This window comes from Mus musculus, chromosome 6 (assembly GCF_000001635.26).
Source record: "Mus musculus strain C57BL/6J chromosome 6, GRCm38.p6 C57BL/6J".
NCBI lineage: Eukaryota > Metazoa > Chordata > Mammalia > Rodentia > Muridae > Mus > Mus musculus.
Window position 1 is genome coordinate 129190229 of NC_000072.6, and position 72089 is coordinate 129262317.

At 40.0% G+C, this 72089-nt stretch overlaps 2 long non-coding RNA genes across 5 annotated transcripts; one reads left to right on the forward strand and one right to left on the reverse strand.

The window, feature by feature from the left end:
- The first annotated feature begins 3244 nt into the window (after window positions 1–3244).
- On the forward strand, window positions 3245–37535 carry Gm38906. Of its 2 annotated transcripts, none has more exons than XR_869480.2 (4): window positions 3245–3405; window positions 18819–18884; window positions 34916–34998; window positions 36579–37535. It is a non-coding gene; the product is annotated as a predicted gene, 38906 (long non-coding RNA). The 2 variants fall into 2 exon arrangements; XR_869482.2 differs by lacking the exon at window positions 3245–3405 and adding an exon at window positions 4779–4832.
- A 4859-nt stretch (window positions 37536–42394) lies between these two features.
- On the reverse strand, window positions 42395–48254 carry 2310001H17Rik (RIKEN cDNA 2310001H17 gene). 3 transcript variants are annotated; one of them, NR_040268.1, is made up of 4 exons: window positions 48208–48254; window positions 47511–47616; window positions 42836–42925; window positions 42395–42719 (listed from the first exon to the last, which is right to left on the reverse strand). It is a non-coding gene; the product is annotated as an RIKEN cDNA 2310001H17 gene (long non-coding RNA). The 3 variants fall into 3 exon arrangements; NR_040266.1 differs by having other exon boundaries at window positions 47511–47629; NR_040265.1 differs by lacking the exon at window positions 48208–48254 and having other exon boundaries at window positions 47511–47817.
- Window positions 48255–72089: the final 23835 nt, after the last annotated feature.

A 72089-nucleotide genomic window follows, 5' to 3' on the forward strand; every position in this document is an offset into this window, starting at 1 on the left:
GTGACACTATTGTACCAGTGGACACAATCATTATTGTAGTTTGCATGGTTCAAAGCTGGGTGTAATTGATGAGTTTTTCTCCTCTGACTGCATGCATAGTCTCTTTCAGATCCAAAACTATAAAGGCTTTCCAGTACGAGTGCATCCTTTAGGTTAATACCAGTTTTGTTTATCCATGTTCTATGTCTCAAAAATGTATTGTCTTCAGCAGTGGGGTCTTATTTTCAAGTTCTGGAGGCAGTCATGAGCAATGTAATATTTGGGGTTATATAGGACTGCATTGTCCAACGCTTTTCTTATAAGCTAAATAATACCCCATTGTGTAAATATACCACATTTTCATGTGGTGACCATCTAGTCTCTTTATTTCTTGACTATTTTGAATAAAACAACACTGAACATGAGTGAGCAAGTATCTCTAGAGTAGGATATGGAGTTCTTTGGATAAATGCCCAAGAGTGATACAGTTGGACCATGTAGTGGGTTGACTTTTAGACTTTTGAGGAACCTCCACATAAATTTTCATTGTAATTATATCAGATTTTGCTCCATCAATGACAAAGTATACCCCTTTCCCAAAATTCATGGCATCATTTGTTGTTGTTGTTGTTGTTGTTTTTTTAGTCATCTTGACTGGAATGAGCTAAACTACTGTTAATTTGCACTTCCCTGATTACTAAACATGGTGAACAATTTTTTAAAAATATTCCTTATTTTTTGCATTTCATCTTTTATGGACCTAGAACTGGGTTGTTTGTTCATTGATGCTTTTTTAAAAAAATAATTCTGGGTATATTCTAGATATACAGTCAGATATACAATTGCTAAAGATATTCTTCTCATGTTGTATTCTGTCTCTTGGCGTGGGTGATGGTACACTTTGTTGTAAAAAGCCTTTTTTGTGTGAGGTCTCATTCATTAATTGTTGGTCTTAATGCCTACACTATTGGGGCTTCTTTCAGGAAGTCCATTCTTGTGCCAATGAATGCAAGTATATTGCTCACTTTCTTTTCTATGTTTGTTTTTGTTTTTTGTTTTGTTTTGTTTTGCTGATGTTCTTGATCCATTTGGAGTTGAGTTTTGTGTAGGACTAAATAAGTTTCATTCTTCAAACATAGTTATCCAGTCTGAAGCAACATCTATTGCAGGTACTTTTTTTTTTCTCCAACATGTAGGGCTAGCTTCCCTTTCAAAACTCAAGTGGCTATAGGAATATGAGTGTCTATGTGGGTACTTAATTCTATTCTATTGATCAATGGGTCTGGTTTTATGCCAGTTCCATACTGGTTTCATTACCACAACTTTGGAATATAACAAAATCTGCAATGGCAAAATCTCTAGCAATTTTTTGTTGATCAGGATTGTTTTGGCTATCCTAGACATTTTGTATTTAATTATGAAATTTAATATTATTTTTCCAATTTCTATAAAGGACCACAGTGGAAATTGTGTGGGGATTGTACTGAATCTGTAGATTGTTTTTGGTAGGATGCCATTTCACAATATTAATTCTAACAATACATGAGCATGGGAGGTTTTCTAATCTTCTTGTATCTTCTTCAGATTCTTTTCTTCAGTGTCTTAATGTTTACATTTACATGTTTCTCCTTCTTAGTTAAAATTATCCCAAAATATTTTATTTTGAGGCCATTATTTAGGGTATTGTTTCAATGACTTCTTTCTCAGTGCATTTTTCATTTGTATATAAAAGGGCTACCAGTTTTCATGTGATAATTTTGTATCTTCATACTTCTGAATGCTTTGATCAAATGTAGGAGTGTCCTGGTGGAGTGTTTCTGTCTTTTATGGCCAGAAGCATATCATCAGCAAATAAGGGTACTTTGACTTTTATCTTTCCCATTTGTATCTCCTTTATCTCTTTCACTTGTCTTCTTTCTCCAGCTAAGACTTCAAGCACTGTGGAGTAGGTATGGAGAGAGTCTTGTCTTGTTCCTGCCTTGGTGGAAATGTGTTTCAGTCTTCTCCATTTGGACAATGTTGACTGTGGGATTCCTATTCATTGTCCTTATTATGTTGAGTTTTGTCCCCTGTATCCCACACGTTCTCTCCAGGACCTTTATTAGGAAGGGATGTTGGCTAGATTTTGTTTAAGGCCTTTTCTCAATTTAATGAAGGGATTATATGGTTTCTATCTTTTTATGTAATTACATTTATTGATTTATATATGAACCATCCTTGCAACGATGAAAAGAAGGCAACTTGATCATGGTGGATGACCTTTTTGATGTGTTCTTGAACTTGGTTTCCAAGTATTTTATTAAAAATTTTTATGTCTATGTTTAATTTTTTTAAAATATAGGCACATAATTCTGCGAACTTTCTTTTTATAACTTGTCTTGTGGTTTGTTTGTTTTTTGTTGTTTTTTTTTTCATTTCACTCAATTCTGGGAATATTTAAATTTTCTACTTGATTTCTTGCTTTACTTAATTTTGTTCAGTTGTGTGTTGTTTAGATTCCATGAGTTTGTGTTCTTTTGTTGTTGATATCCAGCTTTAATCTATAGTGATCAGATAATATTCAGGATGTTATTTCAATTTCCTATATTTGCTGAGACTTGCTGTGAGTCCTTTGATTATGAGCACTTGTTCAGTCCCTTTTGGTCTTCGTCATCTCCATTGAAGATCTGCAGTTATAATGATGAACTTGCCCTTGGACATGACTTGGTCTTTCTTTCTGACTGTTTTCAATATCATTTGTTGTTGTTGTTCTGAATGTTTAGTGCTTTGATGTGATGAGAGGAGTTTCTTCTCTAGACATGTTTGCTTGGTGGTGTTTCTGTATTCCTGACAGACCTTGAGAGGTATGTCTCACCTCAGATTAAGAAAGTTTCTGTTGTAGCTTTGTTGCAAAAATGTTTTGTTTTGTTTTTTTCACCTTTGATCTTTTGTACCTACTTTTTGTAGTTTGGCCTTCATAGAACATCCAAATTCCTGTATGTTCTGTTCTCAGTATTATTTGGACAGATATTTTCTTTCACTGATCTAATTCCTCTGCCTTGTCTTTAAGACCTCATATTTTCTCTTCCACATGATCTAATCTATTGGAGATTTTGTTTTCTGATTTTTTTAAAAATTTGAGTTCCTGAATTTTGCATTTTAAATCTTAATTCATTTTCATTTTTTCCCCCAGAGGTTCTATCAAATTCTATTTTCATTTCTTGACTTATTTTTGTAATGTCATTCAACTGTGGTTTTGGTGTTCTTCCTGAACTTATTTATATCCTGTGAGAATTCTTTGGTTATTTTCAATGTTGCTTTTTTTGATTTCGCTTTTCTAAGGGGACATTACTATGGACGTACTAATTTTCATGCAGACTTAGAATTTTGGCTAATTCATGTTTGTGCATTTGTAACAGGATCTAAGCATCTGCAGTCAGGTGGTAGGTAAGTTCATTGTTATGGAAATCTTATTTCTTGTTGAGCAGGTGTTTGAAACTGCCTGTTATATATTTAGTTTTAGGTGGTAGGCCAGCTGCATGGAGCTTAGGGCTCAGTCCTTGGGCAATTCAGTGCTAATGTTTGAATTGAGTATTAGAAGTAGTCTTTTTTTGATTGTTTGTTTGTTTGTTTGTTTGTTTCCAGATTTTTTAAAATTAGGTATTTTCTTCATTTACATTTCCAGTGCTATCCCAAAAGTCCCCCATACCCTCCCCACCCACTCCCACTTCTTGGCCCTGGCGTTCCCCTGTACTGAGGCATATAAAGTTTGCACGACCAATGGGCCTCTCTTTCCACTGATGGCCGACTAGGCCATCTTCTGATACATATGCAGCTAGAGATATGAGCTCTGGGAGGGGGGTTGGGGGGTGGGTGGGGGGTGGGGGTGTACTGGTTAGTTCATAATGTTGTTCCACCTATAGGGTTGCAGTTCCCTTTAGCTCCTTGGGTACTTTCTCTAGCTCCTCCATTGGGGGCCCTGTGATCCATCCAATAGGTGACTGTGAGCATCCACTTCTGTGTTTGCTAGGCCCCGGCATAGTCTCACAAGAGACAGCTATATCTGGGTCCTTTTAGCAAAATCTTTCTAGTGTATGCAATGGTGTCTGTGTTTGAAGGCTGATTATGGGATGGATCCCCGGATATCACAGTCTCTAGATGGTCCATCCTTTCGTCTCAGCACCAAACTTTGTCTCTGTAACTCCTTCCATGACACTCAAGTTAACTAAGGATTCTCAGCAGAGGAGCTGACTTTCTGTATAGTGAGAAGGTTTTCAGGAGTCTGAGGGAGTCTGAGGGAGATTCTCAGGACTTTTTCTCAGACAAAATTGATGATGAAGCTCCAGGATAACTATATCAAGATGAATGTTAGGGTACTAATGGTAAAAGGCAATTGTGGGATATGTGGTCCTCAAGAAAGTTGCAGGGATAAGTGGAGTAGTTGATGTGTGTTTAATGCCCCTACCTAATAAAAAGTGGTCCTTAGGTTGTAGAATTTGGGTGGAAGTTGCAGGGTAAGTCTAGTGTTTGCCTAGAAAAGGGGCCACATGTGTGCAATATGGGTGGATGGGGTTGCTTGGGATGAGCGGGGTTCAGGGGGTGGCTGGGGTTGGAGGGGGTTCATATTCACTGTCCAGAGATAAGGAGCTATTCAAGGGCACTTAGCCAGGATGAATGAGGTTAGTGTTGAGAGTGGGGCTTCTCTACCTGAAGAGGGAGTGCTGAAAAGGGCACAGGAAAGCAGATTCAGATATATATTTTTAGCTCCTCTAACAGAAATTAAGGTTGAGATGTCCAAGAGCCAATTGACATTGAAGCCACAGCAGCATCTAGAGTTCTGAACAGCTAAATTCTATGATAGATGATAAAGACAGGTGAGAGAACCATTTTTTAATTAGATATTTTCTTTATTAACATTTCAAATATTTTACCCTTTCCCTGTCCCTCCCTTCCCAGAAACACCTTACCTTGTCCTCCCTCCCCTTGCTCCTATGAGGGTGTTCCTCTATTTACCCAACCAACCATTCACCCACTCCTACCTCCCTGCCCTTGATTCCCCTACACTGGAGTATCTGTTGAGTCTTCATAGGACCAAGGACCTCTCTTCCCATTGTTGCCTGACAAGACCATCCTCCGCTATATATGCAGCTGGAGCCATATGTACTCCTTGGTTGATGGCTTAGCCCCTGGGATCTCTGGGGGGTGGGGGTGTCTGGTTGGTTGATATTGTTATTCTTCCTATGGGGTTGCAAACCCCTTCAACTCCAACTCCTTTAGTCCTTTCTCTAACTCCTCTATTGGGGACCCTGGGCTCAGTCCAGTGGCTGGCTGCGAGCATCTGCCTTTGTATTTGTAAGGCTCTGGCAGAGCCTCTCAGGAGACAGTCATATCAGGATCCTTTAAGCATGTACTTCTTGGCATCCACAATAGTAACTGTATACGGGATGAATCCCCAGGTGGGACAGTCTCTGGATGGCCTTTCCTTCAGTTTCTGCTCTACACTTTATCTCCATATTTACTCCTGTAAGTATTTTGTTACCCTTCTATGAAAGACTGAAGCACCCACACTTTGGCCTTCCTTCTTCTTGAGCTTCATGTGGTCTGTGAATTGTATCTTGGGTATTTGGAGCTTTTAGGCTAATATCCACTTATCAGTGAGTGCATACCATGTGTGTTCTTTTGTAATTGGGTTACCTCACTCAGGATGATATTTTTTAGTTCCATACATTCGCCTAAAAATTCCATGAATTCATCATTTTTAATAGCTGAGTAGTGCTCCATTGTGTAAATGTACCACCATTCCTCTGTTGAAGGACATCTGGGTTCTTTCCAGCTTCTGGCTATTATAAATAAGGGTGCTATGAACATAGTGGAGCATGTATTCTTACTACATGTTGGAGCATCTTCTGGGGATATTCCCAGGAGTGGTATAGCTGGTACAGGTAGTACTATGTCCAAATTGCTGAGGAACCACCAAACTGATTTGTGGTGTGGTTGTACCAGCTTGCAATCCCACCAGCAATGGAGAAATGCTCTTCTTTCTCCACATCCTCGCCAGCACTTGCTGTCATCTGAGTTTTTGATTTTAGCCATTCTGACTGGGGTGAGATGGAATCTCAGGGTTGTTTTGTATTTCCCTAAGGATGTTGAACATTTCTTTAGGTGCTTCTCAGCCATAGGTACTACTCAGTTAAAAATTCCTTGTTTAGCTCTGTACCACATTTTTTATAAGATTATTTGGGTCACTGGAGTCTAATTTCTCGAGTTCTTTGTATACATTAGATATTAGTCTTTTATCAGGTGTAGGATTGGTAAAGATTTTTTCCCAATCTATTGCTTGCCATTTTGTCCTATGGACAGTGTCCCTTGCCTTACAGAAGCTTTGCAATTTTATGAGGTCCCATTTGTCGATTCTTGATTTTAAAGCATAAGCCATTGGTGTTCTGTTCAGGAACGTTTTTCTCTGTGCCCATGTGTTCGAGGCTCTTTCCTACTTTGTCCTCTATAAGTTTCAGTATATCTGGTTTTATGTGGAGGTCCTTGATCCACTTGGACTTGAGCTTTGTACAGGGAGATAAGAATGAATCAATTTGTATTCTTCTACATAATGACTGCCAATTGAACCAGCACCATTTGTTGAAAACGATCTTTTTTCCACTGGATGATTTTAGCTCCTTTGTCAAATATCAAGTGACCATATGTGTGTGGGTTTGCTTCTGGGTCTTCAGTTCTTCCTGCCTATCTCTGTACCAATACCATACAGTTTTTATTACTATTGCTCTGTAATACAGCTTGAGGTCAGGGATGGTGATTCCTCCAGAAGTTTTTTTTTTTTTGGTTTTTTTTTTTGGTTTTTTGTTTTTTTTTGTTTTTTTTTTTTTTGTATTTTTGAGAATAGTTTTTGCTATCCTAGGTTTTTTGTTATTCCAAATGAATTTGCAAATTGCTCTTTCTAACTCTATGAAGAATTGATTTTGAATTCCGATGGGGATTGCATTGAATCTGTAGATTGCTTTTGGCAAGATGGCCATTTTTTACTATATTAATCCTGACAATCCATGAGCATGGGAGATCTTTTCATCTTCTGAGATGTTCTTTGATTTCTTTCTTCAGAGACTTGAAGTTCTTGTCACACAGATCTTTCACTTGCTTAATTAGAGTTACACCAATGTATGTAATATTATTTGTGACTATTGTGAAGGGTGTTGTTTCCCTAATTTCTTTCTCAGCCTGTTTATCCTTTGAGTAGAAGAAGGCTATTGATTTGTTTGATATAATTTTATATCCAGGCATTTGGTGAAGTTGTTTATCAGGTTTAGGAGTTCTCTGGTGGAATTTTTGGGGTCACTTAAGTATAGGATCATATCATTTGCAAACAGCAATATTTTGACTTCTTCCTTTCCAATTTGTATCTTTTTGACCTCCTTTTGTTGACTAATTGCTCTAGCTAGACCATCAAGTACTATATTGAATAGATAGGGAGAGAGTGGGCAGCCTTGTCTAGTCCACAAATTTAGTGGGATTGGTTCAAGTTTCTCTCCATTTAGTTTGATGTTGGCTACTGGTTTGCTGTCTATTGATTTTACTATGTTTAGGTGTGGGCCTTGAATTCCTGATCTTTCCAAGACTTTTAACATGAAGGGATGCTGATTTTTGTCAAATGCTTTATCAACATCTAATGAAATGATTATGGTTTTTTTCTTTGAGTTTGTTTGTGTAGCAGATTACATTGATGGATTTCTGTATATTGAATCATCCCTGCATCCCCGGGATGAAGGCTACTTGATTATAGTGAATGATTGTTTTGATGTGTTCTTGGATTCAGGTGGCAAGAATGTCATTGAGTAGTTTTGCATCAATGTTCATAAGGGAAATTGGTCTGAAGTTCTTTTCCTTTGTTTGGTCTTTGTGTGGTTTAGGTATAAGCATAATCATGGCTTCACAGAACAAATTGGGTAGTGTTCCTTCTGTTTCTATTTTGTGGAATAGTTTGAAGACTATTGGTATTAGGTCTTCTTTAAAGGACTGATAGAATTCTCTACTAAACCCTTCTGGTCCTGGGATTTTTTTTTAATTTTTTTTTTGGTTGGGAGACTATTAATGTCTGCTTCTATTTCTCCAGGGGTTATGGGATTGTTTAGAAATTTTATCGGATCCTGTTTTAATTTTGACACCTGGTATGTGTCTAGAAAATTGTCCATTTTATCCAGATTTTTCAATTTTGTTGGGTATAAGTTTTTGTAGTAGAATCTGATAAGTTTTTGAATTTCCATAGTTTCTGTTGTTATGTCTCCTTTTTCATTTCTGGCTTTATTAATCTGGATACAGTCTCTGTGCCCTTTGGTTATTCTAGCTAACAGTTTATCTATCTTGTTGATTTTCTTGAAGAACCAGCTCCCGGTTTGGTTGATTCTTTGTATAGTTCTTTTTGTTTCTATTTGGTTGATTTCAGCCCTGAGTTTGATTATTTCCTGCTGACTACTCCTCTTGGGTGAATTTGCTTCTTTTTGTGCTAGAGCTTTCAGGTGTGCTGTCAAACTGATAGTGTATCCTCTCCAGTTTCTTTTTGAAGGCACTTAGAGCTATGAGTTTTCCTCTTACCACTGCTTTCATTGTGTCCCATAAATTTTGATATGATATGTCTCCATTTTCATTAAATTCTAAAAAGTCTTTAATTTCTTTCTTTATTTCTTCCTTCACAAAGTTATCATTGAGTAAGGTGTTGTTCAGCTTCCATGTTTATGTGTACATTCAGGTGTATTTGTTGCTATTGAAGATCAACCTTAGTCCATGGTGACCTGATAGGATGCACATGATTATGTCAGTCTTCTTGTATCTGTTGAGGCCTGTTTTGTGACCAATTATATGGTCAGTACCATGGAGTGCTGAGACGAAAGTATATTCTTTGGTTTAGGATGAAATATTTTCTAGATATCTGTTAGATCCATTTGGTTCATAACTTCTGTTAGTTTTACTGTCTCTGTTTAGTCTGTTTTTCCATGATCTGTCCATTGCTCAGAGTGGTGTGTTGAAGTCTCTTACTATTATTGAGCAATGTGTGCTTTGAGTTTCAGTAAAGTTGCTTTTATGAATGTGGGTGCCCTTGCATTTGGAGTATACATGATCAGAATTGAGAATTCATCTTGGTAGATTTTTTTTTCTTAGACAAGTATGAAGTGTCCTTCCTTATCCTTTTTGATAAATTTTGGTTGAAAATTGATTTTATTTGATATTAGAATGGCTACTCCATCTTGTTTCTTGGGACCATTTGCTTGGACAATTGCTTTGCAACCTTTTACTCTGAGGTAGTGCTTGTTATTGTCACTGAGATGTGTTTCCTATATGCAGCAAAATGCTGGGTCCAGTTTACATATCCAGTCTGTTAGTCTATGTCTTTTTATTGGAGAATTGAGTCCATTGATTTTAAAAGATATTAAGGAGAAGTGATTGTTAGTGCCTTTGTTGTTGTTAGAGGTGGAATTATGTTTGTGTGGTTATCTTCTTTTGGGCTTGTTGAAAGATTACTTTCTTGCTTTTTCTAGGGGGTAGTTTCCATCCCTGTGTTGATGCTTTCCATCTGTTTTCCTTTGTAGGGCTGGATTGTGTAAATTTGGTTTTGTCATGGAATATCTTGGTTTCTCTGCCTATCGTATGTTGGGAGCTATTAAGACAACACAATTGCCCTGATCTCTGAATTGGGCCTCTCCCCCTGAGAAGAAAAGGGGGTCAAAAGTGGGCCACCGACACACCGCTCTGAGAACAACCACAGAATGTTTCAGCCCTAAGTCAGCACCGGATGTCCTGACCACAAGATGTACCCTGATACCACCAAGTTCCTGCTTCCCTGTGTAGTCGCCAAAAGAAAAATTTCTGCTGCCCCATCCCTCCTGCTGAGAAGTACTTCCTCTTTTTCTGATGCCCCATTCCTCCTGCTGAGAAGTACTTCCTCTTTTTCCAATGCTCCATCCCTCCTGCTGAGAAGTACTTCCCCCTTTGCTTGTGCATTTCTGCTGCCCCATTCCTCCTGCTGAGAAGTACTTCCTCTTTTTCTGATGCCCCATCCCTCCTGCTGAGAAGTACTTCCTCCTTTGCTTGTGCATTTCTGCTGCCCCATTCCTCCTGCTGAGAAGTACTTCCTCTTTTTCTGATGCCCCATCCCTCCTGCTGAGAAGTACTTCCTCTTTTTCTGATGCCCCATTCCTCCTGCTGAGAAGTACTTCCCCTTTTGCTTGTGCATTTAAGCCTTGAGCCTTGCTGAATACAGTGACACCTTGATGCTACTCAGACTGGTTCCGTGTCGTTCCTCGCACTTGGTGTCCGTCTCTCCCTCCCCCAATTTGGTTCTTAGGAGAAGGTCCCCTCGAGACCCTCGAATAACTGGACCTGCTGGATGGGTCAATCATAATTGAGAGTTTTGCTGGGTATAGTAGCCTGGGCTGGCATTGATTTTCTCTTAAGTCTGTATGACATCTGTCTAGGATTTCTAGAGTTCATAGTTTTTGATGAAAAGTCTGGTGTAATTCTGATAGGTTTCCCTATATATGTCACTTGACCTTTTTGCCTTACTGCTTTTAATATTCTTTCTTTGTTTCTTGCATTTGTATTTTGGTTACTATGTGACAGGAAGAATTTTTCTTCTGGTCCATTCTATTTGGAATTCTGTAGGCTTCTTGTATGTTCATGGGCATCTCTTTCTTTAGGTTTGGAAAGTTTTCTTCTATAATTTTGTTGAAGATATTTACTGGCCCTTTGATTGGGGAATCTTTGCTCTCTTGTATACCTATTATCCTTAGGTTTGGTCCTGTTCTTGTGTCCTGGATTTCCTGGATGTTTTGGGTTAGGAGCTTTTTTGCATTTTTTATTTTTCTTGACTGTTCTGCCAATGTTTTCTATGATATCTTCTGCTCCTTAGAGTCTCTCTTCTGTCTCTTGTATTCTGTTGGTGATGCTTATATCTATGACTCCTAATCTCTTTCCTAGGTTTTCTAAGTCCAGGCTTGTCTCCATTTGTGATTTTTTTTATTTCCATATTTAGATCTTGGAAGGTTTTATTCATTTCCTTCACCTGTTTGTTTGTGTTTTCCTTTCATTCATTAAGGGATTTTTGTGTTTTCTCTTTAAGGGCTTCTAGCTGTTTCCCTGTGTTCTCCTGTATTTCTCACAGGAGTTATTTATGTCCTTCTTAAAGTTCTCTATCATCATTATGAGAAGTGATTTTAGATCTGAATCTTGCTTTTCAGGTGTGATGGTGTATCCAGGACTTGCTATGGTGGGAGACTGGGTTCTGATGATGCCAAGTAACCTTGTTTTCTGTTGCTTATATTCTTATAATTGCCTCCCACCATCTGATTACCTCTAGTGCTACCTGTTTTTGTTACATCTGACTGCAGCCTATCCTTCCTGTGATCCTGGTTGTGTCAGAACTCCTTATAGTCCAGTTGTCTCTGTGATCCTGTGATTCCGGGATCCTGTGATCCTGAGATCATGGGTGTGTCAGATTTCCTAGGAATCAAGCTGCCTCTGGGCCCCTAAGATCCTGGTTTGATCAAGCTCCTGTGATCCTGCGATCCTTTGATATTGGGTATGCTAGAGTACCTGAGAGTGGAGCTTCCTCTGGGCATTGTGGGACTGGCTGTGGATTTTGCACCTAAAGTCTGCTCAGGGCATCTGCTCAGACCAGAAGGAACCCAAGCCACTGGTCAGTGGGGTTCCTGTGTCCCTGTATCCTGCTGGTCCTATGTATTCCTGGTGGTATTGGAACAAATGTTGTGTCCTCCTCACCTCTGATCATAAGAGAGGACCAGTTTTAAGGATAGGAGCTGAGGAGACAGACAGGAAGTTTGGTCTGCTCATCTGAAATCTGTGTTTAGTATTATCTTTCATTTCTGTTCCTTCAGATGTGTTCTATGAATTTATGTTGGATTATATTCTACATTATTTTCTCATTTTCTATTCAGAATGCAGCTCTTTATGTTCTTAGAGCTTGGCCTTATCCTTAGCAGGTGGTTGCAGGTGGGGTGTCAATTAATAGTCAATACATCACTTAACATATTGGAATATTTTTTTCTGATATGCAATTTTAAAACTACATATATTGTTGATAGTTTATGGCTAGTTTGCTTAAGACCATGTGTTGTTCTTCTGTGTCATTGAATCTAACTGAAAAGACTTCACAGTTTCGTGCTCTCATCATTCTAGAGACAGTCAGTTGGAACTCTGTTAATTTGAGGCTAGACTCATCTATATAATGAATTCCAGTTCAACTGGCCCTTCACAGAGGCCCTGTCTTAAAGAAGGGACAAAGTTTCTTGCTTTGTGTCAGTGGGGAATTTCAGCAGTGAAACTTCCCCCAAATACCCAGAGGCATTAAAATGAGGAGTATCTAGTCTTGAGGTGAGGTCTATGTGGAAGGGGAATGTCACACAAGAGTAAACCTGCCATGATGGAAACCATTCCTTTGTATACAGATGTAAAAAGAATTTCAGAAAATATTAAAAAAATAAAAATTAAAAAAATCAAAACCAAAAACAAAAGAGTATCTACCATGGGAAATGGAGCAAAGAGAATGTGGGGGCACTTTTGCAATGTTTCTTGTAACTGAAAAAAAAATCTACAGAAAATTCAAGTTAAAACTAGACAAGATAAAAGCTGTATTAGATGAAGAAAAAACACATTTCTATCTTTTTTTTTTTGAATTTTTTTTCCATTTTTATTAGGTATTTAGCTCATTTACATTTCCAATGCTATACCAAAAGTCCCCCATAGCCACCCACCCCCACTCCCCTACCCACCCACTTCCCTTTTATGGCCCTGGCGTTCCCCTGTACTGGGGCATATAAAGTTTGCGTGTCCAATGGGCCTCTCTTTCCAGTGATGGCCGACTAGGCCATCTTTTGATACATATGCAGCTAGAGTCAAGAGCTCCGGGATACTGGTTAGTTCATAATGTTGTTCCACCTATAGGGTTGCAGATCCCTTTAGCTTCTTGGGTACTTTCTCTAGCTCCTTCATTGGGGGCCATGTGATCCATCCAATAGCCGACTGTGAGCATCCACTTCTATGTTTGCTAGGCCCAGGCATACTCTGACAAGAGACAGCTATATCAGGGTCCTTTCAGCATAATCTTGCTAGTGTCACATTTCTATCTTATGGACTGTTAGGACCTGGTATAAAATTGAAAGGATCAATGTAAAAATAAATCTCTAGAGTGCCTTGTTCAACATTAATGATTTCAAAGCATTGATGGCAGGGTATGAAGCCTTCAGGGACTTTTAACATGGTGGCTGCCTACTGTACATATTGCACAACAAAATAGCAAAAATAGTTGGCTCTTCATGGAGAAAAACATATGTGCACATGTACCTATTAAGAACCATTGGAGGCTAAGGAGTTCACTCATTTTGTTTAGAGCACTTTTTGCTTTTAAAGAGGATCTGGTTCAGTTTCCAGAATTCACTTGGTGAATTATAAGTGACTGTAACTCAAATTTCAAGAAATCTGATACCCTCTTTCACCTACGTGGGCACCAAGAAAGCAGGTGGCACACAGGCATACATCCAGGCAATATACATGTACACATAAGTATTGTGGGATAGTTGCTCACACTATGATCTCAGAGATTGTGTTGTTTAGTGGATAAACCTATTTCTAGTTGTGGTGTGGCTTGGCCCTAGCATACACCTTTAATGCAAAAGTTTTCTGCTTAAATATTGTGAACAGGCTTACTTAAAGTCAACCATAGGTCCAGAGGTGAAGCAAGCAACCAGTTGACAGGGAGTGAACACAGAAAAAAAAAAACCAAAAAACCAAAAAACAAAAAACAACAACAACAAAAAACCAACAACAACATAGAGAGAAGAGGAAGTCAGGAGAATGGATAGAGAGACGCACAGGAAATAGAAAGGAGGGACATTCAGTTTGAAGGATTATAGAGGTGGGCTTAAGGGACTGTCTTTGCATCTTTCCTGCAGACTTTTTTTCATGCTGCAGCACTGGAGTGAAACATAGAAGATTCATTGATATGGGATAGTGAAACAGCTACTCACCAGACAGAACAGCCACCAGCCAGTGCTCATCCCTGCATAAAACTTCTGGATTTGCACTCTGAAGGGAAAGGCTGTAGCCACTCTCTAGAGTGATTAGCAATTCAGAAAGATTTTACATGATGAATGTGCTGGTTAGTTCTTTGTCAACTTGACATGAGATAGAGACATCTAGGAAGAGGGAATCTCTGTTGAAAAAAAACACCTCCATCAGAAAGCAAGCCTATAGGACAATTTCTTGATTAATGATTAATGTAAGAGAGTTCAGCCTACTTTGGGTGGTGCCAACCCTGGCAGGTGGTTGGGGGTTGTATGAGAAAGCAAGCTGAGCCGACCATGAGCAGCAGGCCACTAAGCAGTGTTTCTCTGCATTTCTGGATCAGTTCATATATCTAGGCTCCCTCCTTGCTTTTGCTCAGAGATAGACTGTGATGGGGAAAAGTCAATAATTACTTTTTCACCCAAGTTGCTTTTGATCAATGTTTTATCACAGCAGCAGAGAAACCAAGTAGGTCCATAATATTACTTAAACAGAATTAATGATTAATGAATTAATGACAACTTTATCATCAGTCCGTTAACATGTTCTTTTGGAATTTTTACCTGAGTCATGAATTTTATTTCTCAGAATAAACCTATCTAGGAAAGTACCTAATATGTTATCCAAATAGATCTTGAGACTGAGTAAACTTAACTAATATTTTATAATAATGCCCCCCAAAAAACCCCAGTAATACTATGGTCCGAAGGATTATGTTCTCCCTTCATGTATTGACATACCCAGATGGCCAAAGTCCTGGCATGAAGACTTGTGGCCTTTGAGACATGAGCAGGTCATGAGGAAGAGCACCTATAAGTGGAGTTAGTGCCCTTAGATAAGTATGCACACACAATAAAATACTTTCTTGTCAGTGTACCATGTGAAAACAAGACTAGAAGACATCGTTCACAAGACAAATGATGTCAGATTCGCCACCTAAATTATCTTGGGCATTCTGTTGTTTATGAACTTCGCATCTCATAACAAATTTTATGACAATATAAACGTACTAGAGCAATTGGCTTTACCATAATTACATCGTTCTGAAGACCAGAAGTTCAGAATGGATTGAATTAGGCCCAAATCAATACTTCACTCATTTTTCTTTTGGAGGGTTGAGAGCAAACTCTGTTTCCTAGCTTTGACAGTCTCTAAACACTGTCTGTTTACCATAGCGATGGTCTTGTGCTCCACCTTCAGAGCCAACAGTATAGCACCTTCTGCTTTCTGTCTGTCAGTGATGTTCTTGCCTTCTCTAATGAGGACCTCCAGGACTAGGTGATGCTATCTGTTTAGCCCAGAAAACTCTCTTCATCTCAAGATCCTTAATTTAACCACACTGGAAGGACCCTCTGTAATGTGAGGTAACATATATAGAAGCTTGGGAATTGGGACAAGTGTGTCTTCGGAGACATTATGCTGCACATTTTTTTTTCTTTTTTTTTTTTTCCATTTTTTATTAGGTATTTCGCTCATTTACATTTGCAATGCTATACCAAAAGTCCCCCATAGCCACCCACCCCCTCTCCCCTACCCACCCACTCCCCTTTTATGGCCCTGGCGTTCCCCTGTACTGGGGCATATAAAGTTTGCGTGTCCAATGGGCCTCTCTTTCCAGTGATGGCCGACTAGGCCATCTTTTGATGCATATGCAGCTAGAGTCAAGAGCTCCGGGGTACTGGTTAGTTCATAATGTTGTTCCACCTATAGGGTTGCAGATCCCTTTAGCTTCTTTGGTACTTTCTCTAGCTCCTTCATTGGGGGCCATGTGATCCATCCAATAGCCGACTGTGAGCATCCACTTCTATGTTTGCTAGGCCCAGGCATACTCTGACAAGAGACAGCTATATCAGGGTCCTTTCAGCATAATCTTGCTAGTGTATGCAATGGTGTCAGCATTTGGAAGCTGATTATGGGATGGATCCCCGGATATGGTAGTGTCTACATGGTCCATCCTTTTATCTCAGCTCCAAACTTTGTCTCTGTAACTCCTTCCAAGGGTGTTTTGTTCCCACTTCTAAGGAGGGGCATAGTGTTCACACTTCAGTCTTCATTTTTCTTGAGTTTCATGTGTTTAGGAAATTGTATCTTATATCTTGGGTATCTTAGGTTTTGGGCTAATATCCACTTATCAGTGAGTACATATTGTGTGAGTTCCTTTGTGAATGTGTTACCTCACTCAGGATGATGCCCTCCAGCTCCATCCATTTGGCTAGGAATTTCATAAATTCATTCTTTTTAATAGCTGAGTAGTACTCCATTGTGTAGATGTACCACATTTTCTGTATCCATTCCTCTGTTGAGGGGCATCTGGGTTCCTTCCAGCTTCTGGCTATTATAATTAAGGCTGCTATGAACATAGTGGAACATGTGTCCTTCTTACCAGTTGGGGCATCTTCTGGATATATGCCCAGGAGAGGTATTGCTGGATCCTCCGGTAGTACTATATCCAGTTTTCTGAGGAACCGCCAGACTGATTTCCAGAGTGGTTGTACAAGCCTGCAATCCCACCAACAATGGAGGAGTGTTCCTCTTTCTCCACATCCACGCCAGCATCTGCTGTCACCTGAATTTTTGATCTTAGCCATTCTGACTGGTGTGAGGTGGAATCTCAGGGTTGTTTTGATTTGCATTTCCCTGATGATTAAGGATGTTGAGCATTTTTTCAGGTGCTTCTCTGCCATTCGGTATTCCTCAGGTGAGAATTCTTTGTTCAGTTCTGAGCCCCATTTTTTAATGGGGTTATTTGATTTTCTGAAGTCCACCTTCTTGAGTTCTTTATATATGTTGGATATTAGTCCCCTATCTGATTTAGGATAGGTAAAGATCCTTTCCCAATCTGTTGGTGGTCTTTTTGTCTTATTGACGGTGTCTTTTGCCTTGCAGAAACTTTGGAGTTTCATTAGGTCCCATTTGTCAATTCTCGATCTTACAGAGCAAGCCATTGCTGTTCTGTTCAGGAATTTTTCCCCTGTACCCATATCTTCAAGGCTTTTCCCCACTTTCTCCTCTATAAGTTTCAGTGTCTCTGGTTTTATGTGAAGTTCCTTGATCCACTTAGATTTGACCTTAGTACAAGGAGATAAGTATGGATCAATTCGCATTCTTCTACATGATAACAACCAGTTGTGCCAGCACCAATTGTTGAAAATGCTGTCTTTCTTCCACTGGATGGTTTTAGCTCCCTTGTCGAAGATCAAGTGACCATAGGTGTGTGGGTTCATTTCTGGGTCTTCAATTCTATTCCATTGGTCTACTTGTCTGTCTCTATACCAGTACCATGCAGTTTTTATCACAATTGCCCTGTAGTAAAGCTTTAGGTCAGGCATGGTGATTCCACCAGAGGTTCTTTTATCCTTGAGAAGAGTTTTTGCTATCCTAGGTTTTTTGTTATTCCAGATGAATTTGCAAATTGCTCCTTCTAATTCGTTGAAGAATTGAGTTGGAATTTTGATGGGGATTGCATTGAATCTGTAGATTGCTTTTGGCAAGATAGCCATTTTTACAATGTTGATCCTGCCAATCCATGAGCATGGGAGATCTTTCCATCTTCTGAGATCTTCTTTAATTTCTTTCTTCAGAGACTTGAAGTTTTTATCATACAGATCTTTTACTTCCTTAGTTAGAGTCACGCCGAGATATTTTATATTATTTGTGACTATTGAGAAGGGTGTTGTTTCCCTAATTTCTTTCTCAGCCTGTTTATTCTTTGTGTAGAGAAAGGCCATTGACTTGTTTGAGTTAATTTTATATCCTATGCTGCACATTTTTGTGTGTCGACTTGAAACAACCATGGCTTCAGGGGCCGTATGGAAGACAGGCTTGTTTTGCTACAAAAAAATGTGGCATTTTGTCTCATAATATACTGTATTTTATGGTCTTCACTCATTTAGCATCTCTGTCACCCAGCAGATTATCAAAGGCAGAAGGTTCAAGACAGTGAGGCAGAGGAAAGTAATTTTCATGATTTTTTTTGTCTGCTTTTTCTTGTTCAACTATTATAATATATCAAGTTCTTATGACGGTCTTTGATATTATTTGATATATTTGATATTATTTGACATATCCAGTGATTAGTCACTGGAAATATCTCTGTGGGTAGCAATAACTAACCCAAATAGTCTTTTTTTTTCCTTTTGTATTCAATTAGTCACTAATTTTTGTCTTCTGAACAGATCCTTAATGTCAAAAGTTGGGAGAAAGAAGCAAATCTCCTTTCTAAATGGCGTTACCACAACTCTAGCCATGTGCCCCCTTCCTTCACATTGCGACTTCCTACAGAGCAATCGGGCCACAGGTCATAGAATCTCAAATGGCATTGGGTTGGGTGAATACCTTGTGAATACAGTTCTCACAAGGCCCAATTTCATCTTCAGTACTGAAAACTTCATTTATACTGTATCAGTTATTGGACATAGGGATGCATGTGGAACTAATCAGGACAACTTGACTCGGACATCACATTTACACAGTTACGTGGAGTTATTTTTAGTCTTCCTTCTTTTGATAATGTGTGTTTAATTAAGCTTCTGTAATGTCTCAGACATATTCGCTTCACTTCTATCTCTTTGAAACTTCCTTAAACTGGAAGGTATTTTCTCAACCTTATAAATTACTTTCCTATTTAGCTGACACCTACAGATATTTCAGCTGTAAATCATACTAGTACTTCCTAACCCAAGTTCTTGACTCTGAATTTTCTTCTATCAGTACTCACAGAGAAAATTATTGCCTTTTCTGACTTCTCAGAACAAGCCAAAAACAAGTGTGATTTTCAGTTTCAGGTGACCCTCATACAGGGTAACTGTGGCCCTCCTGGCACCGTGGCTGGTAACAATCTAGAGGTGAGTGGATGTTAAGTGATTATTCATATCTTTATAACCCCATGACTCATTTACAGGTAACTTTTAACATAAGAACTATATTAGTAAGGTAGAAACCGAAAGATTTTAAACTAGTTGAGCCCTTGGCAGTAAGTTTTGACCTTTGTTCGTCTTACTTTTTCTTGTTTTTACAGAAGTTTCCAGCAGATCATTTGACTATATCTTCTTCCACTTTCGGGGAACTTAGACATATTAACCTCTTGCCCAAAAGCTCATCTGGAAGGCGAAACTATTAGTCTCAGCTTCATTGGCTAAATTAGAACATTTACTGAAATGTGTCATTACTATGTCTGGAGTGCAGTGAGTGGCTAACAGTAAGCTGAAGTTTTATGTTGTCTCAAAAGAAGGTGTCTCAGTGGTGGGTTGTCCATTAACCTGGCTTTCTGTTTGGGGATTTTTAATTTTTATTTTATTTTTCTGTCACAGGGGTAAGAAGCTGTGAGCTGCCAGTCAATACAATGTTGATTGCCTATTTTGTTGTATTTTAGAACCATTAAGCATTGAGCTGGCCCAAGGGTCAGGACCCTGGATGCAGGGGAAAGGAGTGTCTAAGTTACTCCTGGCATCAGCTCCTATGAAGGTCCACCAGAGAAGTAGAATTTATTTATTTAATTAAAAATTTTTTTTTCGAGACAGGGTTTCTTTGGAGAAGTAGAATTTCTACATAAAAGCTAATGGAAATTATTGTGGGGTATCCAACAGAGAACACTGCCTGGATTAAAATTTAAGCCAATAGAAATCTTTATCAGCTGGCTGGAGAGCATACTTGGTATTCAGGATCCCAGTGTACCACCAAGCCTTTATGAAAAAAAAAAAATCCCGGGTTGACACACTTCAGTTAACAAGCACATTTAGTCAGAAGCAGAATTAAAGAAGTAAAAAAGAGCAAGGTTAGTCATTTAGGGGCATTTCCATCACTATGGACTTTGATGGATCAGGTCTTTGTTTTCATTTTGGCAGGTGGTACCATCTATGTGCTGAGTTTAATGGCCTGAATGGTACTTCAATCATGGAGTCAGTTGTGCCAAGGTCTGGGCACTTGTTACAGAAGCCTAAAAATTAAAAAAAAAAAAAAGTGTAAGAATTGATAGCAATGGGTTTCAAATCAGATTGGTCCCTGCAGAAAGGAGTATTGATATGATATTGGTGCCATGCTGATAAAGAGTAGCCATCAGGCTGAAGCACAAGGAGCCAAGACAGGAGACAATATACAAAATGGTAGGACAAAGATGAATGAATCTAAAAGGAGCAAGAGAAGTTGCAGGAAAGAAAGAGGGTGGCAAGAAAGACATTTTGTCTGGAAAGATAGTAATCACTATATTCTCAAAAGAAAATAGCAAGCCAGACAAGAGCTGTCTGAGTTAAAGAAACAGATGAGCCTTCAGGCAGCCATGGGGCTGGTTACCACATTACAAACAAGGATGTTGGGTTTTTTTTCTTTTCCTGTTTAGTAGATGTGATAAGACGCTGTGGTATAGCAACTGCATTACAGATAACTCAAATTTTCCATCCCTTTGAAAATAACCTTCTTTGTTTTTTATGCTAGCTCGGTAGTCGTGAAGTATGGCGTTTCAAAATATCATGAACTTAATCTCTTTTATCTTAATTATCTTCTTTAGTTAGCTCACAAAATAATGAGATAAATTATGGCATTTCATGCATGTAGATTTCTATGGATGTAGATCATTGTGCTTTGTTGGGATCCACCCTTCTATCAAGCTCCTTTACCTTCTATCATGCTCCCTTTACCTTCCACTGATGACACCTCAACATATATTATACATTCAAGTGTAGATTTTTTTTTTGTGTAACCCTAAACTGGGTTGTTGGGTTGTTATTGTTTTATATATATATATATATAGTTTTATATATATATAACTATATATATAGTTATATATAGTTATGTATATAAAACAATATATATTATATCAATATATAAATTATATATACACATATATACATACACATATATATATTTTCCCCCCTATGGGAGAATGAAGAGTTTTAAGTTTCTTAAGTTAGTTTTATTATTTGCCTTCCTTGGCCATAAGGTGTTTTTGAGGGAACACTTAAGTATATATTCCCCACTTTTTTTGGTGGTTACCATTGATAGGAATGAATTGCAATAATAGAGGGTTATCCTCAAGGATTCTGTGAAATGTACATCTCCCAGAAGACAGTGATACCATTGGAGAAGACTGGGGTGGAGTGAGTCATCTGATTAACATATGAAATAAGCTAGTTGGGAAAAAAAAGAGTAGAAACTAATTTGGGGCTACAGAATAAAGCATGGGAAAGAAAAGCCTGGGGAGTCTCAGGGGAAGGTGGTGCTATATATAAATGACCTATAAGTGTCATGGCTCTGGGGCAAGAGTTTTCAGCCTCAGGCTTCCCCCTCCTTAGTTCTCTAGATCACTTCCATTTTCCAGAGTGACTTTCTCTTCTTTAATAAATCGTCTCAGTTTCTATCACTCACTATCCATGTGCTCACAGTCCACTTCTGTTTAGGACAAAAAAAAAAAAAAAAAAACAAGAAAAGAAAAGAAAAGGAAAGGAAAGGAAAGGAAAGGAAAGGAAAGGAAAGGAAAGGAAAGGAAAGGAAAGACAAGACAAGACAAGACAAGACAAGACAAGACAAGACAAGACAAGACAAGACTGTCAGCAGATGTCCTATGGACTCTGGTCCACACCTACAACAATATTTCATATTGGTTGGTCAGACTTTTTAATAAGTCTTGACTGCTAACAGAATAATACCCCCAAGTTATATACAACAAACTGATAACTTACTTGCAGCATAGAAAATAACTAACTGTGGTGGTTTGAATAAAAATGGCCCCTGTAGGCTCATCTATTTGAATTCTTGGTCACTAGGGAGTGGCAATCCTTGAGAGGGATTAGGAGGTGTGGTCTTGTTGGAGTGGGTGTGGTCTTCTTAGAGAAGTGTGTTACTGGAGGTGGGCATTGGGGTTCAGAAGCCCAAGCTGGGCTCAGTGGCTTTTTCTGCTGCCTGCAGATCCAGATGTAGATTTCTCAATTCTCCAGCACCATTTTTGGTGCATGTCTCCATGTTCCTTGTCATGATGACATGGATTAAACCTCTAAAAATGTAAATCAGTCCTAATTAAATGATTTTTAGTTAGCATTGTTGTGGTCTATTGTGCCAGGAAGCATTTGTGAACCCCAAAAGACCACTAAGGAGCCATCTCCAATGTAATAATATTAGGGTCCCTTTATTACAAGCTCAGGCTTGGGCTCTTCTCCAGCCCAACCCTGACACAGCAGGACAGAAAGGGAAGGTGGAGCAGCCCTGAGCCCTCAGCAGGACAAGTTTTTAATAGGAAAATAGGAGCAAGCAAGAGGGTAAGAAAGGGGGTGTCTAGTCTGGCAAGCATCTAATTGAATGGCTATAAGCCAATAGGTGGGTGCTCTGAAGCAAGACCATAGAAAGTTACAAATGGTCTGAAAGTACATGTGAAACAGTCAGATTAATCTTTAACTGTTGCTAGGAAGTAGCCAGGGAGCAACTCTGGCCAAGGACAAGTCATGAGGTCAAATTCTACTGCAGGTCAAATTCTCAAGATTTTTTTTTTTCTTTATTTTTTATGATGGAGGCCAATTCCCAGATGGATGAGGTTTGGCATCTCATAGCTGTGGTGTCTCAGCAATAGAACACTGAGACTATGCACAAGTCTAATACATGTTTTTTCATCATACCATGCCTAAATACATACTTGCTCTTACTTTATTAACATCCTTTATCATAGCTTATCAAGTTGCCAGATTAAACAATAGCCAGGGTTGAATTCAGGAGCACAGGTGGAGGGAACAGTGTGAGGGTAGGCTGCTTGGGTCTGAGCCTTGGCTTTTTTATTGAAACTGTTTTATAATCTCAGTAAATGAAAATTGTGTGTTGATTCCCAGGGTTGCTGTAATGATTAAACTGCATATTAAGTACAGAGTGGATATTATTTGTAAGAAAGTTCAAATTAGTCTCTTGACAAAATGTAACAAGCTTAGTAGTAGAGTGCCTGTCTAGCATGCACAATGCACTGGATTCAATCCCTATCACCACTAAAACAAAGCCCAAGTGAGGCTTCTTATGATCCTTGAGTCAAAATGCTCTACTTTGTAGTATTCTGGGATACGAAAGGATGCTAATGTATAAGTCACATAAACTATATATCCTTAGCTATAACAAGAGGAAATAAAAGAGACAATTATAAATAGAGAAAATCAACACTGTATTTGGATTAAATAATTATGGAAATATAAAGTACTTAGATTATTCCCATTGAAGGAAAAAGACTTTAAAACTGCTATTGCTTTCCTTATGATAACTAGAAATCGAGCACCATTGTCTTAGATTACAGGAAAAGATGAAGCTAAGGGTAAATTCTGTTATGATCACTGGGTTAAACATTACTCAAACTGCCATTTGCTTGAATGGCCAACTAAAATAGAATGATTATTCTTTATCACATTTGAACTTTGCAACACAAATATAAAGAAGGAAGAAAGTCTATTTACATTTGGCTAATGTCCATCTGGCTGTCCTCTAGGCTAGGGACAAACATTTTATATTACTTCCTTATTAAATGCATGTGACCAGAACAAATCCTTAAAACTATTAGGGAGGTTATTATCATAACCTCCTGCAGTCTCTAGTGTATGTCATGATCTTCCAGTTATTTCAGCATGTTCCAGAATTTTTATTTATTTAATTATTTTATCAGATAGATCAAATATAGCTAGTTTTTCTGGCAGACAATGCCTTTCTTGTTGAACATACCCTAGAAGCACCAAGAGAGATCTTCATGGATGAAGATATGTTCTATAGTGTAGATAGGAAGCAAAGGAGGCAGGGTATTATGAAAACTTCCTCAACTATCAGACCAAACATACATAACAACCAAAACCTTTGTACATTCAGAAGTGATATTAATGCAAGCTTTCCAGTGTCTCTAACAAGCCGTAGTCAGCAACACTCAAGATAATCCGCACATAGGCAATTCCCATTTCTGTGCATATTCTTTTATTACCCCACATGGGTTTATCATTTCCTGACATTTTGAACTTAATATTTAGAGAGGGCTTCATTCAAAGATCATAGACTAGAGGCTGCCTCAAGTGTGAGCCAATAAAGATGAGAGTCAAAATAAGAAAAGTCAGAAGAGATATAGAGGAAAGGTTTTGGGTCTGGATTGGGGGAAAAAAACAAGTAACAGCTACAAAGGAGAGAGAGAGAGAGAGAGAGAGAGAGAGAGAGAGAGAGAGAGAAGCTGATTCTACCTGGCAAACACTACTCTACCCTCCCTTCATATCAGGCAGAAGGAACAAGGAAGAGGAACTAGGAGGTTAGGAGGAGCTCGACATTTCTGCTTGGCTCCTCAGGTGGATTGACTAGTCCTACCATCAAGGCATTGGAAGAAGGTGGCCCGAAAGGGCAAGCACCCAGTGTACTCAGAAGCAGTTCACTAAGATGTGAGGTTGAACCCAGGCAGAGCAGGAATTGATCCCCAAGGACTTTGAGCAAGTTCTAGATGGAAGGTTGGAGGAGGAAATACCAAGCAAGTGGAAGCTGCAGAAAAGCTTCCACAGTGATTCTTATACCTCTTAAAATAGACTTGCAACCTGAACAGGTTGGAAGAAGTATAGGGGCCCCTGCACACTCATGAAAGGGAATATTAATAAATAGGACATAGTAAACACTAAAGTGCATAAAAGGCCACCCAGGCCCTGGCATAATAAGGATGGAGGCTCAGTACCCCATCTCACATTGAGATAGATCTCCCAAATTAAAAAACCAGCAGAGAAAACTTATAGTTGAATTAAACAGTAAATCCATTGGATTTCATAGAAGTGTATAGAATGTTCCACAGAACAGAAAGAAAATAGTTTTCACAATGACCCATAGACCTTCCATTAAAACTGACCATGCCATTGGCCGTGAAGCAAACCTTAATAAATTGAAAAACAACAAAATAAGTCCTCAAGTATTTCTAGGCGACAGTGGGATGAAACTAGAGGTCAATAGCTAGACTGGCCTCAGAAACACACACACATACTTCTGAGATAGAACAACACAACACTGTTTTGAACAATGGGCTGTTGATGAAACCAGGGAGGAATTGGAAGAGTTCCCAATATTCAATGGAACTAGAACAAAGGGATAGGGAGATGACTTAGTGGGTAGAGTGCTTATCCTGTGAATATGAAGTTCTGAGCTCAAATCCCCCAAACTTAAGTAAAGCCAACCTCTGTAGCATACATGTGAAATCTCAGTACTCCTATGGAGAGAGGGAAGGCAGACAGGAAAATCTTCAAAGCCTACAGGCTAGCTAGCCTTGCGTACATGGTGGGGAAAAACAAAGAGACCTTTGCCAGTAGCTACAGCATCTTCTAAATCACTGCTCACCTTTAGTCTTTATGCTTTAGAAGGCATAGTCACTGTGGCAGCACAACACACATGCATATAATTGGAGAGATAAAGACAAAAGAGACCTTTGCCAGTGGCTACACGTCATCTAACACCCCTCACCTAGTCATTGTGGCAGCATAACACACATGCATATATTTGGAGAGACATGGTCTGTTTGGTGGACTAGTCCCAGGATGCTCCTTCCTGTGGTAGTCATAATTTGTCTTATATTAAGTGTCTTAATATATTTTCTCTAGTGTTAAATTCTTTGCTATTCAAATGATCCCAGTTATTAGCTATAGGCTGAAGCTCTTTTCCATCAGATGGAAGCCAAATCCAAGGGTAGTGGTATCCCTTAGTATCGGTGCTGTGAGTTACTGTTCTTTCTTCACAGCATAGTCTCTGCATTGCTTCAAAGACTGAGTTGACAGGAGGAGGTGGTCATAGAAGCTCGACAGTCGTCTCCTAGGCACAAGAGTGACAACTATCCAGAAAGACTTTTCTCATTCTGGACAAGCAGATCCTTTTGCTTGTTTATGAGAGGAATGAGCCAGAAAGGCCTGGCCAAGAAAATGTCACTCCCTTCAAAATATAGGCCAGCCAACTAATTCTTAGTAAATGGAAGCTAGGTAAACGACATATTCTACATACTTGTAGGACCTTACACACACACCAGGGCAAGGGCATTTCTCTCAGAGGGTATTATAGCATATGCCTTGTTTTATTTACCATCCAGAGCATTTGAGAGCTGTATTTCAGTTGCTGCTTTTCCTGTAACTGATACATAAGGAAATGCAAGACAGATGAAATCCAAGAAGCTGGGTGTGTTCTGTGCTTTGGCAGCACAATGTGATCTTCTGTTAGGCTGGTGACACAGAGTCAGATATCTTGTGGCCAAGAGCCATAGCAATGAGATATAGCTGAGTCAGACGTATGATCAGCAGCTGATCCTCTTCTGAGTGATCTGTTGACAAGCAACAATGTTGAGCCGATGAAGCAGATTAAATACAGGCCAAGAATCTACAGCATTATCAACTTATCCCCAAGTTCAAGCGACAGATAGTATCACTTTGGACTGAAGTTCTGCCTTTTGGTCATATCTGCCTTTTGGTCATATCTGCCTTTTGGTCATATCTGCAGGCATTTTTGACATCCTATTGGAGATAATACATATAATATTTAGGAGTGCTGAAGAATAAATTAGCACTATGTATGAAGTCAGTAACATTTCAAACTAATGCAAGCTAGAATGATGGTGGAGTAGAGGTGTCAAGAATCTGTCCTGTCTAACGATTCATGTCTCATAGTCTGTTTGAAGTAAGTCCAGTGTTTTTCATCTGATCAGCATGCTGACCTTAAAGCCATCATAAGTTTAAAATGTCATTTGGATACTTTATCTACTGAGCACCATAGCTAAGCCACACAGTGTAGTGTCTGTTGCTGGTCAGATGGCTGATGAGGAGGTGCAACTGCAGTGCCTAGTGTCCTGAGAACGTTCCTGCCTCATGTTACTAGCCTGCAGTAGTGGCATATGCCTTTAATCCCAGCACTTGGGAGGCAGAGGCAGGAGGATTTCTGAGTTCGAGGCCAGGTCTACAGAGTGAGTTCAAAATCCAGCATTTGAAGTGTAGTTTCAATTGAAGCCCATGACTTTGGTTCTACCAGAAAGTCCACAGTCATAAGTTAAGTCATGCTGAGCTGAAGAGTACCTGTGTGTTGGACATCTTGACTATAACTTGTACCTTGAGTCTTAACTGAATACTTGTGGCAGCAAGCACATATTTCTTTGAATACATTTTTCTACTTTGATAACTTTGTATTTGTGTATATTTTGGTTACACTTTAGTGTACTCTCCTACAGGCTATGATTCCATGAGCCTCTGGAATGTCTGTTTGCATTTCCGGTGTAACAGCAGGAGTCTAGAGAGCAATGAAGACCTCTTTCTTCGAATATCAGAACTGAGTATCTGATTTTTGCTACATTTGCTTTCTCAGAGACAGACAGAAAAGACTGAAGTGGATTGAGTTTAAAGGATTTATACTCCTTTTTTTTTCTACTCTGGGAAGGAAGGATTCCAAGGGGATTTTTTTTTCAGATAGACAGATAACTGCAGAGACAACAGAACAAAATTTTAAGGGCCATGTGAAAGCAATGTGTATTCTACAAAAATAGATTAGAAAGTTTCAGACAGTTATACGTCTTCCAAAGCAAGATTTAACACAGTCCCTGGAGAGCTAAAGAATTAAATTATCAGAGTAACCCAATATGATTTTTGTAACATCTGTTCCTCAGCAAAAATGTTGCAAGATGTTCAAAGAACGGTCCACTTGCAAAATATTTTCTAGACACAATCTCCATGAGACACAGATATTAAAATGATTACTTATGGATCAGCCATCTTTAGTGTGTACATTGCATTTAGGACTACTAGACAAAGAGAGGAAGGGAGCTGGGAAAATGACATATGAACAAAAAAGAAAGTGGCAGTAAGGAGTTAGGAATATGAAAAAGAACCAAACAGAAATGTACACAGAAGTATCGGGACGAGCTAATTTGGTCTTTAACAAGATTAAGAATATCTAATTTCTCCTGAGAGATCGCAGTTCATTTCTATTGAAGTGAGACATGAACTCTCTTTCTAAAGGTTCTACTGCTTCCAACAAAGGCACCAGCTGGCAACCAAGCTTTAACACATAGAACGTTCCAGAATGGAAAACTGCTCCATCAATCCCTTCCCAGTCTGGCCCATGTTGGTCACAGCCAGCAGAATCAGATTCCCCGACTTCCATTATCTGGCCCACAGCTCCCACTACCTTCCCAAGGATTCCTGCTGTCACCATGACCATCCAGCCAACACCACAGAAAACCACGTGCCTAAAGGACAACATGAGAACAATCAACAAGAGCCAGAGCAATATGACACCTCCAAAGTGTAGGACCTTGAAAGGCAGCCTTGTTCCTGGTTGAGATAAGGCTAGAAACCCCAATAACCCTACAATTGGCACTATCAATGATCTACAAACCCAGCTGAAGTATACCTGCAGCTGGTCACTCACAAAGCCCCATATCGGAACTCCACATTACTGAAGGACATGAGTAAACGGCTAGGAAAATATTTCCAAGCAAACAGACCTAAAAACAAGCTGGAAAAGCCACTCTAGTATCTAATAAAATAGACTTTAAACCAAAAGTAATCAAAAAAGACGGGAAAGGACACTTTTTACTCATCAAAGGAAAAAAAAATCCACCAAGAGGATGTGTCAATTCTGAAAATCTATGCCACAAATGCAAGGACACCCACATTTGTAAAAGAAATATTACTAAAGCTTAAACCACCCATCAAACTCCACATATTAATAATGGGGAGACTTTAAAACCCCATTCTCACCAATGGACAGATCATCGAAACAGAAACTAAAGAGAGAAATGATGAAACTAACAGAGGTGTGATCGAAATGGACCTAACTGATATCTATAGAATATTTCACAGAAACACAAAGTAATACACCTTCTTCTCAGCACCTCACTGAATGTTCTCTAAAACTGACCTCATGATCGGTCACAAAGCAAACCCCAACAGATACAAAAAGATGAAAATAACCCCTTGCACCTTATCATATCACCATGGATTAAAGCTGGACTTCTACAACAACAGAAACAACAGAAGTCCTACATAGTCATGAAACTGAATGATCTACTGAATGATCACTGGGTCAGGGTAGACATAAAGAAATTAAAGACTCTCTTGTCAGTGAAAATGAGGGCACAACATGTCCAAACTTATGGGACACAATGAAAGCAGTGCTAAGAGGAAAGTTTATAGCATAAAGTGCCTTCGTAAAGAAATTGGAGAGTTCTCATACTAACGATTTAAGAGTACACCTGAAATGTCTAGAAAAAAAGAAGTAAACACACCCAAGAAGAGTAAACGGCAGGAAATAAGCTTAGTGATGAAATCAATCAACTAGAAACAAAGAGAAAAATACAAAGGATCAACAAAACCAAGACTGGTTCTTTGAGAAAAATCAACAAGATAGACAAACCCTTAGCCAAACTAACTAAAAGGCAGAGAGACAGTACCCTAATTAACAAAATCAGAAATTAAAAAGGAGAGATAACAATGGACATTGAGGAAAGTCAAAGAATCATTAGGTCTCACTTCAAAAGACTTTACTTCCCAAATTTGGAAAAACTAAATGAAATGGGTGATTTTCTAGACAGATACCTACTACCAAATTTTAATCAAGATAAGTCAAACTATCTAAATAGCCCTGTATCCCCTAAGGAAATAGAAGCAATTATTAAAAGTCACCCAACCAAAAAAAGCCCAGGGCCAGAAGGTTTCAGTGCAGAATTCTACCAGACTTTCTGTAGCAGAATTTTCTCCTAATTGATTAAATGATAAAGACAAGAAGAAGCCAATCACTGGGTGAGAAGGAGGTGGGCCTTCTAGGTCTGAGAGGAAGAGGGAAGGCAAAAGGAGGAGACTTCCTTTTGAACTATGGGAGCAAAGTGAACAAGATGTAGGCTGCGGGCTGTTAGTTTGGGTGGTAAAATCCACCAGGATCTGCCACCAGAAGATTTATAACATAGAATAGTTGGTGAATTTAGGATGTTGGATTCCACACCTAGTGATTGTGTTATCTGTTGATTCTAAACTAAGATGGTCTGGTGTTTTCCGTTTTGCAGTGACTCAGCTGAGCTCCAGAGAAAGGTAATTGCAGCAGAGCATGGGTTTGTAAGAGTGAGCCCCCAGCTAGCTGTGGGAATTTGAGATTGCTTATCAGTTTGGCAGCAGCCAGCTGAGGGGAGGAGAGAGTTTTGGAGAGGCAGAGCCAGCATTAGTGGGAGAGGAAAAACATTCCTTGATTAAACAAGGAAAAACATTTGGTCTCTGTACCAGGTGGGGAACAGACTCAGATCGCCCACTGGTGCCTAGCTGGCAATGTTGTGGATTGCTTTTTAATACTACATGAACTACTTTCAAAGAAGAGCTATTACCAATACTTCTCAAACTATTCCACAAATAAAACCAGAAAGTACATTACCAATCTCATTCTCTGAGGCCATAGTCACCCTGATACCTAAACTACACAAACTCATCAAAGAAAGAAGATTTCAGACTAACCTCCCTTATGAACATTGATACAAAAATACTCAATAAAATATGTGCAAACTGAATCCAAGAACACATCAAAGACATCATCTATCATGTAGGATTCATCCCAGGGATGCAGGGGTGGTTTAATATAGGAAAATCCATCAACATAATCCACTATGTAAACAAACTGAAAGAAAATAAAATCACATGATCACCTTATTAGATGCTGAAAAATTCTTTGACAAAATCTAACACCCATTCATGTTAAAAGTATTGGAGAGATCAGGGAGAGAGGGCACATACCTAAACACAATAAAGGCAATCTTCTGCAAGCCAATAGCCAACATCAAATTAAATGGAGAGAAACTTAAAGTAACTACAGTAACATCAGAGACATGACTGTTTACTCTTTTCCTATCTCTTCAATATGGTGCTTGAAGTTCTAGCTAGAACAATAAGACAACTAAAGGAGATTAAGAGAATACAAATTGGAAAGGAAGAAGTCAAAGTATCACTACTTGCAGATGTATATACTCACAGACGGTATACATAAGTGACTCAAAATGTTCTACCAAGGAACTCATACAGCTGATAAACACCTTTAGCAAAGTGGCTGGATACAAAACTCAAAGATATCAGTGACCCCTCCTTTATACAAATGACAAACAGGCTGAGAAAGAAGTTAGGGATATAATACCCTTCACAATAGCCACAAATAATATAAAATATCATGGTGTAACTCTAACCAAGCAAGCAAAAGAACTGTATGACAAGAAACTTCAAGTCTCTGAAGAAAGAGATTGAGGAAGATATCTGAAGATGTTAAGATTTCTCATGCTCATGGAGCAGTAGGATTAACACAGTGAAAATGGTCATTTACCAAAAGTAATCTACATAGGTAATGCAATTCCCATCAGTATTCCAGCACAATTCTTTACAGGCCTTGGAAGAACAATTCTCAAATCCATATGGAAAAGTGAAAAACCTAAGATAGCTGAAACAATCCTGAACAATAAAAGAACTACTGGTGGTATCACCATCCCTAATTTCAACCTGTACTACAGAGCAATAGTAAAAAGAACTGAAAGGTATTGGTATAGAAACAGACATGTTGATCAATGGAATCGAATCAAAGACCCAGAAATAAACCCATACACCTACAGACACTTGATTTTTGACAAAGAAGCCAAACCCATACAATGGAAAAGGGAGATCATCAACAAACGGTGCTGGTATAACTGGATGTCTGCATATAGAAGAATGCAAACAGATCCATATTCACTCTGCATGAAAACACAAGTCTACATATATCAAAGACCACACCATAAAACCAGATACACTAAATCTAAAAGAACAGAAAGTGGGGAATAGTCTTGAACTCATTGACACAGGAGATAACTTCCTGAATAGAACCCCAATAGCTCAGACACTAAGATCAACAATTAATAAATGGGACCTCATTTAACTGAAAAGTTTCCATAAATTAAAGGACATTGTCACTAGGACAAAACAACAGCCTACAGACTTGACATAGAGTCAATATCCAAAATATGTAAAGAACTCAAGAAGTTATACAACAACAACCCAAATAATCATCTAAATATGAGGTACAAAGCTAAACAGAGATTTCTCAACAGAGGAATCTGTAATGGTCAAGAAACACTTAAAGGAATGTTTAACATTCTTAGTCATCTGGAAAATGCAAATCAAAACAATTCCGTTTTACATCCATCAGAGTAGCTAGGCTAAAAGCTCAAAGGACGCACATGCTGGTGAGGCTGTAGAGCAACACTCCTTCATTGCTGATGGGAGTGCAAACTTGTGCAACTACTCTGGAAATCAATACGCTGGTTTCTCAGAAAGTTGGCAATAATGCTACCTCAAGACCCAGCTACACCACTCCTGGCCATATACCCAAAAGATGCTCCACAATTCCACAAGGGCACTTGCTCAACTGTGTTCATAGCAGCTTTGTTTGTAATTAGCCAGAAACTGGAAAACAGCCAAGATGTCCCTCAACTGAAGCCAAAGTGGTTTATTTACACAATGGAATACTACCCAGTTATTAAAAACAAGGATATCATGAATTTTTCAGGCAAATGGATTGAACTTGAGAATATTATCCTGAGTGAGGTAACCCAGACCCAAAAGGACATGCATAGTATAATTCATTTATAAGTAGATATTAGCCTTAAAGTAAAGGGTAACCACACTACAATCCACAGGCCCCAAGAAGTCAAATAACAAGGAGGGCCCAAGGGAAGTCGATTCAATCTTTATCAGAAAGGGAAATACATAGGTATTGGAGGTAGATAGAGGGACAGAACTGGGTAGGAGAGGGAGTGGAGAGGGGAGTAAGATGGTGGGGATCAGGTATAGGAAGAACAGGGGAGAAAGAATAAAAATCAGAGATAGGGGAACAATCTCTTGGATGTGTCAGAGACATGGATGGGGGGGAGGTCCCAGGATGTCTATGGGGCAACTCTAGCTGAGATTCCTAGCAGTGGTAGATATGGATTCCGAAGTGGGCACTTCCTGTAGCCAGGGAGAATTTCCAGTGGAAGGAGAGGAACAGAAACCCACCCACAAAAGCCTTAGGCCCAAAATGTGTCCTGTCTACAAAATGTACAGGGACAGAGATAGAACAGAGACAGAGTGAATAGCCATCTAATGACTAGCCCAAATTGAGACCTATCGCATGGGCAAGAACCAATCCCTGATATTATTAATGATACTCTGTTATGCTTGCGGACAGGAGTTTAGCATAACTGTCCTCTGAGAAGCTCCATTCAGCAGCCAATGGAAAGACATGCAGAGACCCACAGCCAAATGTTTAAATAGAGCTCAGGGAGTCTTATGGAAGAGTTGAGGGAAGCATGGAGAGACTTAAAGAGGAGAGGGACACCACAGGATTACCAACAGAGTCAACTGACCTGGAACCTTGAGGGCTCCCCAAGACTGAACCATTAACCAAAGAGTGAGCATAAGCTAGACTTATTCTCTACCCCTACATATATTTAGCAGATGTGCAGCTTGCTCTTCATGTAGGTCTCTGAACAACTGGATCTAGGACTGAGCCTGAATCTGTTGCCTGCCTGTGGACCCCGTTGCTGGCCTGCCTTGTCAGACCTCAGTAGGAAAGAATGTGCCTAGACCTGCAGTGACTTGATATGCCAGGGGTGGAGATTATGGGGGAGGTAGGGATAGAGGGGTGGGGAAGTGGGGGGCTGATACCCAGAACGAGGTCTTCCTTCTCAGAGAAGGGGAAGGTGATATGGGATAGAATATGCAGGAGGGGGTACTGGGAGCAGAGGGGGGCTGATATTGATATATAAAGTGAATAAATAAATAAATAAACATTTTAAAAAGATCATAGTCCTAAATTATTTAGGATGAATAAATTTGGGCCCTACAGAATTTAATCTCAATTTGTATTTATACAATCTTTACATTGCTAAAAAATTTTTTTTGGTAGTACTGGAAGAGATAGACTATAGACTGACCCAGTGCCTACAGGGAATTTGCTTGTCTGGAGAGATGAGAAAGCTGAGATCATTGTGTTATGATGATAAAAGTATCAATGCTAGAAATAGAACTGTATGTTCTGGGAAAGGAACTGGGGTGGATGTTGGTTTGAAAACATTAGTGTCTGACCTTGAGCAGTGGGTAGCTTATTAGATGTCAGAGCCTACATGTATTTTTACACACAGTTATGTTAACAGAGCCTCCACACAAAGCAGATGTTTGTAAATATTTAGGACTGTATTTTATGTCTTTTTTTAAAAACACGAAGCAGTGAAGTTAAAATAGGTTGCTGCCTACCTCTTGCTTTAGGAATCAAATCTGGCAACTGACTAGTTGTTGAAACTGTTTGTTACCTAAAATTGATATCATTAAAGTCTTGCAAGTTTCACAACAAACACATCATATGGACTCATAATTTTAATGAATGAATGGAGAGATTTATAACCTGAGTGCTGACTCCAGTGTATGTCAGGCTGAGGAGGCCAGCTGATGAAGGAAGGAAACCATTCTGCAGTTCTAGAGCGAAAACAAATGCTGGAAGAGTGGTCAAGGGTATGAGTGTTATGTGGATCTCCATGTATGAGCATCTGTGTGTGCATGCGCTTTTATCTCTTTCCTATACAGCACTTATACTAGTGGGACACTAAGTCATCCTGTAATCCGAGCTTAACGTCTCAGAAATTCCCAGTACCAGTCTGTGTTCCAACATGATTATATGTTTTACACTCCACAGGGGGAGTATTTTATCAGTTCTCCATATAAATGCCAACGTTGACAGAGGAAAACTCCACTCTAATGTGTAGTGAGCCTTATGCTACACAGCTCTTTTGTGTGCAGTCTCTAATGACTGCCGACTGAACTGCCACTTTGAATCTCTTCTTTACAAAAGTTTACATCATTCCCTTTCGATTCTTCATCATTTTGTTTGTTTTGTTTTGAGACAGGATCCCATTATGTAGCTCTGGCTGGCCTGGAACTCACTATGCTTCAAAGCTCTGTCTCTGACACCTGAGTGCCGGCTTCACAGGTATGTGCCATCATGGGTGGCTCTTTCTCTGTTCAAAAAGTAGATCATCTTGGGCTGGAGTGGCTCAGTGGTTAAGAGCACTTGTTCTTCTTGCAGAAAACCTGAGTTCAGTTCCCAGTACTCACATGGTGTGGTTCACATCTGCCTGTAACTCCAGTTACAGGGAACCTGGTACCATCTTCTGGTCCCTGAACACACCTATATATACATTATCTTTTAAATTTTCAACTGTTCTCAACCTTTATATATCCAACACATAAATTTCTTAACAGATACACAGGTTTCAACTATTTTCTTCTACTTGGTGGCTGACCTTTACACATATTTTCTTCCACTTGATGGTTGACCTTTACACATATTTTCTTCCACTTAGTGGATGACATTTGCACTTTCTCAGTGGTGCCTTTACAAATTCATTTACATTTTCTTTTAGTATCATATCTAAGTCTTTTTTTCTTCTAAAAGCACTAAAGTTTAAAAATCATATGTGTAAGCACTGTAATTTGAGTTAAGTTTGTATGTAAACATCTAATGGAAGTCCAACTTTGCTTCTTTTTTATTAGGACATTGAGTTTATTTGTTTTTATTAGAATATTACAAGGTAATGGGTTTTACTATAACACTGTCATGCGTGAAGGTAATGACATTCACCCCCTCCCTTCACTGTGAGTCAAGATAGAAAGACACAGGACAGAAAGGAAAAGGCCATCCCTCAACCAGGACTCTAAATCTATCAGTGTCTTAGAGTCAATAATTTCCTTACAACTAATAAAAACATGCTGTGAATATTACATGCATATATATACAACATTCTTTTTCAATAGATATGTTTAAAATAAGCATGTTAAAGTGGTAGGATCCACACTTGAAGGAAAGCATATGTCACCTTGGGGTTTAAACTCTTTCATCTGTAAACTCTTTCTAAGTACCACACAAACAAGATTAGACATGTTTACAGTTAAAACATTGGCATAGGGCTTCCGGGTGATTTAAGAGTGTGTCCATCTGAGACAATGCACCCCAGAAAACATGTTATGTTCTTATTTACTAAAGAAATTTCCTGAAATCAAACCATTCAAAGATTTTAAATGAAGTAATGTAACTCAAAAAAATTGAGCAATATAAACTCAAAAATCTTGTAAAGAGGAACCTGAGAGATGACATACAGGTTAAGAGAATTAGCTGCTCTTGCAGAGGACCCGAGTTCAGTTCCCAGCACCCACCTGGTGGCTCACAACTATCTTTTACTCCAGTTCAAGAGGATTTGATGTTCTCTCCTGATCGTCACTAGAACTTCATGCAACTGGTGCACAGACATACATGTAGGGAGCACACTCATATGCTTAAAATAAAAATAAATAAGTCTAAATACATCAGTTAATCTTTAAGGAGCATATAAGTATTGTAGAGAAATTTACTGTATCTCTCTGGTCAGGCCATGCCTCACTGTTGGGAGGGTAACACTGCTGTAATTAAGCCCTATCTGCACCCCACTATCTATGCTTAAATTCATATTTTTAAAAAAAATTAATTCAAACTTTGCTTGGTATTGACTCATCCTGAATTTTTTTTTTCTCCAGTGAAAATCAAGACCAGCAAGCTGTGTGAAGAGGTGTCTCTTGCTGCCACTGAAGACTGATAAACTTCCCTTACACCCTACCATCAAATCCCGTATGCTTCCCTGACAGACCTCTTACTGAACTCATGTTTTTAGTCTTTTCTTTCTTTCAGATTCTACAGATGAGAGACTTGTCTTTCTGAGCATGACCTCATTGATCTCCTTGTTGTAGTTATTTATTCTCATTAGATTATGTATGTACTGTATTTTATAAAGACCAAGTTAATGGTAGGGTCCTGATTTTCTCATCTTGGTTCTTCAGCTTTCGAAGAAATGTCCATTAGCCAAATGATTCTGCTTCTTCCATTGCATACTTCATGCCAGAAGAGGAACATACACTTATTTCAACAACCAAGGAGCCTGCAACACTAGGTACTTGCATTAGGCAGGTCCTCTGGAGAAACAGAACTGATAGAATATATATTGTAAAGGGGATCATGATCTAACTTCAACTCTCAGCTTGGCATGGCCTAGAATCACCTGTGAAGGAAGTCTGAATAAGGGATTTATTACATTGGCTGACTCAGTATCCGTTGGGTCATCCAACATGAATGAGAGTATGAATGTTGGAGAGGTAGAAAGCTAGGCAATGCCCAATCTAGGAAACTCAGCTGCCTTCAGTATAGTGCTGAAGGCCTGGTACCACCTAGAGAGTCAGTGGCACAGTATCAGGTTGTCAGATGGAAGAATCTGGAGTTCATCACCACCAGCACACCCACACAACCACCACCACCTCCACCACCACCTCCACCACCACCACCACCAGAAAAGCAATAGACGCACTTGTTCATAAAGAAGAACCTTTCAGGTGTAGCTAACTCCTTCTTTATTTTTGCTTTTCCATGCAGCCACTTGGTGGAATTTATGTACATGTTGAAGATGTATTCCTTTGGCCCTGTTACTATTGTCCCACGGTGTGCTGTTGAAACACTAACACAAACACAAGTCAGCCATCAAGACAAACCATCACAATACTTTACACCCTTATGAGATGGCAAGGGATAAGTAACCAGATTAATAGGTAGGGAGAGGACTTGAATAGATGTTTACTCAAAAGACATACAAAAATGGATGACAGATGTATGAAAACATATTCAACACTAATCACACTAATCACAAACTGTTACTTTTCAAGGTCTCTACAAAATACAACCAGTAACTTGTAGCTTAAGGGAGGTGATAGACAACAAGCTTGATCTTGAGTGGTATCATAATTGACTACACAGGCATTTTCATCATCTGTTAAGCAATACAGATTTGGTTTTGGCAATGAATTTAGATCACAGGATTTGCTGTGAAAGAGTATTTTCTGTAAGATTATCTCATGTGAAATATGGTCAAGATAATCTAAATTTTTCAAGAAATTTTCTTTTCAGTAATTGGTGTGGTATGGAGCCAACATTTTCTTTTTTCTGTTGTTTATTCTCTCACTCTTTCTTCCTTTCTCCCCCCCCCCCCCCGCCTTATATAAGCCCTAGGGATTGAATCTAGGACCTTGTGAATACTAGGCAAGTATATGCTTACTAGACCAGCATAGTCCTGTATCCCCAGACCTTGTTTTACCTTTTATATTCACTAAATTGCACAGGATGGCTTTGTGCTTTCTCTGTAGTTAGGCAGTCCTTCAACAGCCATTCTCCTGACTCAGCTTCTCAGGTATGGATAGCAGCCAGTGAACCAGGCTTCGCTTGCAATCAATCTTTTTTTGTTTGTTTTGTTTTTTTCTGTTTTTGTTTTTTGTTTGTTTGTTTGTTTGTTTTCGAGACAGGTTTTCTCTGTGTAGCCTTGACTGTCCTGGAACTCACTTTGTAGACCAGACTGGCCTCAAACTCAGAGATCCGCCTGCCTCTGCCTCTGCCTCTGCCTCTGCCTCTGCCTCTGCCTCTGCCTCTGCCTCTGCCTCTGCCTCTGCCTCTGCCTCTGCCTCTGCCTTCCAAGTGCTGGGATTAAAGGTGTGTGCCACCATGCTGCAGGGCAGAAGTCAACATTTCTCATGCTGAGTTCAACCACCACCTCATTAATTCCATTGATAAATGGCCATCTACACTTCAGAAGAATCCAAATGAAGGCATGGTATTTATCACTGTCTTCTGCTTGACTTGATCTTCTGTAGCAGGTTTGCATAGCACCTGATACTTAGTTCTAGGTGCCATTGTTTAAGCCCCCCTCCCCCATGTTGGTTCCCAGCTAGGAACATACACCTGAATTTCTAGTTGCTACTCTATACAGACTTGCATAATTGATGGTAGGAGGCAGGCATGTGATTCTGATTTTGCAGAGAAACAGCACACCATTCTTGAATCAAAGAGGGGGTAAACAAGGACTTCAAAGGAAAACATGCAAGGCCAGTGTGAGGCAGGGCTCGAATCTGGGGTTTACAGAGGCAAAAATGACAGTTTAAATTCCAGAGATGCAATTGCTTTAAATAACTTTGAATCTCTAAAGGGGTTTTCTCAGGGTAACAACTGTAGGTTACACCAGCGTCTGGAAATCACATTCATTTCCATTTAAGGGTATGCTGACATCCTTTAGAATATACACTTCTCATTGAGGGTAGCTCAGCTGTTCTTGTTTGCTGGCCCCATGATCTGAAGCTGGAGAAAGAGAGAGAGAGAGAGGAGAAAGAGAGAGAGAGAGAGAGAGAGAGAGAGAGAGAGAGAGAGAGAGAGAGAGAGAGAGGGAGAGGGAGAGAGGGAGGGAGAGAGAGAGTTGAAGATCTCATCTGTTCAAAATTGCCAGACCTGAAGAAGGAGATCTTCTCATTTATTCATCTATTTGCTGGGCTCATGTTGGATGAGAAGGACAGGGGCTGTCTGTCGGACTTTTTCCTCTTTAAGATTTGAACTAGCTTTCAGCTTCCAGTTGATGGTCAACTGGGATCCTTAGAGGAAAAGCTATAATTATCTACAGTCCACATGTATAGAGTGGTCCTAGGTGATCTGACATTAGCTGGCTAGTATGGCAGGCCTCAGTGAGAAAGCATTCAGTTTCCACTGAAATTTGGCTGGACAGCTATTGTGCGATAAGCAGACTGTTAGGCAGAGGAAAAACAGTATCAGAAAGATAACACAACCTTTGTCTTTGTGCCCCTTGCTTTCAGAGTTCATTTTTGAAAATAATAAAAGGAGGAAATAACATAGAATTATGCTTTTATTTAGAGCCCTCAATTCTCTACCCTGAGTTCCTTTGTCAGTTGAATAAAGAGCACAAAACAACATTTCACTTCTGTGATCCTAGCAGCTGCACAATTTCCCAGAACTGTTTAGGAAACACAGCCAAGGCCTTAAACAAGTCCAGACCAATGGTCTGGCTGAGGGCCATAGCTAAATGCCTGAAGCCATTATGTAAACTTCAGGCTTCTCTTGCCATAGTGAGCCTAAACAAAGATGGACAACCTTTCTCTTGCTTTCCCCAGGAAAGTTCAGAACGCTTTAGTCTTGCTTGTAGATGACCCTAAACTTCAGGGACTTTATTTTCACAACAACCAACCTCATCTCAGGGTATTTTAGAAATGACCCATGGGAATTTTCTGGCTGTGGTTATTGGCACGATTCTGACCTTGGCTGACAAGGAAATGAAACATCATGTTCAAGATTGGTTTCAATTTCTTGGAACTAGTGTAATTCTCAGAGCTTTGTGAGTGCTAGATCAACACTCTATCTCAGAGTATATCCCTGGCTCTATACTGGTGGTATTGGCATTTAATCTAGGCTCCTTTACTATAGTCAGCAGCTTCAGAGAAGCAACCCCCAGATACTCCAATCTACTCTCATAGACACAGATGTTTCTATTGGACCTATTCTTTCTGATCTATCCACAGACAGTTCCACAGACCCTGAACAGCAAGGAAACAGCCAACTCTCCTAAGACTGGACCAACATCCCCCTACCCATTTTCCTAGGCTTCCCAGAGATACATTGCACCAAAGTCAGCAGGGAGTAGCTAAAGAACATGACGACCCTACTCCTGCTCCATGATCACCTCTTTCTAAGTTTTCCTTTTTAAATTGAACCAAAACGGGAGAGAGGGTAGGAAGAATTGTTAGCATTTAGTCTAGGCTCTGCCCCTCAGGTACTTGGCAACAGCCAGGTGTGCCTGACTTACTATAAAAGAGGCTGCTTGACCCCTCCTCACTTTCTCTCCCAATTCCTCTCCCCGTTCTCTCTCCCTGCATACTCATGGCTGGCCTCTTCTCTCTCTCTCTCTCTCTCTCTCTCTCTCTCTCTCTCTCTCTGCCTTTTTTTCAACTCCCCTCCCCATGCCCTAAATAAACTCTATTCTATACTATACTGTCGTCCTGTGGCTGGTACCGCAGAGGGGGAAGGTCCCTCAGAGGCACCCCCTTCCCCAACACCTTACCTCACCTCCATTGAACATATCCCTGCCTTTTCCTATCTTTTTATAAAACACAACTGGTGTCATACCCAGAGTGTTGTGAGTGCTAGATCAGCACTCTATCTCAGAGCTCTATTCCTGACCCTCTTTATAGGAGGCATTTTAAGAAAGGTTCTCACTGGGTTGTCGAACAGACCTTGAACTCACTCTGTAGCTAAGGCAAGCCACACCTAAATAATTTTCTTATAGTATATTTGGAAGCAAATCCATTTGAATTCCTGACAATAGGCCTTTGTGATAAAAGGGCATCAAGAGTTATTATTACCCTTTTAATAGATCCATTGAATTAAATGCCTGAGAAATTTTCTGGCACAGAGGAAGAGGAAGAGGAGGAGGAGGAGGAGGAGGAGGAGGAGGAGGAGGAGGAGGAGGTGGTGGTGTAATTGAGGTCAAGTTTATGGAAGGAACAATAAACCAATGAGGAAGAAGCACAGAGAATTCTGTTTCAGAGTAATATGGGGTAAAGTTACTTGGTAAAGGACATTGTGACAACTTTCTGATGATATAACAAAGCACCCAAGATGGCCAACTTATGAAGAGAAGAGGCTCATTTTTGGTGGTAGTAGTTGCATAAGTTTCAGACTATGGCTGGTTGGCCCAATTGCTTCTGGGCCCGTGTTAAGGTTACACACAAGAATGGGGTTGGGGAGGTTTTAGGGGAGATCAGAACTGCCCACCCCTGTAAAGAAATGAAAGGAAAAGGGCAACAGAGTCACATAATCTTCCAAAACTATAGTCCTGGTGTCAATGGGCATCCTTGAAGAGAAGTTATGTCTTCAAAGATTGGCAGATAAGAAGTGGGAATGTTGCTCCTCATTTCCTTTAGCTCTGAATTCCTAGACCATGTTTGTGTTGAACTACCACATCCTGTGATTAAGGGGGAAAGACTTTTGGAATACCAAAAGACTTAGCAGTCAACTAGCCTCCCCAGGCTAACAATGTCATCAGATAGTGTGCGAAGCCTCGAGGAGAGATTGCTGTTCCCTGCCTCTCTCATGTTCCTACCAGTGTATTTTAAACTCACATTGATTTGTGGCATCCTTAAACATCATAGAACTGTTTCCACGTTGGAATATGGAATGTGGAGTAACCTAAATCTATGTTCCTGGGCCATAGTCACTCAAAATGGTTTCCCAGTAAACTACCTCTTCTTCCCTTTAGGGTGAGAGCTGTCGTTTGCACAGTCACCAGTGACTTAGTTTACTTCCAGTAAGTCCCAGATCTTTAAGTTCCTGCTCTTTCCCAACCAACAGTGTCACAGGCTGCCTAGCAAGACACATAGGCCTCAGGGAGACATTTAGTATTCAAACCTTAGCCAATGTTATTTGGAAACTATTTGATCCACTTAAAAAACAAAACAACAAAAGACAAACAACACAGAGATTAGCTTTCTACAGAATTTATTATTCTAACAAAGTTACAGGTGATTAAAGGCAAGTCAACTTCTCAGTTTGGTGGCTGACATTCATTCCTTCGATCCATTTAAAATTATTCTCAGGTAGATGAGAAAAAGCAGAAGAAGAGAAGAATGAGAGACACCCTCCAAGCTTTGTATGCAAGGGACTACCCATTTTATTTCCAGAAGCAGGAAGATTCAATCATGGAAGTTCTCTACAAAATAGGGAAATCCTGTTTCGGGAAACGTGGAATTCAGCTGCCACAGGAGGAAGTGTCTCTGATCACAGGACTATAAGCAGAACTGCAAAGCCTGCAGCATAGGACAGATTTGCAAGACAGCTCATCAGGAAGCTGTGCTAACACGCATTTTGTTAGTCAAATATGGGCAGAGGCGTATCTAGGCGGTTTTTACTGGAAAGTACCGACCTTAAGCAGAAATCAGGAACTAACAGCCGCAAGTATTGGCAGCAGTGTCTGGAACGTTAAGCCAGGGCTGTTTAACCATGTCAGGTGGTCCTACATCAATGACAATTAAGGTCGTGTTGGTTATGTCTAGTTGTTTTCATATTTCTTTATAAGGTATTATTTTTTTCCATTTTTTATTAGGTATTTAGCTCATTTACATTTCCAATGCTATACCAAAAGTCCCCCATACCCACCCACCCCCACTCCCCTACCCACCCACTCCCCCTTTTTGGCCCTGGCGTTCCCCTTTTTATAAGGTATTATTATTTGCTACTTTTTGTTTTGTTATAGAAGAGGATAACATAACTGCCAAATAAAATTGCCCTTGTAATGAAATCAGCACCATGGCCATCTTCAGCCCTGTATTAGAGTCATGAATTTGGACCACAGGTTGTTACAGCAGCAGCATATTTTTCTAAGTATATACCTAAAATTTATTCTTTGAACATGTCATATATAAGACACAATGTAGTGTATTCCCTCCAACTCTCCTATTTCTGTCTCTTATGCCTTGCCAGTTGCCCATTTTCCTCAGAACTGCACCTCTGAAGACCCTCCTCCTGGCGCCACTGCTGTTGTTAGTTCCTCAGCTAGAGGTGGGACCTCGGGTATCCCTCTCCCATCCAATCCCCAGGTTTTTCCTCAATTACGTTTGATTTCCCCTCCCCCAGACACCTTAGCAGCTTTCTCTATATTTTGATCTCTGAAGGACAAAGTTGATCTCCAGTCACCCTCTGCTGACCACATGCAAGTGTTCTGAGCAGACCCCCAATGAGGCGCACCTTCAACAAACCTGTGAAGAGTGTCAGAAGTAATTGTACCTCTGGTCTCTGGCTTCGTTCCCATCCTCGACACACCCGAGTTCCCACCTTGGAACCCATTATTCTCTGGGTCCCCCTTTTCACCAAAATTACAAACATTAGCATTTCCCCATCTGTCTCCACCCAACCTTGGCCCACAATCTCTTACACAACAGTGTAAGCAACGTTTGAAGAAGTACCATCTGTAAGGGGCAGAACACTTCTTTAAAACAAACAAATAAACAAACCGTAGCTGTTTTAGTTTTAGACTTAGAGAAGTGATTGAGGTAGTGCTGTCCCATCCCTTCCCACTGGCAAAACACGCTTGAGTTTTCTTGAAACTGATTCCTTTTGTCATAGCTTTCTTGTGTGTGTGTGTGTGTGTGCGTGTGCGTGTGCGTGTGCGTGCGCGTGCGTGCGCGTGCGTGTGCGTGTGTGTGTGTGTGTGCGCGTGTGTGCGTGTGTGTGTGTGTGTGTGTGCGTGTGCGTGTGTGCGTGTGTGCGTGCGTGTGTGCGTGTGTGCGTGCGTGCGTGCGTGCGTGTGTGTGTGTGTGTGTGTGTGTGTGTGTGCGCGTGTGTGCATGTGTGCACGTGTGCATGTGTGTTTGGTGAGTAGCTTGGTGGGTTTGACAGATTATGGTTATGGTTCTGTGGATGTTGTACGTGTTTTTCCTAGGGTGTTTTGCCACCCAGAATATCTCAATCTCACTTCCTTCTGTTGGGGGCCGGGGAAACAAAAGTTTCTGATCTAACAGCAGAAATAGCCAGCGTGGTTACCCACCTAGTTGCTGTTGAAAGGCAGGAAATGTTGCAGAACTCAGCCTTATTTTTCACTTTCTGCAGGTGGATGGGAGTGTTCAAGCCTCCAGGGTCTCTATAGTCCTTTATGTCCAACTGACCCCAGCACCCATTGTTAGCATTTTGTCTAAACTCTGCCCCCACAGTTACCTGGCAACAGCCAGGTGTGCCTGACTCACTATAAAAGGGGCTGCTTGCCCCTCCTCTCTCCCTCTTGCTCTTGCCTTCTTGCTCTGCTCTGTCCTCTCGTCCTGTCCCTCCCCCCACATTCCCCTTCCCTCTCTCTCCAAGTGCTCATGGCCAGCCCCTACTCCCTACTCTCCACCCCCACCCCCCCTACCCCCACCTTTCTCTGTCTCTACTACCATCTCAACTCCCCTCCCCATGCCCTGAATAAACTATTCCGTACTATACCATCCTGTAGCTGGTCCCTCAGGGGGAAGGGATGCCTTATCAAGGGCCTGCAGAGGCACCCCCTTCCCTAAACCTGACTACTTATTCACCAAACATATTTCTTTTCTCCTTATCTTTTTAGAAGTACAACACCCATTCTTTCCTTCAGGTCCCTACATACTGGTGCCACAGCCTGTGGGACAGGACTTGGAGGAGGAAGAAGAGATGTTTCTCAGCTCATTTGTGTACCCCCCCAGCCAGTTACCTAGAGCTACCCATTACCAATACAGAGAGCCTTGCTTATCCCTTCCACTGCCCAACAAGAGTAGAGAAAGAAGGCATTGACACAAGGAAAATGACTTCATGGAAAAAAAACAAAAATCCTCAATATGAAAAAAAAAAAAAATAGAGGACTTCTTCCACATAGCATGTTGGGATGGAAGCCCTCTGAGGGTGGGTGTCAGTGGGTAGGAAAAGGGTGGGGAGCAGGTTAGCAGCCATATTGTACGTTTCCTTCCTTGTCTCTGTCCAGAAGATGGAAATGGGCTCAGACACCCTGCAGATTCAGGAGGGGCTTACAAAGGCCACCAGATTTTCTGGGACCCATCAATATAGAGAACGACTTGGCAGTCAACATGATAATCCCCTAGAACAGTTCAAAGATTGGGAAGGACACTTCTTCAGAACATTGCCAAGGACAACTCTCCAAACCAATGACACTGAGAAACTGTCAGCCTGTCTCCATCCTCTGACTCTTTTCCTTTGTGGGGGACCAGCCAAACTTCATTTGTCACTCAGAAGTAAGGGTCAGAGACAGGCAATTCAATCAATGTGCCAGGAAAAGGAATCAACAAAGGGATCCGGTGACCTCAAGCTCATCTTGGGATCCTAACATGGCTTTAGGCATAAGCAGGGGAAGAATTAAGGAAGCAGATGGTTCTCTTGAGCAAGAGGACTCTCCAAACCACCTGGAAGAACAGGAACTGAGCAAATGATCAACTATAGCACTGTCAGACTGAGAGCGCTTAGTCAGGAAGCCCTCTGGGCCCTGCACTAATACTTCCTCTGCTGAAACCCTAGCTGATGTCCATTCTCTAGAAGATGGGATTCATTTCTGTGTTCCTCACACAGGCATTTTGTATTTTGACTAAACTCCATATTTCCATCACGAGTCTTGTTTGGAGCATGTTAGAACCTCAGGGCTCAGTTACAGCATGTGCTCCAGGCCTCCTGTTACAAGATGCGTCATGAATTCCAATGCTAGAGTCCCAGACTACACTACATGTGCTGGCCCGTGGCTAAAGCTAATAGTGTTTTCCATGAGTGCTGACTAAACAAGTGGGGAATTCCAGAAACTGGGCACAGTCAGAACAGACTCTTAAGAGATTTCCCCGCAGAGAAGAACAACGCAAAAGTCATCACACCCACCTCTTAAAACACCTTCGTATGCAACAATATGAACTAACCAGTACCCCGGAGCTTTTGTCTCTAGCTGCATATGTATCAAAAGATGGCCTAGTCGGCCATCAGTGGAAAGAGAGGCCCATTGGTCGTGCAAACTTTATATGCCTCAGTACAGGGGAACACCAGGGCCAAAAAGTGGGAGTGGGTGGGAGGGTATGGGGGACTTTTGGGATAGAATTGGAAATGTAAATGAGGAAAATACCTAAAAAAACATTAAAAAAAAAAACACCTTTGCGTGGTTGGTTTTGGCTCTCAATTTAACACAATCTGAAATCACTTGCAAAGGGAGTTTCCATGAAGGATTATCTAGATTAGGATGGTATGTGGGTGCATCTGAGGAAAACTAACATGGGGAAAAAAAATCCTCCCACTGAGATGAAACCATTCTTTGAGCAGGGGATTTTGGACTGTCAGAGAGTGAAGAAATTGCACTAAGCTTCATTGTTCTTTCTTTCCACAGTGGCTGGATTGTGACCAACTGCTTCAAAGGTCTGCTGCCTTCACTTTCCTCCAGTGATGCACTGTGATGATTTGAATGAGAAAAGCCCCTCATAGGCTCCTGTATATGAACACTTGGTCCCCAGTTGGTGGTGATGTTTAGGGGAGGTTGGGAAACCTTTAGGAGGTATGACCTTGCTACACTTAGTACACAGCTGGCGGTGGGTTGGGCTTGAAGAGTTTTTAGCCAATGAAGGAGAAGACCAAACAAATCAGGCAAGGAGACACACTAATGCACAGGTATTCCCAAAACAGTATGGGACATGAAAATCCATAAGATTATCAAATCATTGGGCCTGTAAAAGTGATACTATATGTTCTTCAAGGAAAATATGGGTGCCCTCCTCAATATCAAATTGAAAACTGTGCCAGTGTAAGAAAAGGGGGAGGGGGAGGCAAGATGCACAGTAAAAACCCCACTGCTTCTTATACTAAGAATTATCTGCTCTATAGACAATTACAGACCTAAGCAAAAGTCCTGAAACGAAGGTATCTGAGATGACTCACTGGGCTTTGCCGGGGCTACTGACCTGGGTACATTCCTGGGCCTCACATTTGACTGACACCGAAAAGTTGATCTCTAACCTTTATATGTACACACACACACACACACACACACACACACACACACACACAGTGAAATTACCAACATGTGTATGTTGAGAACTGGAGGGGCTACTCACCCTGAGAACGGAGAATCAGATGCACGGTGCTGGGAGCAAGAGAGCTGCCTTACTAGTCCGTGCAGTGACTAGCCTGAAAGCCACTGCCTTTTCAATTGTGCCACACCTGCAGATATTATCTACATGCAGCTTAACGCTCAGAAGGAGGGTCTCAACTCTCCCAGTTCTCTCCACTTCCTCCCTGCTAACTCCCCTGCCCCAGCAAAGAACACCTAGAGGGCCGCTCAGCAGTTTAAGAATGCTTGCTGCCCTTTTACCTGAAAATTTTAAGTAGTTCAGACAGCTCACTACCATCTGTTAACCCGAGTGCCGCAGCATTCAGTGCCCTCTGCTGAGCACTGGCGCACCTGCAGGCTTGCACACAGGAAGCTCCTCCCATCCTCTCCCCCTCCCTTCCCTCACACAGGAATGCAAATAAAAATATAACTTTAAAAGAACTCGAAGTGTCAACATCACGGTGTCATAAATAACACCGTGCAGAGCCCTATTTAAAATAAACAACCCTGCGGATTGTAGTGCTGCTCCCGGCTCCCTCAAAGCAAATTCTTTCATATGAAACAACAAAGTCTCATCCAACCGCATCGCTAATAACTAAAACGAAACACAAAACAAGTAAGGAGGGCATTGGTTGGAACCCGTGGGCGTCCCTGCTCCTCAAATAACTCTGAAACTCTTCCCTCAGGTATTCCCACTGTACCGAATCTGGAGATCTAAACTAGTCCTCCCTAGTCAGGTGGCGCCGGCTCCATCTCTGAGTTCTACAGGGCAGGAGCCCCAGCCTGGCAGGGCGGGGAGAGGTGGGGTGGGGCGGCACACGGGTGCCTGTCACAAGTCATATCCCGTGAAATGTGTATGTTAAGCCTCCAATTAAAACAGAAAGAGAAGAAATAATCTATCAAAAATCTAACAGACATCCCATCCCTCAGGAAAACAGTTCCATCTCCAATGGACATAAATTCTAATTAATAAACTTTTTTATTAAAAATAAAATTAATAAATAAAATTAATAAATGTTTCCGAACATCAAGACAAGGTGTGACATCCTTTCCTACCTCCTGTTTGTATCTTCTGCTTGTTGCTTGGCTTGTATCGTCCATAGTCATGACTCAAGCCAAAGATAAACTAAGTTTATAATTATAAGGTGCATTAACACACATCTCTTATTTGTTACCTCCCAGATACTCTTTCTTTTGCAAACATTTATAAGCTACTTTATATTGAAAAGTGGGTCAGGAAAACTAGTGATGTAAAGTGATGAATTTCATTTAACAGTTAATTACAATGAATTGATATAGAAAAGCTACCTCATAACTTATATGATTGTAAATCAATGCCTAAATAATTTCTTTCATGCATATACAACATTTAGTTTATATGATATTTTTCACAGATAGACATTCTATGTCCCCAAAGCTTTAAAGAGCTTTGTGAGAAAATGCTACTATACTGTGACAATTCACAGTTGATATGTAGAGAAAAAAACAAAACAAAACAAACAAACAAAAAAACAAGCCAAAAGAAAGAAAGAAACAAGCAAGCAAACAAACAAGCAAACAAACAAACAAGCAAACAAAAAACCAGACTACTTATCATTTCAGGCTTTAATTCTAGCGAAGTGATGAGATAAATCATTATGCAAGTCACATCAGCTAAAGCACACATAGACTCAGTCAAAACATCAGAGGTGTAAAAAATTCCGTGGCTAAACAAGTCAAACCAACTTTTCAAATCATGTATCAAGCAGCAATCCCTCTATCTAGTTTCTATCACACTGGGGCCGTGAGAACCATCAAGAGACTATTGAAAGAGATTCTCACCTGGACACCGCTTCTCAAAAATTCCATTTCCAGAATCACTGCAGCTACGGGATTCTGTAAGAAAATAGCCACGCTAAGAGCAATAGAAATAGAAATAGAACTATTTGCAGAGAGACACTCACAAAGTCTATTTGTACCCACCTCTCTGCCCATCTTGCATTAGTGTCTGTGTCTGCATGACTTAGAGGTCATTGTGAACTTGCTATCTCTGACTGCTGATGCTCATGCATATAGTTCAAGTATGATGCGTGGTGGTGAGGGTTCAGGTGAGAGATAAAAGACTCAAGATTTAGAGAGGGTTGGAAATACCGTTTCAAATTAGTGTACATGGCAGACGAAGTCACTAGCAAACTGGAAAATATCAGAGATGGGCAAATGTGTGATTCAAAACCAGAAAATCAACAGAGTTGTTAAAGAAGGAGACTGTATTTCTGTATTCTTATAGACTTAAGTGCAAAATCACGGCCCACAGAACCCAAATAGTGGACTCCACTCTTGTTTGATGAACTACTGCATCCCTGCGGGTGTGGTTAGAGTATGATGTAAAGTTACTTTCACAAGTATGTTGTTTTTTTTTTTTCAGATAAAGATCAGTTGATTACTTTCTTCGCATTTGTTATGAAATACTAGTCTTCCATTATGTTGATATACTAGGAACACCTTCATCTTGCTAGCATTGAATGCCAGGAGATCTGCTTGCCTAAGCTATCAGCTGACATTGGGTTTCAAGGTGAGAGACAAAATATGTTTTACTCTAGAATCTGAAACAAAGACATCCATTCTCACATGTTTTCACACTAGACTGGGAGTCCCAGCTCATTGTGAAGAAGAGAAAGACTTCATGGCTTCATATAAGAACAAAAAAAAAAGGGTTATACAGACTGGAAGAGAATGAACTAAAGAATTGCTTTTTTAATTATGAGATTGTTGGAAGGAAGAGAATGTTAACTTATTTATTCTTTTATTAAGTAGTTTCTTGTAGCAGATGACTTGATTGTCCAGGTAGACTACCTTAAAACCAATATAAAGATTTCCCAAAACTAGAAAGGGAAAACTCCAATGTGCAGGGATCAAGGCTAACATTAAGAAGCGAATTGTTTTTTGCATATTAACAGTGGATAATTAGAATTTAATATTTATAAGTGTAATTTACAATAATGCCAAACATTAAAAATGTTTAGACATAAATATATATGATGTATATGTGGTAAACTACAAACTCCTGAAGAGATGTGAAATGATACTAATTTTGTCTATGGTCTAGAATCTTAAATAAACCTCTTAAATCATTTAAAAGACTCTGAAACACTGATTTTAAATATGTAGAAATAGAATAATCACCATAATTTTTATAAAGAAGAAAAAATTTGGGAGGATTCATAAAGAAATCTTTAACATCCTAATCAAGAGTATTCAATATAGTAGGACAGTACAGAACATGCTGACACGTGAATCGTAGGCATACTGTCACCCCAGCACTAGTGAGGTACAGACATGAGGATAAGCTCTTGTTCAAGGTAAACATCTACATATATAGTTCAAGGCTAACTTGGGTTACATAAGTTCCTGTTTCAAAGAAAAAAAATAAAACCAAAAAACCAAAAAAGGAGAAACATATAAATAAACAGAATAGAAAATGCTTTCCCCAATAGAACCTCATCAATATCATTGCTTCTTTTGTTAAGTAAAACACAACAGCAAAATGTGTGTGTATATATACACACAGAGACATGTGTAAATGATAAATAGTGCTAAAAATTTACATTTCAATGTATAGCATTTTTAAGGAGCCCTTAAAATTTCTTTACTTTAAACAAAAAATAACTTTTAACAGAAAACTAACTATAAAAATACAGAATTATAAAACTCTCAGAAGCAAATAGCAGTGATGATTTATATAAACTTGATCTGGTAAACAGGTTTCATATATAATGCCTAAAACTCAATCCATGAAAGAGAAAAAGGGAAAGTTGGGTTTATCTGAATCACAAAACCACGGCTGTACAAAACAGTTTAAAAAGACTGAAAACACATTTTGCAACCAGTTAGTACATATTGGCAAAACAAAAATAATAAAACGTGTGTTCCAATGTTGAAACAACTCCAGGCACTACATGATAGGGAAAGACAGAGTCCAAAGAAGATCTGAGCCAACACTCCAAATAGTTCCACCAAAGGAGATGTGTAGTAGGACAATTAGCACGTAGACATGCCCAGCATCGCCTGTCACTGAGGAAATGCAAATAAAATCAGCACTTTGATGTCAGCAGATGCCTATTAGAATGCTAATATTAAAGGAGTTCTCGAAATCAAGTCATGATGGATTGGGGATGGTCACTCATGGCTGGAGTAGAGAGATGAAGAGCCACTCTGAAAGTTAGTTTAACGCTTTTGCATAAAGCTAGATAGTCTGGGGTATGATCCTCGACCTAAGCCTTATGAAATTCGCCAAGTTAATGTTTATAGAAGATTAAAAAAACAGTTTTCCTCAAACACAGAAGGTAGAGTAACTTTATGGTCAATATTCCCGATAAATGCTATCTGGCTGTGATCTAGTTGTTAAAGCAACTAGATATTTATGCAACTAGATATTTATGCTGACGATCTGCGCCCTCTAGGGGATATGTGAGATTGACAACTCACCTTTCTGGTGTTTGTCCAAAATTCTACAACCTAAGTATAATTTTGAGAAAACTATCTGGCTATTCCAACTTGGGAACAGTCTGTAAAATATCATATGAGCACCTTTAAAATAATAAAAAATGAGGAAGGGGTAAGAAACTGTCGGAGTCGAGAGTGTCCCAAAGAGAGATGATGGGAGGAGTAAAGGCGCTGTGCTATGCTGTAGACATCGGAGTCTTAAAATTCAGGGAACAGGCACAATCTGATCGAGGTGTTAATTAGGAATAAGCATCAACACTGCGTCATGAATTGTGTCCAATTAATCATAAAATTGGCGTGTCTGCATTTCCTGCAATTGGCGAGCTGTCTGTCTTCACAAGGAAAGAAAATAAATAATAATACAGAAACTTTAGTGTTGGGTACATGAGAATTTTCAGCATTTTTTTCTGTACATCTAAAATCTGTGCTAAAAGAAAATTTGTGGTTTAAAGCACAATTTCCCCTTGACTGCTCCGACCATATCCTTTGTGGTTTTACAGTGATAGACTGTGTTTTGGTGCTACAATTTTATATGCACTTTTTTTGTTGTTGTTTCTGTTGTTAAACTTATATCCTTCTGTTGTTGTCTCTGTATCCTTCTCATTAAAAAAAAAATGGATGATTCTATTTATAGGATGGGTAGACAGATGCAACACACAGGAAGAAAAACTATAAAGAAGCCTAGAAAATGTTCCTATCACTGCCAACACAAGTGCACGTACAAAGGTAGGAATCTGGAGTCGTGCCCTTGATGACTGGCTGTTATGGCTAGAATGTTAGCAGGGACTCTTGTTTGTTTGTTTGTTTTGTTTTGCAGGACAGGGTTTCTCTGTGTAGCTCTGGCTGTCCTGGAACTCACAGATATATGTCTGCCTGCCTCTGCTTCTCAAATGCTGGGATTAACCATCCAGCATTAGTGGGGAATTTATTTTAATTCTACCTTCATTGTTAATATTTAGAACTTAAACTAGCTTGGTCTAAAGAATGTTGTTACCTACTAGGCAATGCTCAATGACATCTATCTACCTACCTACTTGAATAAGTAGTTATCCATAACAGTCATAGCAGCCTAACTCTTGACACATAAAATCTATTTATAAATAGTTTTAGACTGAGTTTAGACTGAGTCAGTTTTTTGGCTGAATTGAAGATTAAGAAAGCCTTATATTTATTAAAGTAAAATACACAATTATAATGATTAGCACCCAGATTTGTTTTATCAGTCAATAAAGCTATGCTTTGCTTTGAGATGATTAAAATGAGTTTTGCTCATGTACCTTCTCAGACCATTGGTTTCTTATTTTTACTTTTCACTCAGTTATTTTGGCATTACTTGTGTGTTTCTTCCTGCAACTCAATTCTTTTGAATATTGTCTGAGTAAGTTAGTTAAAATGCACATGAAAGCTAAAAAACCCAATTTACTCTGTGAATTGTGATGTTAGGATAGAATTGCCAGCATAAGAAGACTATTTGATGATGGCAAATAAACAACGTCGATCTCTCCATCTCATAGACTCAGTAAATCCATTTTTTTTTTCAAGACAATTAAGTTTATGTTAGCCTCAGATACTCTTGACTGGGGACTTAGTTGTTGATGGTTTTCTTGAGGCAAAGTTTTACTCTGCTATCCCAGGCTGGCCATGAACACACGACAAAGCTCCTGCCTGAACCTCCTGAATGCTGGATTTATAGATGGGAGGCACCACGCCCACCTCACGACTTAACAGATTATAAGTTCCTTTTCTGTCTTAAGGTGGTGTGCACTCTCAGGATTTTCTGCAGTTATGACACATTTACAAGTATATTTAAAATGTTTAACTGTTACAGGAGAACATTGGATCATTACAGATTACCCAGAGTGTCCAAGGTGGCACTGGATAGCTCTGAGGCCTGCCAGCATTGGAGTGGTTTTCTTAGTGGCCACAGCAATAGGACTAGCCACCCACAGCGAGTACTGTGAAAGCTACTTGCTCGGATGCAGAGACCAAAGTATTTCTCAGGGAGCTTCCTTGGCTCTTCCACAGTTACAGAGTTGCTTTGTATGTTACCCCACATGGGTTCCCATCACAATTTTACTTCTGTTGACAGGAAATGGCCCCATTGTGATCACTCATGGTACCCTATGTATATGTTGTTTTCAAAGTTTACCCTGCCTTAATTCTAACTAATCAGTAAACATGTGAATTTGGTCATAACTCTTCTAGAAGATCAAGTTATAGATTTTAATGAGAGAACTCAGGTTTTAGTATATTACAAAGTTTGATGGTTTGAAATTTGAGACAAAACTTATCAGCTGGTTGAAAAGTTAGGTCCAAATTAAATGTAAGATCTATTGCTGAATTCGAAAGCACACAAATAAAAACATACAAATGTTGCTTCCATTTGCAGATATCCCTTGTTAGGAATTGTGATAAATGACTGGTTTACAGTATGTTTAAGTCTCAAGTGAACCCTAAGAGTTTGTGAAGCACTTTCCTTCTGGCACATGTGAGGACAATGAGCAGTTTAACAAACAATTGTATGTTAGCATAAGCTCACATACAATTCTGATACATTAGATGATTTTAATAGATATAAAGAAAACGTAACTGACTGTCTTAATCTTTAATACAGGTAAAGAACGGTTTTATTTATCATAATTCAGTTTAGATAATGTTATTTTGTGTCTTTATCAGAGTCTTGGTAAGGAGAAACCTCATCTCTAAATTCATATGTCCTTTGTAAAGTTAAATGGTGGAGATATTATTGAGCAGACCCCTTCTTGATGAGAGGTCTGTGAATCCAATAGCAATTTTATTAAAACAAAGGGGTGCAGGCTTGTTACGTATAGAAATATAACTAGACTATGATTTTTTACTTTTCAGTAAGTCATCTGAGCATATATTCCTCAATCATAAGCATAACGAGGGGATACTTGGTTGTAACGTATCCAGATGTTGTGGCTATATGGACATTTCTCCCAACAAACAACAGGATAGAATGAACTCCACAGGTAAGTGGCTCACATCACTACATTTTCAGAAGGGAAATCTTCTCCTCCATCCTTTCAGCTTTTGCTATTAGGATCAAGCAAATTAATTGGGCAAAAGACAAATTCATGAAAGTTCTAAGAGTGCACATGGGAGCTATCAAAGAAGAGACTAGCCCACTAACTGTCCCTGGCTTCCTGGGACTAGGGGAGGAAGAAAACACCTTATTTTATTTAATTTAAAAACAAATTTGTGTGCATGTATATATACATATGTGGACGCATGTGCCGAGATATGCTTGAGGAAGTCCGAACTTGTGGGAATTTTTTTTTAAAAGGCTGAGGCAGGAGGATCACCAAATATTCTATGCCATCCTGAGCTACACAGGGAGATCTTGTCTCACTCATATACAAAAACAAAACAAATACATTTCTGTATTTAAGAACAGACTCCAGTCTCAATAGCTAGCTTTTATGAAAAGTTTATGTAAATATTTTATAGATTCTATTTTCATATTAATCTTCTTTGATACATGTATCAAGCATTTGAAAGTATTTGTGAATATTTAAAATATTCAATAGATAATAAAAGTATCTAAAATGTATGTATCTGCAGTTTAAGGCATAAATGCTTATTTCAGTTAAAACATTTAGACTAATTTCTTTTATCTATGAGTGCTCTATCTGCAGGTATACCTGAATGCCAGTAGAGGACATCAGATCTCATTACAGATGGTTGTGAGCCACCATGTGGTTGCTGGGATCTCTGGAAGAGCAGCCAGTGCTCTTAACAGCTGAGTTCCATCCCTGAGACCCACATGGTGAAAGTGAGAACTGACTCCTCTGTATGTGGTCTGTGGAGCATGTGTGCATGCAAATACACACACAGACACACTCACATGCTCACATGTGTGCATGCATGCACTAAATAAGTAAATAAAAATGTCTTTATGTGAATCTAGCAGATCTTGCTTGCTCAAATGGTAGAAGAGACACTTTATCCTATGGCCACTGTTTTGGAACAGCTTGGTTAAGGACAGACAGAGACCGTGAATCAGAGATCAGCTTCTGGGAGAATTTACCCTTTTGTGCCTTAGAAGCCCTTGTTGATCTCTTTTTCAGTGTATCCAAATGCATTGCTGTTGCTTTAACTTTCTCCATGCCCACTACTGATCACCTGCGTGACCCTGGGTCAGTTAGCTAAACTTCAGTTTCTCTGTATTTATTTACACAATGAGGAATATGAAGTTAATAAGTTTAAATCTGTCTTAATTTTTGGTAAAAAAATGCTTTGTATATTTGCAGGCTTTCAGAACTTGGGAAAAAGACTTCCTATATAGCAGTCATTCCGTAAATAATAACTGTGAGTGTGTTAGCACTTGCCTCTTCTAAGGACTGCTCATTAGTGGAAAAGGAGGGAGGCAATCTCATTACTTTCTTGCTTTTTCGAATATTTACTCTTATTTTATGTGTATGAATTTTTTGCCTGCATGCCCGTGCACCATGGGTGTGCAGTGCCTACATAGGCTGTAAAGTGTGTTGGCTCCTCTGCCCTGGAACTGGAGTTACAGCTGCCACATGGGTGCTGGTACAAAATATGGGTCCTCTGCAGGAGCAGCAAGTGCTCTTAACTACTGAGCTGTTGTCTCTGCAGCCCCCTCCCTTTTTCTTTTAGAGTTTAAAACTTAATGCAATAATTGCTTTTGGTCTTAAAATTTCTTTCTCATTTCTATTCCTTTCCATATTGGTTTTCTTTTTTCCTTCTAGGAAAATACTGCCCTGATGATTGGTTGCAAAAACAAGGGAAGGGCTACAAGTTTGACATAAGCTTTAAGTCATGGATTGATAGTGAAATATCCTGTGCAGTCAAGAAATCACATCTCTTGGTGATCAAAGACAAGGGAGAATTGGTGAGAGCTAATGTCATGAAACATAGTCCCTTCTAAACAGGAAGATGTGGGTGCACTTCATGATGATGTAATTATTCTGCCATTAATTACTGTCATTTGTTGAATGCCTATCACGTGTTAGGCACCATGCCATGCAATTCACAACTATAATCTCAATTAGTTCTAAGATTAAACTTGTGAGACAGAATTTTGCCATAGCCACAGGGCATATTACACAATTTCCCCTGGGCTATAAGTTGGTTATGTGACTGTACTGGTAAATGGCAAAGCAGGTTCTTAGGATAATTTACTCTCAATAATGTCCTCCTCCATCGAGGATGAGAGGAATTCTGAGTGACTCAGCAAATCATTCCCAATTTAGCCAGATATGAAAGTGTTCACCTACAATCCCAGCATTTGGGAGACTGGCAAAGGTTTGAGGTAGGTAAATTTTAAGCTAGCATAGGATATACAGTGTCTCAAAAACTTGTAATGAAATAAATAAAACATAAAATATTGCCGATTCCTGGCAATATGTCTAGAATCTTGATCATCAGGAAGATGGTTTTTAGTTAGAAAAGTTGTAGAATTTAGGATCAGCTGTCTTGTCATTTATTTAAAGTCTGCATTATCTGTCACCTTTAGGTTCTCTCCCCCACTCCCCTATTAATCTCTCTCTTTCTCTCTCTCTGTCTGTCTGTCTGTCTGTCTGTCTCTCTCTCTCTCTCTCTCTCTGTGTGTGTGTGTGTGTGTGTCTGTCTGTCTCTCTCCCTTTCTCCCATTATTGCACTGTCTGCATGAACACCCTACCCTGCATATCAGAAGAGGGCATCAGATCCCATTACAGATGGTTGTGAGTCACCATGTGGTTCCTAGGAATTGAACTCAGGATCCCTGGAAGAGCAGCCAGAGCTCTTAACTGAGCCATCTGGTCTCCTTTGTACCTTTTTGTAGACTGCTATTTGTATCCACCTCAATTCCATTAAAGAATGTACAGGAGAGTCACATAGTTGGAAAAAATCACATAATATGGATTTCTTTTCCTAAATATACAGAAGAATTCTTACAACTTTCCTGGCTGGAAAGATGAGCACCATTTTTTTTTTTTTTTTTTTTTTTTTTTTTTTTTTTTTTTTTTAGGTTTGGACAAAAGAAATCAGAAGTGTTTTCATAGCTGATGCTCAGCTGGGTCTTCCTTCTCAGGATTTCATTCAGAGTAAAATTCATGATGAAATGTACTTTTGGATTGGGTGAACATTACAGACCCACAGGAAACATGGACCTGGTTTGACTGCACACCTTTATACCAAGTTGTGAGTGCTTGGTATTTGTATATGATTAGGGAAATGTAAGACCTCCAGAGATCACACCCTACTGGTAGCTCTGGGGAACTTCAAGTGGTCAGATGACTGCAGGATGGAAGAGTTTGATACCTGCTAATAAGTGAAGGTTCATAAAATCTGTCTTAGAGACCTACAAGGATCCTAAAATAAGGTATGGCCTCATTTAGAATTTCAAACCTGTCTGTGAGTTGCTTTTTTAATCAGGTGACCTAATAGTGCTAGAAAAGTAAGACCTGGCTTTTAAATTTCTTTGATCAGGCAGCTGCTGCTAAGTCAATGAATCTATAGCTACTGTCAATACCATCAGAGATCTGAGAAGGAAGTATAATCCAAATGATTTATGTATCATTTAAAATGACAGGGTTGTTGCCCTGGGCTCTCACTAGGCAGCATTAGGAAGAGTGGGTGTAGGTTTTCAGCTAGCATACAGGACAACATTGGCCTTTTGCTTCCAGACCCAAGCCTGAGAGTAGGAACCTAGGGGACTGACTTGACTTTACAGAGTACAACAGTGAACTCAGCAGTGTCCACAATTTGTTCACGGTCATGGTCCCAGTGGCAGGTGAGGCATGAGGTGGTATTTCCCAGTGCTTAGCACTACCACAGTCCAGATGGAGTAGTCATGACCCATCTGTCTTCTTCGGAGACCTCAGGGCTGCTTCTAGGAACTGGGATTTCTGTCGGTCAAGGTGTTTTCTATTAAAAATTTAAATGTCATATTCAGCAGATCTCTAAAAGTTTTGAGGTCCGTCTATTAAGTGATTTTAAATAAACTTTGTTTGTCTTTAGTTTCTTGTTCTAGGGTTAACATTGGAAATATATTCAGGAAGCTAAAGAAAGCCTGGGCCTATAACTGAATTATATTTGTAAGGAATTTGATAAGATCTAAGCTGACTATTAATCTGCATGCCTTAATTATCTTTAACAGTTTACAAGTTAATAGCCTTTATAATATTAGAATCCTATAATTATTTCCCTGTTAAGTTTAACCTTAAAAAGTTATAACTCTTGAATTGAAGTATTGGGTTTTTTGGTATCCAAATAAAACGTTAAATCATAAATAGTCTATTTAGAGACTGGAAACTTTACTTTCCTGGTCTTTTCATAGTGCGCTTTTGCAGAACGTCATAGTTTTTTATATTATTGTTTATCATAATACCTAAAGCTTAATAAAGGAAGCAAGACATGTTTCCTCCTCCTCCTCTTCCTCTGCTTCCTCCTCCTCTTCTTCTTCCTTCACCTGATTTCTTTGTGTATACTTGGCTGCTCTGGAACTCACTTTGTAGACTAGACTGGCCTTGAACTCTCAGAGTTCCTCTTGCATCTACCTTCCAAGTGCTGGGATTAAAGTCATGTGCCACCACCACTGCCATCGCCACTAACCAGTTAGACATATATTGTTAAATCAGTCTCTGTTAGCCTGAATAGACCTTAGGTATAGAGGGACATTTTATAGGCTCTTTTAGGTGCTGGGCTCCTCTGAGTTTTTCTCAGTATCATCAAGGCTTCCTCAGGATCCCAGGCAGGTCAGAAAAAGGACTTGTGGCTCTGGCTGAACTCCTAATTAACCAGAAATAGACAATGGGTCATGGCCTGCCTCCTTTTGCCTTGAACAGAGGAATGCCTGGCCTTGGGCCTTCAATGCCCAGCTCAGCATCCTACAGAACCAAAAGGTGTTTACTGTTTCCTTCTTTTATGATGTGGCCCTTCACTGAGGAAGTCCAGTGAACTGAAGATGTGTCTTGGGGCCTTGGTCCAAGATATGTACCCCCTAAAGTGCAGCTAATCAGCTCCAGAGGAGGAGAGGTTTGTGCCTAACTATCTGTAGAGGGAGGGGCTCCTGCAGGAGTTGTGGCCTGATCACCAGGCAGCTCAAGATGCTAGTGACAAAATCTCCACTTACTCATTCTTCTGTGAAATGTAAGAATGGTTGATTCTTGCACTTGCTTTGTGCTACAGGAGATGCAAACCACACTGTTTCTCAGCCCGGGCATTGTACCTCATGCATATAATCACTTGGTAGGGAGGTTGAGGCAGGAGGAGGGCACTGATTCCCCCCCAGACCCCCAAAGCAGCTGTAATACCTTTCATGTCTACTCCACTCAGCATATTGTATTATTGTTATTTAAGAAAATATAGTTGCTTTTGACTCAGGTCTTTTGTCAAGTTCATATATAGTTTTTTCTTATTTCCTGCATGATAAGACTGATAGAACATTTTCTTACTGTTTTATCTTGTTTCTGGTTTTGGACATAGAAACTTCTAAAATACTTAGACTTGCCTGAGTGTTGGGAGTGTGAGGGCAATCTATAGTTGTTCACATCCAGCCCCTTTCAACCATATATACCTGAGGTTTTAGTAATAAGGTAAATTTTGGTGGGCTCCTAATAGCTTCAGGGTAAAGGCTACCATGTGATTAGAGCAGTGGCCCTTTAAATCTTACCCTTCTCTTCCAGGGAGGGAAGAGGGATGGAAACTGACTTAACTACTGAAAAGGATCTAGTCAACTTTGTTCCCACAAGAATTCTTCATAAACTTTCTAAACAATGTGGCTCAGGGAGCTTCAAGGTGAATATCTGTGTGTGTGTGTGTGTGTGTGTGTGTGTGTGTGTGTGTGTGTGTGTGCGCCTATGTACATGTATGTATGTGTGTGTGAGAGAGTATACAGAGCATACACCCAACTCCAAAGAGACTGGCCAGAGCTTGTTTTATACACATTTTCATTTCGTTTCTATTATTTTCAAATATTCTTCATAATAAATTGATAATATGTATGTAAACTGTTTCCCTTAAGTTCTAGGAGTTAATTTTCTAGCAAACTACCACACTTAATAAGGGGAGTATAGAAAGCCCTTGTTTGTAGTCAGTTGGTTAGGACTACGTATCTTAATTAGGGTTTCTATTGATGTGATTAAAAAACCATGACCAAAAGTAACTTTTCGGAGGAAAGGGTTTATTTCATCTTATGTTTCCAAATGTTACTGAGGGAAATTAAGTAAGGAGCTCAGGGTAGAAATAGGCCGGAGTCTATGGAGGGGTACAGCTTACTGGCCTGCTCCTCATGGCTTTCTCAGCCTGCCTTCTAATAATACCCAGACTCATTAGTCCCATGGTGGCACTGCATTCCTTCAGCTGAGCCCTCCCATGTCAAGTATCAATTAAGACAATGCACCATATGCTTTCCCAAAGGTCAGTCTAATAAGAGCATTCTCTCAAAGGAGATCCCCTCTTCCAAAATGGCTCTAGCTTGTGCCAAGCTGACATAAAACTAACTTATGGCTAGCATCTCAAGTGGGCACAGATTTTTTGGGGGGCAATTAACCTTAAGATTCTTGCGTGTAAAGTTTAACACCAGCCTTAGGTGATTATTAACTTAATTGGGTCATTAGATATCCAGTCAGTGACCAGAGTTGGGGAATTGGTTTCTGGTGTTGGAAAGAAATCCACTCATCAATAATTTTGGGGCTCATAGGATAGATCTGGTTCATGGAAATGTAGCTTGGGAAGAGAACGGGTGAGAGGATGGAGGGGAAGGAAGTGCTGGCTCCTGGGTAGAACTACTGGTCAACCTCATACTGAGACTTGTGGCTCACTGGGCACATAGGAAATAAAAATTAATGAAAAGGTAAACAACAGATTTTTACTATTGTTATCCTCAACAGTGAATGTTTTGAAAATGTTGGGCCAGTTTTTGATGTCAGACCAAGCTGAGATTTCAGTTGAACTGGACCACTAGCCCCAAAGCTGCCCACAGAGGAAAGTTTGTGTCCTGACAACAGAATATGGATCCGAGGCCTCTTGTGACCAAGAAAGCAGCAGTTGTGGGAGAATTAGCAGCTGCGAAACCCACAGTGTGCCATGAAATGGACAGAGCATCACAAAAAGAGTTTCATCATTGTGAACATATATATTTATTTCTTAACTCTTTGAAACAGGATTTATCTTCAGAGATTTGAATGTCTTGTCATACAGATATGTCACTTGCTTGGTTAGAGTCACAACCAAGATAGTTTAAATTGTTTGTGATTGTTGTGAAGGGTGTCATTTCTCTTTCTTTCTCAACCCGTTTATCCTGTGAGTAGAGGAAGGCTACTGATTTGTTTGAGTGAATTTTATATTCAGACACTTTGCTGAAGTTGTTTATCAGCTGTAGGAGTTCTCTGGCAGAATTTTTGGAGTCAGGGAAGCAAGAGGTTTCTAGGACCCAATGGAGATGGCATTAGGAAAAATACCCAACAAAGGGGAAATAGAACCTGTAGAGACCATATCCAGTGGGTAGGCATGGCCCCTGTTTGAGGGATGGGGCCACCCACCCACCTCAAAAATTTTAACCTAGAATTGTTTCTGTCTAAAGGAAATGTAGGGACAAAGAGTAGAGCAGAGACTGAAGGAAAGACCAACCAGAGACTGCCCCGCCTAGGGATCTATCCCATCTGCAGACACCAAACCCAGACACTGTTGCTGATGTCAAGAAGCGCTTGCTGACAGGAGCCTGGAATAGCTGTTCCCTGGGAGGCTGACCAATACAGGTATAGATACTCACAGCCAACCATTGGATTGAGCCTGAGGGCCCCAATAGAAGAGTTAGTAGAAGGACCGAAGGAGCCGAAGGGAATTGCAACCCCATAGGAAGAATAAAAATATCAACTAACTAGACCCTCCAGACTCTTAGGGACTAAACCACCAACTAAAGAATACACATGAAGGGATTCATGGCTCCAGCTGCATATGTAGCAGAGGAAGGCCTTATCTGGCATCAACAGGAGGGGAAGCCCTTGGTCCTGTGGAGGTTTGATGGAAGCCAGGGCATCGAGGCAGGAGTGGGTGGGTGGGGGGCATCTTCATAGAGGCAGGAGGGAGGGAGGATGGGGTGGGATGGGATGGGAGATTTGTGGAGGGGAAACTGGGAAGGGAGACAACATTTGAAATATAAATAAAATAACCAATACCCCCAAAATCCAGAAAAAAAAAAGAAAGGAAGGAAGGAAGGAGGGAGGAAGGGAGGGAGGGAGGGAGGGAGGGAGAGAGGAAGGAGGGAAGGAAGGAAGGAAGGAAGGAAGGAAGGAAGGAAGGAAGGAAGAAAGGAAGGACGGAAGGAAGAGAAACAGGATCTAACTCTAGCCCAGACTGATCTGGAACTATCATGTAGCCCAGGCTGGCCCCCATCTTGCAGTGATCCTCTTGTTTCAGCTTCCCCAGCCCAGCACCGGAATTACAGCTATGAGTGATCAGACCTGGCTCGTATTTTTATAGCAAAATATTTCTGAAGAAATTTTAATAAAAATGGATTGTGTAAGTAGTTCAAGAACAGTGTGTGTGTGTGTGTGTGTGTGTGTGTGTGTGTGTGTGTGTGTGTGTGTGTGAGAGAGAGAGAGAGAGAGAGAGAGAGAGAGAGAGAGAGAGAGAGAGAAATTGAAACTGGTATCTTCCTCAGTCACTCAAATGAGCACATTGTTTTCCAAGGATCTGCCACTGAAGCTGGGGCTCACACACTTGTCTCGATTGCCTTACTAGCAAGCCTTTACCACCCTATTATTAAAATTAAGCAAAGACATCTTGGGAAAAGAAAATTATGAGTAACTATTTCTGATAAACATAGGCATATAAACCCTCTGTAGAATAGCTGTAAGGCAAATTCAATAATATACTAAAATGATTTTTGTATCATTTTTTTTCTTCAGAGGCAGAGACTGGCTGCACCCCTGCTTGGACTGACACTTGGTCAGCGTTCTGTGTCTTTTCTGTCTGGACCTACATTGTAGTTCCTTCTCTGTCCTTGTAGAACCACATTTGAGCAAGAATTTGGTAAATCGGCACAGTAAAAATCTCCGCTTGAGCTATTCTTCACCGTTAGGAATAATCCTTGAAAATCAGATCAGCCAGATATCCTTTCTCCCTTTGATTTCTGTTCACAGATCCTCACTCACTCCTTGGTCATACGTCTCCACCTGTTCTTGTGCACTCTCTGTCTTGTAAGATCTTGTATCTTTCACAATGGCTTCTCTTTATAAAGTCTGTTTTATCATCCCCGGTGATATTTGGAAAGCCTTGCCACAGTTCCCAGTTTCTTTCATCACAGCTTGTCTAGCTGAAGGGACTTTGACACTTCCTTACTCCCACTCCTTGCTTCCAGTTTTAGTGGCACACACCCCCCTTTTATTTCTAAGTCCTGGAGATGGGTTGGCTCATGCTGGACCTTTCTACACAGTTGCTTCCACTGCGTCCAAATTTAAAATAGAGAAAAAAGTAGATTATTTGAGTCAGAGATGCAGGCAATGGTAAGTGCTTTCCTAGCGTGAATGAGGTCCCAGGTTCAGTAATCATCACAGTATAAACAAAAACCCGCCAAGCAAAACCATCTCTGGCTTGTTTTGAGACATATTCTTTCTATGTAGCTCTGGGTGTTCTGGAACTTACTATGCATATCAGGCTTGCCTTGAGCTCAAAGATATTCTCCTGCCTCTGCCTCTCAAGTTTTGGGATTAAAGGAGTGCACCAGCACACTTGGAACAAACAAACAACAACGCTTTAAAATTCCCTTTGTTGCCTAAGCTTCTTATCTGATGCTAAGTTGTCCAGAGTTGACAGAAGTTGCTCTCAGTATCTCAGAAACCCTAAAGATAACATGAGAAACTAAAAGTCATTTTGCACTTACAGTCTCCCCCCTCCCCGCCCCCTTTTATGGACATGCAATCATTTAGAGTGACACATAAAGGAAATAATTGAAACCGTTGTTTCATAGCGCCATCTGCTGGAAAATTAGTGCACTACTTAGTTTTTATTACAGGACACACATCAGCAGAGAGTTTAGAACCCAGTCCCTAGAAATTTCTGCAAAGTCTCCAGGAAGCTAGGCACAGACATGAAACTATTGCAAGTTGTATTGTAGAAGAGGAGGAATTGTGACCCTTTGGGCTTTCTCTCTCTTGGTCACCTGTACCTGCCCATCACTTCTGTCTCTCAGAAGGAATGTCTTTCTCAGGACAGTCTGGCCCCTGCACCAAGAGTGTCTAGTCTTGCAATTATCTTTGCAGTACCCAACCCCACCTTAGACCTTGTTCATTTTCTGTCACAATCGGATTTTACATAGCTATGGGAGTACAGACATCTTCCAGGGAGATAGTTTTTCTCTACTGTAGCAGTATACTTGGAAAGATGCTGGTTCTCTCCCCAGCCCCCCCCAACACCCCGCCACACCCCACCCCCAGTGTTTCCACTTTCCTGTCTATGTTAGGTTTTTATAAAGTCCTTAGGAGGTTGTTGTTCCTACCAAGATTGAAACTGCTCAAGGGCTGGAGAGATGACTCAGTGGTTAAGAGCACTGACAGCTCTTCCAGAGGTCCTGAGTTCAATTCCCAGCAACCACATGGTGGCTCACAACCACCTGTAATGGGATCCGAAGGGGTTTATTGAACTCTGGCCAAACTTAACATGGCCACCAAGAGAGTCAAACATTGCATTGTTCCACTCACCAGAGTAACAGCTCCTGGCAACAAGCAATGGAGTTTGGGCTCTGACGTCTCTCTGAAAACCTGTCTACTACGATTCCTAACCCCAGGTTACAGCGGCTCACTATGCGTGCTCAGAATCCTGTTATGCTCAGAATGTACACCGGGAACAGACTTACTCGGCAACTGGCTGAACCCCTGACTTGACTTCTGATCCCTGAAGTGATCAAAACTGATTTAAAAAAGTACTCAGTTAAGGAGGGGAATGGCTTATGTAGGAGAGAACGAAGGGGCAGCCTTATTCAAGGCTTTATGGCCAATCTGCCGCCCTCTGGCTCATCTTTGAAAGGCCTCAGGTTCTCAGTTCAGCAGCTTCTACTTCCCCCTTGTGGCTGAAGATACATCCTACTTCGATTGAGAGAGCATCATTCATTTTTTCTGTTAGAAATCACATTGGCTGGGCTTGGGATATCATTGAAGAGTAGAGTGCTTACCCAGCATGCCCGCGGCCCTACATTTAATCCTTAGTACCCTACCCCAACACAATTGATCTTTCATGAACTGAAGCCAACTAAAATCAAAAATAAAAATCACCAAATGCTTCAGGAAACAAGCCAAAATATCAACATGTTGATAGGAAATAAAAAGAGCAGTCTTGATCACATAGGATTTTAACAATTTAAATAATTACGTGTATTATAACTAGAGATTTATAATAGATTTTAAGGAATAAAAGAAATAACTGTTCATTTGGTGAGAGACCATCAAAAGTTAACCAGAAAATTTGAAAACTATAATCATAATCACTGAATTCAGAAACTCACCAGGCATAGTGGCACATACCTGCAGTTCTTGAGTTCAGGAGGCTGAGAGAAGAGGATTTTAAGTTTGAGGCCAAGCTTAGAAAAAAATAATTATATGATAATAATAACACTCACACAATTATATAGTCCTGGGCTACATAGTAAGAACCCGCCTCAATGAAACAAAGCAGACGGAACAAACCCTTAATGGACAAATTAGCAGAGTAGACAAAGGAAAATAGATCAGTCATAAACTGGAAAATGTATCTGAAATGTTGCCAACAAACCAGCACGTGATCAATGGTCATAAGAGCAGCGTGAGAGGTTGAAGGAAACCCAGAGAGAAAAGTCTCGGTGCGCATCTGACCTGAACACCAGAGGAAAACAGAAAAAAAGAGAAAGCATCAGAATGATGGCTCGGCAGATCTATCAGCTATCACTTCACACACCGTAAGCCTATCTTATCAACACTGATTACATCTGTAGCTGGTATACTTTCCTAATGGATTTACTCGAGGACTTTAGGGAAAGGGGTCTACTTATCTAAACAGCAGAAGAAGGCTTGGACAATTTGATGAGAGTTAAAGTTGAATTTCTATTTACTACCACCATATATCTAAGCTGAAAGGATTGTAACTTGCCTCTGCTTTGGGGATAATATCCCACAAGATGTCCTCCTGGATGCTCTGGTTAAAGAAAAACATCAACACAGGTGGATGAGATTGTTTGACATTGCTGTGACAGAGGGGTTTGCTGGTGTACTGGCTAGTTTTGTATCAACTTGACACAGTTTGAAGTTATCACAGAGAAAGGAGCTTCAGTTGGGGAAGTGCCTCCAGGAGATCCAGCTGTAAGGCATTTTCTTAGTGATCAAGGAGGGAGGTCCCCTTGTGGGTGGTGCCATCTCTGGGCTGGTAGTCTTGGTTCTATAAGAGAGCAGGCTGAGCAAGCCAGGGGAGGCAAGCCAGTAATGAACATCCCTCCATGGCCTCTGCATCAGCTCCTGCTTCCTGACCTGTTTGAGTTCCAGTCCTGACTTCCTTGGTGATGAACAGCAGTATGGAAGTGTAAGCTGAATAAACCCTTTCCTCCCCAACTTGCTTCTTGGTCATGATGTTTGTGCAGGAATAGAAACCCTGACTAAGACAGGTGGCATCAGAATCCAAGTCAGAGTCTTGATGAAGGCCCAAACATTGTTTAAGTCTCAATTCTTTCCCTTTAAATTTCCAGAATGTTTGCAAGAATAACAGTATATAAATCTTTCTAATAGATTTATTGATGAGTGCTCAAAAGGAAAAAATTAAGTAGTTATACAATACACAGTGCAAATGAAATAAAAACAGATATTCTAAGAAAACATGAAGTCTACTGAACTGGGTATTTTCTTACCTTTTAAACATTTAAATATGATCTGGAGAGCAGGGATCAGTGGTTAAGAGTATGTACTAATCTTCCAGAGGACTCCAGTTCTATTCCCAGCACCCACATTGAGAAGCTTATAACTGCTTGTAGCACCAGCTCCAGGGGCTTCACACCCTCTTCTGGTCTCTGCAGGAACTTGTACACATGAGTGTAAATAAATTATCTTCCAGCCCCACTCACTTAACAGTAATAAAATAAGTCTTAGAGAAAAAGTATACAAAAATCGCCATATGAAAGACCAACTCCAAGACTAACTGGAAATCACTGTTTAAGTTTTCTTTATATTGTAACAACTAAAAAATAAATTTTAAGGAGGGTGCCTTCACATGCCCATGTAGAAAACATAATTAAAATAAAAATGAACTTTTCATTGGAACATTTTAAAATCCACTTAAAGTTTAATACGAAAACTCGTGTTTCTTTTTGGCCTTTGGCCTTGGGATATTTTTCTAATGATTGGCACTGAGTCTCTAAAACACAGTGATATATACATCTCCCATAGTGGTATATAGAGAAAGGATCTTGCCATTTAGATAGTCCCAAGGAAAACTGACATGACCATGTGTATGCTTGCTCACTCAAGAGTCAGACAACACAAAATACTGTTACCTGTGGAGGAGATGGCTCAGTGGTTAAGAATACATCATGATCTTTCGAAGAGCCAGAGTTCAGTTCCCAATAACACAGTGGGGCCACTCACAGCTACCAGTAACTACAGCTTGAGGGGCTATGATGCCCTCTTCTGGCTTCCATGGGTACTGCATGCATGCACACACACACACACACACACACACACACACCATCACTACCACCACCACCACCACCACCACCACCACCACCACCACCCCAGCTCTCTCTCCCCCAAATCTTATAACTTGCAGCCTGTGAAGGTAGTTATTCCTGGTTGATTTTCCACAGGACAACCCATCAGTATCAATTCGTTATCCATTTAGTAGAACCTATGAAGTAGAACTGCAAAATTGAGAGGCAAAGTGCAGCATAAAAAAATTCCAAGTAGAAGGACAAAAGGTGTTCAACCTCCATTGTAACGAATCAAGTGTAAACAATTTGAACAACAAATATATGTATATATCAACTCAATATTTTTAAAAAGGTAAAAGTATCAAATTTAGCAAGCATGTTGAGCCATGGGAACTCATATACTGCTCCTGTGAATGTGGATTGAAATAACCGCGTAAGAAATGTATTTAGCATTACCTGTTATAAATGAGCAAATTAGGACCATATAATACAGCTATAACACCAAAAGAAATTAGCATATACATATCCCTAAGGAACTGAACAGGAACAACAACAGAAGCATCATTTGAAATATTAAACACCAGAAACCAACCCACATATCTGTCAGCCTCTCTTAACCACACAAGAAAGTACTATGTGACAATGTACAATATGCTAATAACACAGGATGAGTATGTGTAGTGTATAAGGTAAACAACCTTTAATTACCATGGTAATATGTTACTATGGTGGCATGCATAGCCACATTTATATTTAATATCAAGCAACAGATAATTTCATTACATCCATTGCTTTTAATTGACAGCAATGTAGTTTACATTTTCACACACATAAATGTTCTTTACTATCATATGATGTGCATGGAAATGCCATAAAGTAACTAGCTGATCATGGGTGAACACACAATGCCAGTCACATATACAGACTGAAATCATGTTGCTGAAGGGAAGGACCCTGGGGTATCTGCTGCATGATTTCGTGTGTCTAGAATATGCATAAATAAAAACGTAATCTTAAAAAACCATCACTTCAAAGCCCTTTCTACTTAAGGTGAAAACATTTGAAATTTATCCTCTTTGCAATTTTGAAACATACACATATCATTATGACCCATAGTCACCAACAAAGTTTTAGTTTTCTTTTATGTGTATGTGAGCATGCATGTGTGGAGGTTTGAAGAGAGTTTTCAGGAGTTGATTCTTTCCACCATTTGGCTCTTATTCACAAATATAGTGTTTCTTCTGCTAAATAGGTCTAGGGCATTGAGCTTAACTCATTAGGCTTGGCAGATCATCACTTTTACCTGCTGAGCCATGATCACCAACAGATAAATCATGTTTCACATAGAAACATACTTAAAATAAAAGTGCAGTGGCTCTATGTCACCACTAGAGAGCTCTGCAGTAAGGGTGTTGTATTGGGTTGAAAACAAACTCCTCTTTAATATTGGTAATTTGTCACTGGAAAGTACATGTGAGCTTTGAATAATGAAATTATTACATATAAGGGATCTATATTTGTGTTGGTTTAAATTAAACATATTCTTATGACTGACAACACTTGAAGTTACTAAGAAACAGAAAATTATCACTTTGGGAAAAATACAGTATATAAAATATAAAGATATTTTGTACACGTATCGTAGAATAGGAGGCCTAATCTTTCACTGTCAGAGATTAAGGCTAGCAGGTAACTTTCTTGAAGATGGCCCACCATTTTTTTTTTTTTTTTTTTTTTTTTTTTTGGCATGGCCTACAATGCGTGAGCTCTGAGAGGTAAGGTGTCAGGATTGCTTCTTGAAGCTGATATGCCTTTCCTGTCACCATTACACAGCTTAACAATTCCTGGTCATTATCCCACCTTATTGAGAAAATTTCCTGCAGACCAATATAAAGATGAACATTCATGAATTAATGGTGTTTAGATGAGTTAATGGTTTTACAGAATTCAAGATTTGATTCAAGTAATTTTAGGAAAAAAGTTTTTTTGGGAGGTTTAACTTGATCGATTTTAAATTTATTACTATTACTTATTCACTTTTGTTCGGGACCCACTTGAAGACCAAGCTGCACTTCTGCTACATATGTACGAGGGGCCTAGGTCCAACCCATGCATATTCTTTGGTTGATGGTTGAGTCTCTGAGAGTCCCAAGGGTTCAGGTTAGTTGACTCTGTTTGTCTTCCTGTGGCACTACTATCCCCTCAAAGACTGCAATCCTTCTTCCTATTCTTCTATAAAAGTCCCCAAGCTCTACCCTCTGGCGGTGGATATTATCTCTATCTGTCTGAGTCAGCTGCTGGGTGGAGCCTCTCAGAGGACAGCCATGCTAGACTCCTGTTTGCATTACAACAGAGTATCATTAATAGTGTCAGGGATTGGTTATTGCCCGTGGGATAGATCTCTAGTTGGACAGTTATTGGTTGGCTGTTCTCAGTCTCGGCTCTATCACCAATTCCTGCATTTCCTGTAGATAGGAAAAGTGTTGGGTCAAAAGTTTGTGGGTGGGTTGGTGTCCCTATTGCTCCCCCATGGTTCCTGCCTAGCCACAAGAGGCAGCCTCCCTAGGCTCCATATTCCTAATGCTATGAATCACAGCTAAGGACACCACCACTGATTCTTGGGTGCCTCCCCTATTACAAGTCTCTGTCTCTTCCTGGAAATGCCCCCTACCTAGTCCACCCCCCATCAGTTGCAAATTACCATTCATTCTCATGGCCATCCAGCCATCCTCTTGCCCTGACCCTAGACTTCTCCACTTCCCTCCTGATCCCCTCTCCCACCCAGTTCCCTCTCTCCATATGCCTTCCATGACTATTCCACTCCCCCTTCCAAGTGAGACTTAAGCATCCTCATTTGTGCCTTCCTTCCTGTCCAGCCTCCTTAAGTCTGTGGAATGTAGCATGAGTACTCTGCACTTCATGGCTAATATCCACTTATAAGTAGATACATACCATGCATGTGCTTTTGGGACCTGGTTACCTCACTCAGGATAAGATTCTCAAGTTCCATCCATTTGCCTGCAAAATTCATGATGTCTTTTTTTTTTTTTTTTCCTTAGCTGAATAGTAGTAGTCCATTGTGTAGATGTACCACCTTTTCTTTATCTATTCTTCAATTGAAGGTCATTTAGGTTGTTCCCATCTCCAGAACACCAACAGCTCAGGTTCCAAGATCAGCAACTGATAAGTGGAACTTCAGGAAACTGCAAAGTTTCTGTAAGGCAAAGTACACTGTTGCAAATGAAGTACTGCTTTGAACTTATCAACATCCGTCTATAGCTCCCATTTTATGTAACATCTTATATATGAGGTAATTTTCTGAAGAACTTTTGTCTAAGAAGGTATGAAATAAGGTTGTTGGCTTGGGAGGCTCTGCCCCATCCATCTGTCCATTCATCCAGTTGTGGTGTGTGTGGTGTGTGTGTGTGTGTGTGTGTATGTGTGTGTGTGTGTGTGTGTGTGTGT